This window comes from Heterodontus francisci, unplaced genomic scaffold (genome assembly GCF_036365525.1).
Source record: "Heterodontus francisci isolate sHetFra1 unplaced genomic scaffold, sHetFra1.hap1 HAP1_SCAFFOLD_43, whole genome shotgun sequence".
In the NCBI taxonomy this organism is placed as follows: domain Eukaryota; kingdom Metazoa; phylum Chordata; class Chondrichthyes; order Heterodontiformes; family Heterodontidae; genus Heterodontus; species Heterodontus francisci.
The window spans coordinates 8,801,300-8,873,388 of NW_027141852.1; the positions used below are offsets into that span (position 1 = coordinate 8,801,300).

Below are 72,089 nucleotides of genomic sequence, written 5' to 3' on the forward strand. Positions count from 1 at the left end.
CTCACCTCCTGACACCCCAAATCCTGTCCACCATCTACAAGGCACAAGTCAGGAGTGTGATGGAATACATCCCACTCAACAACACTCAAGAAGCTCAACACCATCCAGGACAAAGCAGCGCACTTGATCGGCACCTAACCCACCACCTTAAACATTCAATCCCCCCACAACCAGTAAACAGTGGCTGCAGTGTGTACCATTTCCATATGCACTGCAGCAACTCGCCAAATATCCTTCAACAGCACCTTCCAAACTCGTGACCACTACCACCTCGAAGGACAAGGGCAGCAGATGCATGGGAACACACTACCTGCAGGTTCCCCTCCAAGACACTCACCATCCTGACTTGGAACGATATCACCATTTCTTCACTGTTGTTGAGTCACAATCCTGGAACTCCCTCCCCAATAGCACTGTGGGTGTTCCTGCACCATATGGACTGCATCAGTTCAAGAAGGCAGCTCTCCACCACCTTCTCAACGGCAATAGGAATGGGTAATAAATGCTAGCCTTATCAGCGATACTCACACCCAAGAATGAATAAAAACCAAATCACTCTCCACAGATTCCCCCACAATCTGGGCTTGGACATTTACTTCAGGAGCACAGAGCTTTATATCACTGCAACATGAGTTCCAATCTTCATATTCTGTTCACTTTTCACATTATTTTCTACCAGTCCACTAGCTTTTATTAATTCAGTATTCGGGTCTCTGCTCCTCCGCCGTTTCTAACATCTCACCTCTTACAAAAAAACACTCTGATCTATCGTAGGTAGTAGATGACCCCTCATTTCAAACTCCATCTGCCAAAGCATCGCTCACTCACTTAATCTATCAAGAAGATTTGAAAATAAATTTCTTGCCAAAGGATAATTTTCTGCATCTTCTCCCTCGCCATTTGCTTTTCCCATTTGTCTTTCACTTGGTGCAAATCGAGAGAAAGTAAAGATGGAAGGAAGGAGGGGAGGAAAAATCCTGCTCTGTTTCGTGATCCCTATTTGATCTTCATTCCAGTGCAGTTTGGGTGAAGAATTCCAATTGTCTGTCTCAATTTTAATAAAGTATAACCAATTCTGCAATTACTGTCTGGACATTGACAAGAACAGGTTTCGAGGCTGACTTTAAACATCAACAATACACTAAACAGTTCGTAAACTAGCGACAAGGATGGGATTCGAACCCACGTGTGCAGAGCACAATAGATTAGCAGTCCATCGCCTTAACCTGTCGGCCACCTTGTCAGTTGCAGAAGCGCAGCTGTCACATTCAGCACAGTTTCTGGCTGTGCAGCCAGCTGTGCAATGATGGAAATATATCTTCTGCAAGGAAATGAAGTTGGGAATGGAGCGGTGTGAAACATTTCAAGACCATGTCCAACACATTTCTACTCGGTGTGAAAACCCACCACGGAAAGACTGGAACATACAATCATTTCAACACATCATGATTAACATCACTCAGACACCTGAACCATTAGGTCACTGACGAAGTCATGATGACCGAATTACTCATGAAATGACAACTGAACCAACTGACTGGAAGAATTGCTTAAACTCCACATGATCAGCGAGGCACAGCCTCAGGCCGACTTGTCGGGTGGTGTAAACAGATATCACTGCTTCTGATCTTCACCAGAACAGACAGTGAGATGTAACATTGATCATCAAACAGACTGTGAAAGCAGACAACAGAATAAAACACATGGAGAGACACTGTGGAATAAGAAATAGATTTGTTTGGAATGTTGAAATTTTGATTGGAATGGATAAAACACCAGAAACAGCAGATTAATGTGGGATTCTCATCATTATATTGATCTGGGACAGAAAAGAGAAACTGATGGAAAGAAGAGAAGAAGGAAGAAAAGAAAGGATGGAACTGTTCAATTTTTTCAGTTTTTTCACTCGCCCATCAAAGCTGATACAAAAAGTTGCAAATAACAGAGAATTTCACCAAAAAGGGAGATTAAATGTTGCTGAAACCTTGGATCGAAGGATGCTCCAACAGATCACCTGTTTAACTGTCTCCTCACTAGGGGATTTCAATCAGTCAGCAATATTATTCTCTACTTTTTTTGTTAATTGGTCCCAGAACTGTCACTTGGAATTAATATCTGTGCTCCGACTCCTGAATAATAAAATTGTGAGTTTCTCGATATTTTCTGGACACAGTTCCTGCTGAAAGAACTAAGAACTCTTTTCTAATTTGCACAATACTCGATACACACTCATCAAGCCTGCTAAGCTAGCATCCTTGGTGCTGCTCTCTCTTCTCCCAAACTTCATCTCATGTGACTGTTACATCATCACTCTGACACTGGGAGGGGTTGATCCCACTATCTTCAGCATTAACCCTTTACATCCTTGTACCACACTGTCTGTCCAAAGAAAATGGGTGGAGGGAACTTCCTTCATTTATCAAAACACCAACAGCAGCACAGTGGCACAATGGTTAGCACCGCAGCCTCACAGCTCCAGCGACCAGGATTCAGTTTTGGGTACTGCCTGTGTGGAGTTTGCAAGTTCTCCCTGTGTCTGTGTGGGTTTCCGCCGGGTGCTCTGGTTTCCTCCCACCTCCAAAAGACTTGCAGGTTGGTAGGTAAATTGGCCATTGTAAATTGTCCGTAGTGTAGGTACGTGGTTGGAGAATGGTGGGGATGTGGTAGAGAATATGGGATTAATGTAGGATTAGTATAAATGGGTGGTTGCTGGTTGGCACAGACTCGGTGGGCCGAAGGGCCTGTTTCAGTGCTGTATCTCTAAATAAGAAAAGTAAAATAAAAGCTACCAGTCGTAAATCAACTCAAACCCATCAGAAAGATAGAGGGAGACTGTCAGAGAACTTCCTGCATCCAGTCCGGACCCTGTCACACTCAGCAGCTTCTCACCCAGACCCCACTCTCATCAACACTGAACATTGTTACCAAGACCCTTCAAATACTGTTTATAAAAGGTAGAAAAATTCAAACTTCATCACAGCTCGATTGAATAGAACAAAGTTTAATATCTTCTCGTCATCACTCGGTAACCACATGAGACAGTCCTTAAATCAGTAGCATAAATTATCAGCTGTAAGAATGTTTGTCATTGGGTTGAATCATTTCTGTGTGAGGAATGTTCCAGCATCATAAACCAGGGGAACGTGTTGACTGAGCTGTGTCTTCATCTCTTCTGGACAGTTCACCCTTCTTTCTGCTCTGATTCACTTTCCCAAAGCGAATCTACAGATTCTCAAATCCAGAGACTGGGTTTTCTTATTTTGTTCCTTTTGATTTTTCTTGCTCCTGAATGATAACATATTCCAACCTCGGATCAACCTTGCCCTGTGTCCCAGTCTCGGTTAAAAGCGACAAATAACGGCACCAACATTCTGAAACATACAACACGGTCACATTCTGCTTCAGTGAGATTAATGCTGAGGCAGTTTCCGTGTCGAATGCGATTGTGAACAAATTTCTCTCAAGGAAATTGTGAGTGATCGAGTATTTGCACTGAATTTCTGTGCAAGAAGGGACAGTTTCAAACAGCCATTCCCAAATCACTTCCTTCACAAAGACAAAGACTGTGCTGTCTTAACGTGTGAATCAACTTCACAAACAATTTTGAACTCGAAGTTCAGGAGAAGACAGAGATGTGAATGATTGACAGTGTAATCTTTAAATTATAATTTTCCGTTTCTTCGTTGAAGTGAGGCTCAACCCTCAGCCACTGGAGATCGCGGAAAGCTACAAACTTGGATCCAAAAATCAGAAAAGTAGTGAAACAGTTGGTGAGTACATTGTGACACTGAAGAATTTATCACCACATTGCAACATTGGCACATTCTTAGACCGTACATTATGAGACAGATTTGTGCTTATATTGGTGGATGAGGAAAGATACTAAACACACAAAATCCCAATTTGAGCTAGTGTGTAAGATTGCTCTTTCCACAGAGATAGCATCAAAGAATGCTCGTGAATTGCGTCCTATGCCAGTGACAGTAACACACTTCAGAGGAACTTAATCGCACTGGTAAAATGGGCTTTCACATAACAGATAAAATTTTACACAGAAAATTGTGAAGTGATACAGTTTGGGAGGAAGAATGAGACAATGTACACCAATCTTTTTTGATCAAGGTTTGAAAAGGTTGCTAAGAGCAAACAGGACACTTGGCTTTATGAATAGAGGCATCGAGTAAAAGCAAATAAGTTATGCTAAACCTTTATAAAACACTGGGGCTGAATGACCTACTCCTGCACCTCCACGGAAAGCTTCCACTCCAGGCTCAGACACCCTCTTCAGGATCACTCTCCATACATCCTGCCATTCCACGCACGGATATCTCCCTCAGGATCAGATCACAGCTCCACAGTCCTGCCACATCCAGTCGTGAATGGTGGTGGATAATAAAATAACTAACAAGATGAGGAGGCTCCAAAAACATTCACATCCTCAATGATGGTGGTGCTGAGCACGTCAGTGCAAAAGATGAAGCTGAAACATTTGCAACCATCTTCAGTCAGAAATATTAAGTGGATTTGATCTGTGCTAATTTCAGCTCCTCATGCTCGCTGGTGCCTTGGTTCTCTGGTGCTAATTTCAGAGTAAATCATGCAGCTTGACAATTGGAGCCAAAGAAAAAGACACAGGAGAGGTTGAAAGTGCCAAAACCTGGGATTGAACCAAGAACTGTTTAACTGTTGGTGCAGCACGAACTCAACAAAGCTATTTCAACAACACACTAAAGCCACCATTCTGTCACTGCTTTGGAAGACAATATATACATTAAAGTGTTTGTAAAAAGTTACAGAACACAACATGTGAGGAATATTCCCCATTGTTTTCTCAGTACTGATGGATTGTGAAGTGGGACACAGCCAGAAGTCCCACTGTGCCACACTGACCCTGAGCTGTGAGTGAAATGAGATAAAGTTCAATCTTTAGCAGAGAGATTCTGGAGAGAGGTAAGAGTCCTGAATGAAGGAAAGACTTTCTGACACAATAAAAGCAAAATACTGCAGATGCTGGAAATCTGAAATAAAAACAAAAAGTGCTGGAAATACTCAATAGCTCTGGCTGCACCTGTGGAGAGAGAAACAAAGTTAACGTTTCTGGTCTGTGACCTTTCATCAGAACTGACACAGGTTAGAAAAGAATTAGGTTTTAAACAAGTGAAGGGGAGGGGCATGTGGGAGAGAACAAAAGGGAAGGTGTTTGATAGAGCAGAGGGCAGGAGAGATTAAATAACAAAGCTGTCCTGGGATAAAGGCAAAGAGTGTGTTAATGCTTGTGGTTGCCTGACACCAGTCATGCTCTGATGTTATTGAACACAATGTTCAATCCACAAGGCTGTCGAGTGCCGAATCAAAAGGTCGGGTGCTGCTCCTCGAGCTTGGGTTGATTTTCACTGGAACACTGGCGCAGGCCAAAGACAGAAATGTTGACATGAGAGCAGGGGGGAGTGTTGAAATGGCAAGCAACCAGAAGCTCAGGGTCATGATTTCGGCCTGAGCAGAGGTGTTCCGCCTAATCTGAATTTGGTCTCCCCAGTTTAGAGGAGACCACATTGTGAGCAGTGAATCCAGTATACATAATTGAAAGAAGTACAAGTAAATCGCTGCTTCACCTAAAAGGAGTGTTTGGGGCTTTGGATAATGAGCAGAGAGGAGGGAAAAGGGCAGGTATTATATCTCCTGCGATTGCATGGGAAGGTGCCTTGGCAAGGGGATGAGGTATCGGGGGTAATGGAGGAGTGGACCAGGGTGTCGCGGAGGGAACAATCCCTTCAGAATGTTGACAGGGGAGGGGAGGATGCGTTTGGTGGTGGCATCACGCTGGAGGTGGTGGAAATGGTGGCGGATGATCCTTTGGATGTGGAGGCAGGTGGGGTGGTAAGTGAGGACAAGGCGAACCCTGTCGCAGTTCTGGGAGGGAGGGGCAGGGGGAAGGCAGAGGTTGAGAGTCCTGTCAACCACACTGGGAGGGGGTGGGGGCGGAGTAGTCAATTATATCTGAGGGAAGAAATGAACAGAACTGGCAGCTCAAAACTGGACATCCATGAGGCACTGTGGGCCATCAGCAGCAGCAGAATTGTATTTAAACACAATATGTTACCTCATGGCCTGACATATCCCTGACTCTGCCATTACCATCAAGCCAAGGGAGCAATGGTGCTTCAATGAAGTGTGCAGGAGGGCATGTCAGGAGCAGCACCAAGCAGACCTAAAAATGAGTGAAGCTACAACACAGGATTACTTGCATGTCATATAGCGGAAGCAGCATGCAATAGACAGAGCTGAGTGATCTCACAACCAACAGATCAGATCAAAGCTCTGCAGTCCTGCCACATCCAGTCCTGAATGGTGGTGGATAATTAAACAATTAACAGGAGGACGAGGCTCCACAGATATCCCCATCCTTAATGACAGGGGAGACCAGTATATCAGTGCAAAATACAAGGTTGAATCATTTGCAAACATCTTCAGCCAGAAGTGCCAAGTAGATGATCCATCTCGGCCTCCTCCTGAGATCCCCAGCATCACAGGTGCCAACCTTCAGCTAAATCCACTTCACTCCACATGATATCAAGAAATGGCTGAAGGCTCTGGATACTGAAAACATCCTGGCTGCAGTGCTGAAGACTTGTGCTCCAGAACTAGCCACGCCGCCTGCCAAGCTACACCACTGGCATCTACCCGGCAATGTGGAAAATTGCCCAGGTATGTCCTGTACACAAAAAGCAGGACAAATCCAACCCGGTCAATTACTGCCCCGTCAGCCTCCTCTTGATCATCAGTAAAGTGATGGAAGGTGTCGTTGACAGTGCTATCAAGCAGCACTTACACAGCAAAAACCTGCTCACCGATGCTCATTTTGGTTTCCGCCAAGGCCACTCGGTTCCTGACCTCATTATGGCCTTGGTTCAAATATGGACAGAAGAGCTGAATTCAGGAGGTGAGGTGAGGTGACAGTGACTGCTCTTGCCAAGGGCATCAAGGAGCCCTTGCAAAATTGAAGTAAATGGCAATCAAGGAGAAAAACCTCCACTGGTTGGAGGCATACCTCTCGCAAAGGAATATGGTGCTGGTTGTTGGTGGCCAATCATCTCAGTACCAGACATCGCTCAGGAGTTCCTCAGGGTAGTGTCCTAGGCCCCAACCGTCTTCAGTTGCTTCATCAATAAACTTCCTTCCATCATAAGGTCAGAAGTGGAAATGTTCACTGATGATTGCAAAATGTTCAGTTGCATTAGTAACTCCTCAGATACTGAAGCAGTCCGTGTCCACATGTAGAGAGACCTGGGCAAGATTGGGCTTGGACTGATAAGTGGCAAGTAACATGCACGCCACAAAAATGCCAGGCAATGACCATTTCCAACAAGAGTGAATCTAACCATCTTCCCTTGACAGTCAATGACATTACCATTGCTGAATCCTTCACAATCAACATCCGGGGGGTTACCAATGAGCAGAAACTGAATTGGATCAGTCATATCAATACCGTAGCTACAAGAGCAGGTCAGAGGCTGGGAATTCTGCTGCAAGGAACTCACCTCCTGTCCACCATCTACAAGGCACAAGTCAGGAGTGTGATGCAATACTCCCCACTTGCCTGGATGAGTGGAGCTCCAACAACACCAAAGAAACTCAACACCATCCAGGACAAAGCAGATCGCTTGATCAGCACTCCATCCACTACTTTAAATATTCACTTCCTGCACCACCAGTGAACAGTGGCGGCAGTGTGTACCATCTACAAGATGCACTGCAGCAACTCACCAAGCCTCCTTCGACAGCACCTTCCAAACCCCCAACCTCGACCACCTAGAGGGATATTGGATGAATGGGAACACCACCATCTGCAAGCTCCCCTCCAAGTTACACACTGTCCTGACTGGGAACTATATCACCATTCCTTCACTGTCACTGGATCAAAATCTTGGAACTCCCTTCCTAACAGCACTGTGGGTTTACGTACAACACATGGACTGCAGCAGCTCCAAAAAGGCAGCTCACCACCACCTTCTCAAGGGCAATTAAGGATGGACAATAAAGGCTGCGTTTGCTGACAACGCAACCACTAGGTGGCACAACTCGCTTTCTCCCCCTGCTTTGCACCGGCCGCTTCCACCCTCCACAGTCGCTCGCTCCAGACCTCACTGCGCCCCCCCCCCCGCTACTTCCCTGGCCGATTGTCTCCCGATCATGTCACCCCATTCTCCAGTCGTTCGCTCACTCCCCACCCCCCTCCCCTCCAGCCGCTAGCTCTAGGCTGCGCTGCTTCCCTTCTCTCGGCCACTTGCTCCCACGTTTGTCCAGTCTCCACGCGCCGCCCGAAGAAGCAAGGTGGGCTGCAAAGTGTGACGGAGGAGTGAGTAGTGAGTGGCCTAGAGGAGGGAAGTGGCACGGCCTAGAGCTAGCGGCTGGAGCGGGGGTTGGGGGATAGAGAGCAAGCGGCCATAGAGCTGGATGACGCGAGTGGGGAACAATTGTCAAGGGGAGCATCGAGGTGTCGAGCGAGCAGCTGAGGGGATGAAGCGTCGAGGCCTGGAGCGAGTTGCCGAGGGGGGAGAGCTCCAGCCTCAAAGTCTCCTATTCAGCCGCTTCATCCAGCTGAGTGAGGGGCTGGATACCCGATGATGCTTTCGCGCCCGTGTGCGAAGATGGACCAGGCGCGGATATGCGATGATGTTGGCGCTGCGCAATGGCATCATCCTACGCATGTGCCACTTAATCCTGGCAAGATGGAGCTGTGCCGATGCACAGCTTGGCACAGTCCGATGATGTCAGCGGGCCGCTGCGTTGACAGGAATCACATTGTATCAGCAGTGCCCACATCCCATGAAAGAATAAAAAAGAGATTTGCCACAATGGTAGCAGGGTGAGGGATTTCAGTGATGCGGAGAGATTGCAGAAGCTGGGGTTGTTCTCCTTGCAGCAGAGAAAATTCAGAAGAGATTTGACACATTTGTTCAAAATCATGAAGTTCTTCAATCGTTAAATAAGGAGAAACTGTTTCCAGTGGTAAAGGGGTCAGTAAGCAGAGGACACGGATATCAGGTGATTGGCAGAAGAACCATTTTTTACACAGCAATGTGTTGTGATAAAGAAAGAAAAGACTTGCATTTATATAGCACCTTTCAAGACCACCGGACATATCAAAGCACTTTGTAGACAATGAAATACTTTTGAAGTGTAATCACTGTTGTAATGTCAGAAATGCAGCAGCTAATACCCACAAACAGCAATGTGATAATGACCAACTGATCTGAATGAGAGGCAAATATTGATCACAACACCAGGGAGAATTGCTCTTCACTTGTTTGAAATTGCAGCATGGGATCTTTTACATTCACCCAAACATGCAGACCAGGTCTTGGTTTAACATCACACCTGAAAGGCAGCACCTTCAACACCCTCAGTGCTGCACTGGAGTGTCAGCTGTGAAATCTGAACCCAGAAGCTTGTGATTTCGAGGTGAGTGTGACCAACTGAGCCACAGATTTTACCTGAGTCTCAATCCTTCTACCAACAGTTTCTATCGGGTCTGTCACGACCCCTCATGATTGTGAACACCTCTATCAAATCTCCTCTCCAAGGAGAACAACCCCAGCTTCTCCAATCTATCCACATAACTGAAATGCTAACCACACGTTGCAGAAAGGAATTTTTCCTCAAGTTCCTTCTGGTTTTGTGAGTCACCTTAAATCTATAACCTTCGGTTATTGACCTTTCAGCAGTTAGAAACAGTTCCTCAGTATTTACTCTCCCTCAAACCTTCAAGGAAGCTCTGCAAAGTAACTGAAAATCAAGTTGTCAGAAGTGGGATTTAAACACATGCCTCCAGTGAAAGCTGCAACCTGAACCCAGAAGCTGAAACCGCTCAGTCACCTCAACTGTTCAGACCTTTTTGACCTCGTCATCACTTCTGTACTTTGAAAGGTTCACTCAGTTCAGGAACTTGTTCAATGTAACTGGAATGCTCAGTGATTGGGATATTAACTCCCCCGGGTTTTCCTGAGCTTGTTCTCGGTGTATGGGGATGTTTGATGTTTGTCCTGGGCTGTGGAATCTTGCATCACTGTAATGGACATTAACCCACTGATTGAATCTGTATTCACTGGTTTCCACTGGTGCTGGGTAATTGCAGAGTGTGGGGCCGGAATGTTGCTGCTTGTCCCGGCCTCACTCACTCTGGGAAAGAGTGAATAATTGATGCGTCTGTTTCTGTATCTGAAATGTGACTTCGATCTGCTGTTATTAACCGAGGCAGCGCTGCAGAAGGATACGTTAATAATCTCTCACTAATCAACTGCAAACAGTCAGAATGTGTAACTTTGAGCAGCGCTTTCTGCACCGTCAGGGCTGTAAAGTTGAGGGAGGGAGAGACAGTGTCAGTATCTGAGTGTCTACAGCACTGTACACAGAAAGAGCCAATATACCGGGGCTGAGAAACAGTGCATCTTTTCACATTTAATCACAATAATATCCACAGTCAGGAGCTGAAAATGATGAAAAACCAAATAGCAAGAGCAAAAATAAGAAAAGTAAGTAATTATAAATTAGCTGATCAGCTTTCACTGTGTTACCTGGTAGTCTACAGTTTTATATTCAATGCTCTCTCCACTGTGGCCAGGGAATGATTTCTTCTCAAAGGCTGAATATTAACAAAACTGCTTGTAATTTAAAATCTTTTAAAAGTAATTCCATGGAGCGAATGGGGCAAAGTCAAATAACTGCACCAATTGTAGGAGAGCTGGTTGGTGATGACGTGGATGTGTCTGCAGTGTGCAGGACCAGACTGTTTCTGTAGATTCACAATGAATGTTCCACCCTTTATTTATGACAGTAAAACTGATCGTGGACAATGGCTATTCTGGTTGCAGCAACCTGAAGCTTTAACTCATTAACACTCTCCTTTAGGGTAATTTAGAAAGCACAACATGCAGCTCTGTCAGTTAGTGTGTTTGTTTGTTAACCCACAATTTGATGGTTCAAGCACATAAATGGATGAGGCTTTATTAACTTAAACTCTTCTACATCTGCGATATTACTCTTGCTGTTGATTTTTCAATGATAAGGTTAATCAAGTCTTTCTTTGTGAAATCCATGCTGACTGTGTTTTATTATTTTTCATTTCCATCTGTATTTTCTACTTTGGAGGATTACAGGAAATTATCATTTTTTTTATTCATTCATGGGAGGTGGGTGTCGCTGGCTGGGCCAGCATTTATTATCCATCCCTAATTGCCTTGAGAAGGTGGTGCTGTGCTGCCTTCTTGAACCACTGCAGTCCATGTGCTGCTGTAATGAAGAGAATTCCAGGATTTTGACCCAGCAACAGTGAAGGAACGGTGATACAGTTACAATTCAGGATGGTGTGTGGCTTGGAGGGGAACTTGCAGGTTGTGGTGTTCCCATGCATCTGCTGCCCTTGTCCTTCTCGGTGATAAAGGTCGCGGGTTTGGAAGGTGCTGTCTCAGGAGCCTTGGCACATTGCTGCAGTGCATCTTGTGGATGGTACACACTGCTGCCACTGTGTGCCAGTGATGGAGGGCATGAATGTTGTAAATGGGATGCCAATCAAGCGGGCTGCTTTGCCCTGTTGAGTTTCTTGAGTCTTGTTGGAGCTGCACCCAGCCAGACAAGTGGAGAGTATTCCATCACACTCCTAACTTGTGGACAGGCTTTGGGGAGTCAGGAGGTGAGTTACTTGCCGCAGGATTCCTAGTCTCTGACCTGCTCTTGTAGCCATAATATTTATATGGCTACTGCAGTTCAGTTTCAGCTCAGTGGTAACCCCCAGGTTGTTGAGAGTGGGGGATTCAGCGATGGTAATGCCATTGAATGTCAAAGGGAGATGGTTAGATTCTCTCTTGTTTGGGATGGTTATAGTCTGGCAGTTGTGTGGTGAGAATCTTATACATCTTTATTGTAGGGTACTCTATTGTACTGTTGAGTGACTACACTTGAAAAGCCCTTCCTTCATTGGCTGGAAAAGGCTTTGCAATGTCCTGTGGTCGTGAAATGCAAGTCTTGCTTTTTCCATTGCTTGCAGTGTCATTGTGATCAAAAGATAGGATTCATGAGCACAAAGTTTAAATCAATTTTGATTAAAATAATGTAAAAGCATCTATATTTTAGCACTGCACTTAATAATCTCCATCTTCCTATCCTTACCAAGTACAATGTCTTTGACCCTGAAATTGATTCCACAATCGCAGTCCCTCAGACAATTTCAGCTCAGTTCTGATGAAAGCTCACAGATCTGAAACGTTAACTTTGTTTCTCTCTCCACAGATGCTGCCAGACCTGCTGAGTATTTCCAGCATTTTCTGTTTTTATTTCAGATTTCCAGTATCAGCATTATTTTGCTTCTGTGTTACTTTGAAAGTTAAAACTGACCCACCTGTCTACAATTCACACTGGGGTCTCCCATGAAATGATTCTGTATCATGTTGATGTAATGAATACAGACTCCGAGCACAGAGCTTCCTGTGGGGAATTGGGGATATGAAAACCAGCAGACTCTGCAGGAATTTCCACTGGGAGCACAAATTCACAAAATCTACCTTTTATATATCGATTCATTTTGATTGTCCTTCTGGAAAATCATTTTGAAACAATTTAAACATCAACCTACAGCTCCATGACTGGGTCAATTATGAGGTCATCCTCTGACAGGTCATGTGACAGCTGGAGCCACAAGACGTCAGAACCAGATTTGTGACTGGATTAAAACCCGGAATCCTGTCCCAATGGCTTTTCAAATAAAGCTGTTGCTGTTTGAAAACACAGCAGTTAAACTTTCTGCCTGACCATGAGGGGAGCTGGGGAGAAATTTACAAAACTAAATCCTTTTACAAAATAGTTCAAAAACCATTCACTGAGAAATCATGTGAGGACTCATATGCAGTAGAGAAACAAGCAGAATACAGAAAGTGCAGAGGAGAGCTGAAAAAGGAAAAGAGATCAGCAAGCTGTATGAGAAAAGATTAGCAGGTCACATAACTGGGAACACTGAAGTCTTTTACCAAACATATGGACAGTCAATGAAAGGGTGGGTCAATTAGGAGATCCTGTGGAGGCAGAGGGTGTGGCTGAGGCACTAATTAAGTACATTTCATCTGTCACAAAACAAACGGGTGCTGCAAATGTCACAGTAAAGGAGGAGGAAGTGGAGAATTTGGAGGGGATGAAAATAGATAAAGAGGAGACAATTACAAGGTTAGCAATGCTCACAGTAGAAAGGTCACCCGGTCTGGATGGGCTGCATCCTGGGTTGCTGAGGGAAGTCAGGGTGGAAATAGCAGAGACTCGAACCACAATCTTTCAATCCTCCTTGAATATGGGAATTATGCCAGAGGACTGGAGGATGGAGGTAAGCTTGGGTAGTTCTATCTCAGTTTAACTTGACCATTTTTATCATGTATCCATTGTCATAACTAACAACGTTAAGAAAGCCATTTTATAATGAACACATGACCAAAGGAACCATTTTGTGTTCAGTACTAACGTTTATATCCTGTATAATTAATGAGTAGCTACCCATCCTGAAACAGATGATTGTAAAAGTAATGAACCTTGATTGAGTTATACTTAATGAATCAATAAACATTTTGGAGAGAATGGGTTTTCATTTCAAGGTAGTTCAATCTAATTACTGTGAGTTTCTGTGTCTGTGTGGGAAAGGACAGTTTCAGCTAAATGTATTCAAACAATGGATCTTTCTCGGACCCCTGATAAAACCCATGGTATGGTACATCGTGACCTTCAAGAGTCTTGATTTAATGAACAGGAAACTTGTTTCAGATCAGATTGGGAGACAGTGTGAAACCACTCCATTGTACTCATGTCTGAGATTCTGAGGACAGGTGACTGTTAGTGGAAGACATTATTAAGAACTAATTAAATGTACCTAGCAACAGCTAGGACCAATTATTATTTTACATGGTGGTGTGATGGCCATCCATGGGTTAAAAGTAGGGAGCTTGTAAGGTTTCAGTGTGCAGGAACACTAGAAGATCTCAGGGGTAAAGGCTCAGATCATCAACCAAGTTCTCCACCTGATGAGGTATCCCGACTGGACAAAGAGGACTGTGACACTCTGAGACCAAGCTCGACCAGTCCCCAGAGCTGAAAAGTTATATTCCCCAAGTTTGTTAAGTATAATTTTACTTTCAATTATTAAGTACTATTTTACTCTCAATAAAAGTTCTGGACTTATTAATCAAGTATCCTGTTGCTTTAATTGGTTAAAGTCATTCCCAAAGTGATTGTCCACAACAGACTTTCCAGAATTAAAAGATAAGTCTGCAAGGATTGTGAATATTACAGCCCTGTTTAAAAAGAGAGATAAACCCAGGAACTACAGACCAATTAGTCTAATGTCGGTGGTGGGGAAACTTTTAGACACAATTATCCAGGAGGAAATTAACTGTCACTTGGTAGAACATGGGCTAATAAATGACAGCCAGTACAGATTGGTTAACAGAAGGTTAACAGAATAATTAATGAATTCATTTCTTTGATGAAGTTTCAGAGAGAGTTGACCAGGGTGGTGAGGTTAATGGTGCGTGTCTGGACATCAAAATTGTGTTTGAAAAGGTACCATAAACTAGACTTGGGGCAGCACAATGGCACAGTGGTTGGCACTGCAACCTCACAGCTCTCGCAACCCAGGTTCAGTTCTGGGTACTGCCTGTGCAGAGTTTGCAAGTTCTCCCTGTGACTGTGTGTGTTTCTGCTGGGTGCTCCGGTTTCCTCCCACAAGCAAAGACTGCAGGTTAATAGGTAAATTGGCTGTTGTAAATTGTCCCTAGTGTAGGTAAGAGAATGGTGGGGATGAGGTAGGGAATATGGGATTATGGTGTAGGATTACTATAAATGGGTGATGGTTGGTCAGCACAGACTCAGTGGGCCAGATGGCCTGTTTCAGTTTTGCATCTCTCTATGACTTGTTAACAAAATTCAAGCAGATGGGATTAAAGGGGCAGTGGCAGTGTGGATCCAAAATTTGCTGCAGGGTAAAAAGTATGGTGAATGCTTGTTTTTCAGAATGGAGGGAGTAATACAGTAATGTCCTTGTTGTTGCAATATGTTCAATGTCAGACCCCGAGCTGTCCGAGGGATGGGGCAATTTGTGATGTTCCTGTGGTTGCAATATTTGCAGTGTCTGACCTTGATCTGTCACAGGGACGTGGCATTTATGAGGTCCCTGTGGGGTGCTGTTTGTTTGGTGTGTCACACTGACCTGTCCCAGAGAGCGGGAAGGTTGTGATGTCCTTGTGGGTTGCAATCTGTTCAGTGTCTGACTCTGATCTGTACCAGGGATGGGGCAGTGTGTGATATCCTTGTGCATGTCATACAGGCCCACTGGTGTGTGGTTCCATCCTGATGCCAAGAAACAGAGCCCCATCTCTGGGCAAAAAGTCTCACTTCTCGATGGGTGTCTCGCGAAAACACAGTGGCGCAGTGGTTAGCACCGCAGCCTCACACCTCCAGTGATCCGCGTTCGATTCTGGGTACTGCCTGTGCAGAGTTTACAAGTTCTCCCTGTGACCACTTGGGTTTCTGCCGGGTGCTCCGGTTTCCACCCACAGCCAAAGACTTGCAGGTTGATAGGTAAATTGGCCATTGTAAATTGCCCCTAGTGTAGGTAGGTGGTAGGGGAATTGAGGGGATGTGGTAGGAATACGGGATTAATGTAGGATTAGTATAAATGGGTGGTTGATGATCGGCACAGACTCGGTGGGCTGGAAGGGCCTGTTTCAGTACTGTATCTCGAAATAAATGAATAAGAAGGCAAGGCTGAGGGAGTAGACCTGGAGAGTAAATCCGGAGTGGAGTCCTGGAGGCAGTTACCTGTTACTTATCAGGCAGTTTTCCAGCAACTCCAACAGCAGAGCTGTTAACAAACAGTACTGGCTTTTCCTTTCCTTTGGACAATACCAGCAATGCTGAGAGGGGGTCCTGATGCTCAGGGTCTCCATACTATTTGCCCAGGCCTGTGCCCTGGAGAGGACACTCCAGCTTCTTGGTTAAACATTAGCACAACCCGGGAATAAACAGTTACTGATTATAAGCTCTCATTGAATTGGTGTAGAGTATGAGCGCCAGGGGTGACTTCGGACAGTGGGAGAGGTCTTAGTGTCTCATTGGATAGCTACCATTCACTCCAAGCTGGGCAGCCCCCTGTCAGTTAGGTGCTGTCCTGCCACGACCTGCTTGCTTCAATGAGTGCTTGGAGCTTGGAGAGTCATCTCTCAACAGGCGGTTCGATAATCTATGCACCAAGAAAAACAAACTCAACAAAGAAGCCACCAGTCCTTCGCATCACAAGATGGAATGTGAGGACCATGTGTCCTGGCCTTACCGACAACCTTCTGCAGGTTGATGACACACACAAGACAGCTGTGATCGACAAGAAACTCACAAGGCTCAATGTGGACATTGCTGAGCTGCAAGAAACTAGACTCGTTCAAAGTGGATCCCTCAAAGAGAAACACTACACCTTCTTCTGGCAGGGGAAAGCCCAAGAGGCAACTCGTGAGCATGGAGTGGGTTTCACAGTAAAAAACACGCTACTTGAGATGAGTGAACCACCCACAGTAGGCTCAGAGAGACTTCTTACTCTTCACTTGTCAACAAGCGTGGGCCCAGTTAATCTCATGTGCATCTATGTCCCGACACTCACCTCCACCCCAGATGTCAAGGATCAATTCTATGTGACACTTGACACTGCCATCAGTAGAATTCCCAGCACTGAGGGACTGTACCTTCTAGGAGACTTCAACACAAGCTTGGATACTGACTACACAGCTTTGCCAATGTGCATAGAGCACCAGGGGATTTGCAAGATGAACGAAAATGTACAGAGGTTGCTGGAGCTATGCTGTCACCATGGATTCTGTGTGATGAACAGCTACTTCCAGGTCAAGCTGTGCCACAAGGTGTCCTGGAGACATCCGAGATCACGCCACTGGCACCAGCTAGACCTTATCATCACCAGACATACCACCCTCAGCAGTGTCCTCATCACTCACAGCTATCACAGCGCTGACTGTGACACTGACCACTCCCTGGTGTGTAACAAGGTCAGGCTTCAGCCAAGGAAGCTTCATCCATCCATGAAGAAAGGTCGTCCTCTGATCAACACTTGCCGAACCACTGACCCAGGAGTTCCTCAACATCCTCGATCAGGCTCTTTCAGACAACAATGCTCAAGGCCTCAGTGCAGTGTCAAAGTGGAATCATCTGCACGCCACCATCAATAACTCTGCACTCACTGTGTATAGGAAAAGCGATGGGAGGAATGCTGACTGGTTTGAGGCTTATTGGACTGAAATTGAGTCAGTTACTGCAACTAAGAGGAGAGCCCTCATGAACTACAAACAAGTCCCCAGCAAACAACATCTAGATGCTCTCAGAGCTGCCAGAAACAAGTCTCTGCAGACTGCTCAGCACTGCACCAATCAATACTGGTTAAAACTCTGCTGCTGAATCCGGGGATGCTCGAGGGATGTATGAAGGAATTAAGAAAGCAATGGGCCCAGTAGTAACTAAATCAGCACCTTTTGAAGACAAAGACATGGGTGATCATCACTGAACCTAACAAGCAGATGGAAAGGTGAGTGGAGCATTACCTTGAACTCTACATAACGGAGAACATTGTCATTGAAGTAGCTCTCAGTGCCATTCCAGACTTCCCTGTCATGGAGGAACTGGACAGTGAGCCCACCATAGTCGAGCTCAACAAGGGCTCAAAACATGCGTGATACAAACATTGTCACCTTGTACAAAATTAAGGGGGATCGAAGTGACTGCAGCAATTATCGGAGCCAGCTACTCAGTTCCACTCACCTGCTCGATCCCTTTCCTCCTGCAAGTTCCTTTGCTTCAAGTATCCATCCAATTTCCATTTCAAATCATTGATTGTCTCTACTTCCACCACACTTGTGGGTCAGGTCATTACCACTCACGGCATAAAAAAATTCCACCTCACCCAAGGATGGGAAATATTTATATCTTCTATATTTAGCTTATTCTCCATCTCTACGAGAATAGAATGGCAGTCAACATGAAAGGGAACCCAAAAATCTTTGAGCAGTCTTTAAATAATAAGCAGGTAGTAAGCGGTGAAGTGGGCCCCATTAGGGACCAAGAGGGTAATAAAAACTTAGAGCTGCAGGGCAATGTTAATCTAGTTAATGAGTACCTTGTATCAATGATCACTAAGGAAGTGGAATTTCACAAAATATCAGTTGAAGTGGAGAGTGTAGAGGCAATGGAGAGGGTACAAATTGAGAGAGGGAGGTACTGAAAAGGCTGGTTATGCTTCAGGAAGATAAATTACCTGGTCCGTATGGCTTTCATCCCAGATTGCGAAAGGAAATGTGGATGCAGATAACAGAAAGGCTTTCTATAATCTTCCAATCTTCCCTGGATACGGGGAAGGTGTCAGAGGATTAAACAGTGGCAAATGTGACACCCTTATTCAAGAAAGGGTGTAATCACAGTCCGGCTAACAACAGGCCAGTTAGATTAACAGCAGTGGTGGGTAAGGTTTTAGAAAGAACAATCAGGGAATAAATCAACAGTCACTTGGAGAGGTTCGAGTTAATTAAGGAGAGTGAGCATGGATTTATAAATGGGAGTTCATGCTTGACTAATCTAACTGCATTTTTTGATGAACTAACAGAGAAGGTTTATGAAGGGCATGCAGTGGATGTTGTTTATGTGGATTTTAAGAAGCGACACATAAAAGGGTGATTAACAACATTGAGGTTCATGGAATAGGAGGGTCAGTGTCCAATTGGATAGAAAATTGGCTTAAGGACAGAAAACAGCAAGTCGTAATAAATGGTTCATTCTCAGACTGGAAGGTTGTCGACAGTGCTGTTCCCCAAGGGTCAATGCTGGAACCACTGCTTTTTACTTGCGACAGATAAATGACTTGGATCTTGGAATATAGAGTAGAATCTCAAAATATGCCGATAACACCAAACTTGGAGAAGTGGCAAACAGTGAGGATGAAATGAACCACCTGCAACAAGACAGTGATAGGCTCGCAGAATGGGCAGACAGGTCCAGATGGATTTTAATAGTGTCTAGTGTGAGGTGATGCATTTTAGCAGAAGGAATAGGGAGAGGCAATATATACTTAATGGCACAGTTCGAAAGAGTGTGCAGGAATAGAGGGACCTGTTCACTGTCACGTGAACAATTACTTCTTGTGTGCTCTCAGATTTGTAACCTTCACTGTTCTGGAGTGAGGTGACATCTACTAGCAGGAAGCAAGAACTGCAATCAAGCAGCAGAAATTCCACCGTCTGTCAGGGTGAAAGAAACATTGCAATGTGAGGAAATAGTGAATGGGTTTGATTGGGTTGATGGAGACATGATTCCACTTGTGGTGGAGTCCAAAGCAAAGGCCAGAAATATAAAATTGTCATTATTAAAAGATATGAGGAATTCATGATAAATGTATTTAGGTAGTGATTGGGTGGAATCTAGACAGAATAGAAAGTGAGATTGGGTGGACAGAAGCAGTGTGAAAGGATGGCTCAAACAAAAGGTAAACGCCCTGCAAGGTTAACTCTGTTTCTCTCTCCACAGATGCTGCCAGAGTTTCTGAACATTTCCAACACTTTCTGTTTTTATTTCAGAATTTGCAAGATGTTGCTTTACTCTGAAAAAAAAAATGGATGATCGGCTTTGGCTGCCAGTGAAATTCCACAGGAGCTAAAAGGAAGTTCTGATATCAGTGGCATGTTGATTCTTGCTTAGGGTGAGTGATTAATTAATGTGTGAGAGATCCTGGGTTCAAATCCTGGACAAGCCCTTCTTCTTTGGCATTTTTAGTTTAAGGTCATTGATTGGTTTCAGCCTTGCAGAAGGCGGAATTGATTTCCATATGGAGCCTGCTTGAGGACCAGAGAGCTGGAGTCAAAGAGCTTGATTAACTAAATGTACAGATAGCCAAGTGGGAATATAAAGTTGTTGCAGTAATTGTGACCTGACTCCAAAAACAACAGGACTGGGTTCTGGACTGGAATGGAATGGAATTCTTCAGTGTTTCTGTTGTTTGGCTTGCATTGACTCATCGATTTTCTTGTTTTTCACTTTGTCGATGCCTTTGAATAATTGTGGATCCTTCTTCAGAGTGTCTTCTTTCACCAGGTAGTTCTGACCTCTGATGATGATGATCGTGATGAGCTTCAATTCGCTGATAGTTTTGGAACTGAACAGATTTCCTTTGCTTGAGTCTACAACATGGAACTCAGTCTGACATGTGGACCCATGGGAGGATTTGAATGCCACCCCTGCATTGAAGAATACAGTTGCATCCATCCAATAAGAGAGCGAGTAGAAGTGACAGTTCAGTCAGTCAAACATGAAACTTTTAATTTCAGGGTGGTGAGTTTGAGTGCCATTTTGTTTTTCCCTTTTTTAAGGCTTCATTAGCAGAGAGTACAAGGAGTGTTTGAAATGAAATTCAGCAAAAGTATGAGAAAGTCTCACTTTGATTCAGGACTCATCTCTCTGCAGCATCTCGCTGTGAAAGATTGAACTTCATCTCATTTCATTTCCAGCTCGGGGTCAGTGCGGCTCAGTGGGACTTCTGGCTGTCTCCTGCTTCACAATCCATCAGTGCTGAGAAAGCAATGGGGAATATTATTCACGGCTCTGTAACCAGAGGACACCAATTTAAGGTGAATGGCAAAAGAACCAAAGGCAACATGAGGAAAAACTTCTTTTGCACAGCGAGTTGTTAAGATCTGATATGCACTGTTTGAGAGTGTGATGGAGGCTGATTCAACCATGGTTTTCAAAATGGTATAAAATAATTATCTGAAGTGAAAAAAATTGCATGTTTTCATGGAATACATGAGTCTGTGGCATGAGCTGAGTTGCTCGTGCAGAGAAGCAGCACAAGTACAATGAGCTGAATGGCTTCCTTTTGTTCTGTAACTATTCTATGATCTATGATTCTTTTCAGAGTGAATTCAACACTCACATACACGAAACTGACAGGTACAATGTAAACCCCACACTAACATACCAGCGAATGCTAGGGACAGAGTAAAACCAATCAGTCCTGGACTAGAAACTGACAGGTACACTGTAAACTTCGCATTACCAGACAAGAAATTGACAGATACAGTGTGAAACCCACAGTTACGTTGCAGCAGTTGGCAGGTAACGTGTAAAATTCTTTCTTTCATATCCCAACTGCAAGGTACAAAGGAAATTAGGTACAAACCCAGGCTCACACTTCAAAGACTGAGAGATACAAAGCAAACCACATACTCACCTACAAGTACAGAGACGAAGACACACTCAGAGGAGGTGCAGATTCAAGACACATGCATGTAACAGAAACTGATAGGCATAGAATCAAACCCTTTCTCACTTCTCAGAAACTGATAGATCTCGACAAAAGCTGATGCTCACATACAAGTTGTTGAAAGATATGTGGTGAAACTCACAGAGCAATAGCAGAAACAAACAGGTACTGAATAATACCCACAGTCACAGACCAAAAACTGAAATATACTGAGTTATACATCACTTTCTCACACCAGAAACTCATGGCTACAAAGTGAAGCTGACTCTATCCTTCCAGGCATTGACAGGTGCAAAAGAAAACACTCACGACGATTCCAGGTCATGAAATGTACGTAATAAAACCTTTCAGCTGAAAGAATAGCATTAATGACAGGTGTGGTACCCAGAATGCTCAGCGGCCTAGAATCCGCCCGATCTGTGACAGGAGCGGGGCGCGCAGGCGCAGTAGAGACAGCTCTGTCAGCAGCTGGAGCTGCGGGTTCGGAGTTGGAGCGGAATATTCACAAAGTGCGAGAAGACTTTGTTGGCTCACACAGCTGGAGCAGGGCCTCAGGGCCACAATAACATGGAACAATCCCATCTGTATCCCTGCGGATGGCAGTGGTGAAGCTTTTCCCGGTGAGGCTTCCCGAAACGGCGTCGAGAAATGGATAAGAATTGGGGACTGGGCAGGGAGCGTCTCTAAATGAATAAAATTTGGGTACTGGTCAGGGAGCATCTGTAAATGGATAAGAATTGGGGACTGGGCAGGGAGCGTCTCTAAATGAATAAAATTTGGGTACTGGTCAGGGAGCGTCTCTAAATGAATAAGATTTGGGTACTGGTCAGGGAGCGTCTGTAGATGGGTAAGAATTAGGGACTGGGCAGGGAGTGTCTCTAAATGAATAAAATTTGGGTACTGGTCAGGGAGCGTCTGTAAATGGATAAGAATTGGGGACTGGTCAGGAAGCGTCTGTAAATGGATAAGAACTGGGGACTGTGCAGGGAGTTTGTAAAATTGAATACGAGTTGGAGACTGGGCAGGGAGCGTTTCTAAATGAATAAGATTTGGGGACTGGGCAGGGAGCGTCGATAAATGCTTAAGAATTGGGGACTGGTTAGGGAGTGTTTTATTATTCGTTCGTGGGATGTGGGCGTCGCTGGCTCGATCTCAGCTCGAGTAATGTGTCCAGTTCTGGACACCAGGCTTTAGAAAGGACATCAAAGCTTCTGAGACAGTTCAGAGGAGATTTACTAGAATGATACCAGAGATGAGGGGTGTCAGTTCTCTGGACAGGCTGGTGAAGCTGGGATTGTTCTCCTCAGAGTAGAGAAAGTTAAGGGAAGATTTAATAGAGGTGTTCAGAATCATGAAGGATTTTCATAGGGTCGAGAGGGAGAAACTGTTTCCACTGTCCTGGGGGTCAGTAACCAGAGGACACAGATTTAAAATAATCGGCCAAAAATGTCAAGGGGAGGTGAGGAGAGATCTTTTTACCCAGTAACTGATTCGGATTTGGAATGAATTGTCTGACAGGGTGGTGGAAACAGATTCAATTATAACTTTCATGAAGGAATTGGACAAATATTTCAAAGTGAAATTCTCCAGGATTATGGGGAAATAGGCAGGGGGTTGGACTAATTGCATCTTTTTGTTAGAGAGTCAGCAGAGGCACAATGGGGCCGAATGGCCTCCTGTGCTGTATGATTCGATGAACATAAGAACGAGGAGCCGGAGTCGGCAAGTCAGCCACTCGAGCCTGCTCTGCCATTCAATACAATCATGGCTGATCTCATCACGGCAGTTCTTGTTTCTTGCCAGTAGATGTCACTTCACTCCAATGCAGTGAAGTTTACAAATCTGAGAGAGACACAACAGGAAATAATTGTTCCCATGATAGTGAATGTGTGGGATTTAGAAATACCAGGAGTGGAGACGAGTTATTACTTGTCTGCTCGATCCCCATAGCCCTGTAAAATTATTTCCTTCAAGTGCCCATTCAAATTCCTTTTGTAATCCTCGATTGTCTCCATTTCCAACGCCCTCGTGGGCAGCGAGTTACAGATCATCACCAATCAGTGTAAAAAAGTTATTGCGCACATTCCCCCTGTACCTCCTGTCCAAAACCTTTAATCTGTGTCCCCTAGTCCTTGTAGCCACTCCAGGCGCTGCTTCACAAACCACTGACCACCTCCAGGCGCGTATCCATTGTCTCTCAAGATAAGGAGGCCCAAAAGAAAAAAAAAAAGAAAGAAAGAAGAGTCCTTGTACCAATAGTTAACGGGAACAATGTTTCCTTGCCAACTTAATTAAAACTGTCACAGCCGAAAACACATCCATCAATTCTCCCCTCACTCTCCTTTGACACAGGCAGAACAGCCCTAGCTTTTCCAACCTAACCTTGTAACTAAAATCCTCCATCCCTGGATCCATTCTGGTGAATTTCCTCTGCATCCTCTCAAGGACGCTCACATTCTTTCTTAAGTGTGGTAAGCAAAACTGGAAGCAACACTCCAACTGGGGCCTAACCAGAGCTTTATAATGGTTCAGCATAACTTCCCTGCTTTGTACTCAATGCCTCTATTTATAAAGCCCAAGATCCCATATGCTTTGCTAACCACTCTCGCCATATGTCTTGCCACCTTCAAAGATTGATGCACATGAACCCCAAGTCCCTCTATTCCAGCACACTCTTTAGAACTGTGCCATTAAGTAAGTATTGCCTCTCCCTATTCCTTATGCCAAAATACATCACCTCACACTTGTCACTATTAAATTCCATCTGCCACCTGTCTGCCCATTCTGCTAGCCTATCATTGTCCTGTTGCAGGCAGTTCATATCATCCTCACTGTTTGCCACTCCTCCAAGTTTGTTGTCATCGGGATATTTTGAGATTCTACTCAATATTCCAAGATCCAAGTCATTTATCTTTAGCAAAAAAAGCAGTGGTTCTAGCACTAACTCTTGGGGAACACCACTGTCGACTATCCTCCAGTCTGACAAAGAATCATTTCATAAGACTCGCTGTTTTCTGTCCTTCAACCAATTTTCTATCCAATTGGACACTGACCCTCCTGTACCACGAACCTCAATTTTGTAAACCCCCTTTTTATGTGGTACCTTGTCAAACGCTTCCTTAAAATCCATATAAACAACATCCACTGCATTCCCTTCATCAACCTGCTCTGTTAGTTCATCAAAAAAAGCAGTTAGATTAGTCAAGCATGAACTCCCATTTATAAATCCATGCTCACTCCACTCAATTAACTCGAACCTATCCAAGTGACTGTTGATTTTTTACCCTGATTATTCTTTCTAAAACCTTACCCACCGCTGCTGTTAATCTAACTAGCCTGTAGTTAGCCGGACTGTCCTTACACCCTTTCTTGAATAAGGGCGTCGCATTTGCCACTGTTTAATCCTCTGGCACCTCCCCCGTATCCAGGGAAGATTGGAGGATTATGGCAAACTCTTCCATTATCTGCATCCGCATTTCCTTTCGCAACCTGGGATGCCAGCCGTCCAGATCAGGTGATTTATCTACCCTAAGCACAGCCAGCCTTTTTAGTACCTCCCTCTCTCAATTTGTACCCTCTCCATTGACTCTGCTCTCTTCACTTCGACTGATATTTTGTCAAATTCCACTTCCTTAGTGATCACTGATACAAAGTACTCATTAAGTAGATTAACATTGCCCTGCACCTCTAAGCTTATATTATCCTTTTTGTCCCGAATAGGCCCGACTGAACCTCTTACTACCCACTTATCATTTACATGCTGCTCGAAGATTTTTGGGTTTCCTTTCATGTTGACTGTCAGTCTATTCTCATAGAAATAGAGAATAAGCAAATATAGAACATGTAAGTATTTCCCATCCTTGATGAGGTGGAATTTTTTATGTTGTGGGTGATAATGTCTTGGCCCACGAGTGTGGTGGAAGCAGAGACAATCAATGATTTGAAAAGGAAATTAGATGGATACTTGAAGGAAAGAAACTTGCAGGAGGAAAGGGATCGAGGTGGTGAGTGGAACTGACTAGATTGCTCCGGGGAGAGCCAGCATGGACGTGAAAGGCCAAATGACCACCTTCTGTGCTGTAAATGACTCTGTGTTGTTTCTCAAATTCAATCCACTGGTGCTTGGTAAATAATTTCAAAGTAAATTGTGCAACCGGAAAATCAGAACCAAGGCAATGGACGCATAAGGAAGCGAAATTGCTGAAACCCGGGATTGAACCAGGGACCTTTAGATCTTCAGTCTAACGCTCTCCCAGCTGAGCTATTTCAGCCCTACATTAACAGTGGCTTGGTGTCCTTGTTTTGGAAGAAAATACATACATTCAAGTTTTCCAAAAAATTAAAGAACACAACATGTGAGTAATATTCCCCATTGCTTTCTCAGTACTGATGGATTGTGAAGCGGGAGACAGCCAGAAGTGCCACTGAGCCCTACAGACCCCGAGCTGAGAATGAAATGAGATCAAATACAATCTTTCATAGTGAGATGCTGCTGAGAGGGAAGAGTCCTGAATCAAAGTTAGATTTGCTCATTTCAAACACTCCTGTACTCTCTGCTCATGAAGCCTTACAAAAGAGAAAAACAGAATGGCACTCAAACTCACAACCCTGCCATTAAAAGTCTCATATTCGACTGACAGAACTGTCACTTCTACTCGGTCTCTTATTGGATGGATGCAACTCCAACGCAGGGGTGGCATTCAAATCCTCCCATGGGTCCACATGTCGGACTGAGTTCCATGTTGTCGACTCAAGCAAAGGAAATCTGCTCACTTCCAAAACTATCAGCGAATTGAAGCTGATTACAATCAACATCATCAGAGGTCAGAACTACCTGGTGAAAGAAGACACCCTGAAGAAGGATCCACAATTATTCAAAGGCATCGACAAAGTGAAAAACAAGAAAATCGATGAGTCAATGCAAGCCAAACAACAGAAACACTGAAGAATTCCATTCCATTCCAGTCCAGAACCCAGTCCTGTTGTTTTTGGAATCAGGTCACAATTGCAGCAACAACTTTACATTCCCACTTGGCTATCTGGACATTTAGTTAATTACAATTTTGTCGACAAGCTCTTTGAATCCAGTTGTCTGGTCCTCAAGCCAGCTCCGCATGGAAGTCAATTTCACCTTCTGCAAGGCTGAAACCAACAGATAACCTTAATCTGAAAATGCCAACAGACCATGGCTCGTCCGGGACTTGAACCCAGGATCTCTCGCATGTTAATTAACCATACTACCAAAGCGAGAATCATACCCCGAGACCAACGAGCCACTGACAGTTCAGGCTTTATTAGCTGCTGTGGAATTTCACTGGAACCCCCCAGCCAATCATCCATTTTTTTTCCGATCAAAGCAACATCCTGCAAATGCTGAAATAAAAACAGAAAGTGCTGGAAATGTTCAGCAGCTCTGGCAGCATCTGTGCTGTGAGAAACACAGTTAACGTTTCAGGGCACTCACCTTTTGTTTCAGCCATCCTTTCAGACTGCTTCTGTCCATCCAATCTCACTTTCTATTCTATCCACATTCTAACCATTCACTACGTTGCTACATTTTTCATGAATTCCTCATTTCTTTTATTAATGACAATTTTGTATTTCTGGCCTTTGCTTCAGACACCACCACAAGTGGAATCATGTCTCCATCTACCCAATCAAACCACTTCGCTGTTTCCTCACATTGCAATGTTTCTTTCACCCTGACAGACTGTGGAGTTTCTGCTGCTTGATTGCAGTTCTTGCTTCCCGCCAGTAGATGTCACCTCACTCCAATACAGTGAAGTTTCCAAATCTGAGAGAGACACAACAGGAAATAATTGTTCACATTATAGTGAATGTGTGGGATTTAGAAATACTAGGGGTGGAGACGAGTTATTATTGCACTCTGCTATTACATCTTTTATAATGGACTCCAGCATTTTCCCCACGACTGATGTCAGGCTAACCGGTATATAATTCGCTGTTTTCTTTCTGCCTCTCTTTTTTAAATAGTGGAGTTACATTAACTACCGTCCAATCCATTGGAACTGTTCCAGAGTCGATAGAATTTTGAAAAAAGACCAGAAATGCATCTGCTATTTCAAGGGCCACTTCCTTAAGTACTCTGGGATGTAGATTATCAGGCCCTGGGGATTTATCGGCCTTCAATCCCATCAATTTCCCAAACATTCCCTACTAATACTGATTTCATACAGTTCCTCCTTCTCACTAGACCCTATGTTCCCCAACATTTCTGGGAGATAATTTGTATCCTCCTTTGTGAAGACAGATCCAAAGTATGTATTTAATTGGTCTGCCATTTCTTTGTTCCCCATTATAAATTCCCCCGTTTCTGACTGTAAGGGGCCCACATTTGTCTTCACGAATCGTTTTCTCTACACATACCTATAGAAGCTTTTACAGTCAGTTTTTATGTTCTCTGCTAGCTTACTCTCGTACTCTATTTCCCCCTTCTTAATCAATCCTTTTGTCCTCCTCTGCTAAATTCCAAACTGCTCACAATCTTCAGGTTTGCTGCTTGTTCTGGCCATTTTATATTTCTCCTCCTTGGATCTAATACTTTCCTTAATTTCTTTTGTAAGCCACAGTTGAGCCACCCTTCCTGTTTTACTTTTGCACAGACAGGAATGAACAATTGTTGTAATTCATCCATGCGCTCTTTAAATGCTAGCCATTGCCTATCCACTGTCAACCCTTTAAGTAACGTTCCCCAATCTATCATAGCCAACTCCCGCCTCATACCTTCATAGTTTTCTTTGTTTAGATTCAGGACCCGAGTCTCGGAATCAACTCTCTCACTCTCCATCTTAATGAAGAATTTTATCATATTATGGGCGCACTTCCCCAAGGGACCCCACACAACAAGATTGTTAACTAATCCTTTCTCATTACACAATACCCAGTCTCGGATGGCCTGTTCTCTAGAGGTGTTATACAGCTCTATCAATTCTCCACTCAATCTCCTTTGAGAAAGGCAGAATAATCCTAGCTTTTCCAACCTAACCTTGTAACTAAAATCTCCCATCCCTGGATCCATTCTGGTAAATCGCCTCTGCATCTTCTCAAGGACCCTCACATTCTTTCTAATGTCTGCTGAGCACAACTAGAAGCAACACTCCAATTGGGGCCTAACCAGAGTTTTATAATGATTCAGCATAACAACCCTGCTTTTGTACTCAATGCCTCTATTTATAAAGCCCAAGATCCCATATGCTTTGCTAACCACTCTCGCAATATGTCTTGCCACCTTCAAAGATCGGTGCACATGAACCCCAAGTCCCTCTATTCCAGCAGACTCTTTATAACTGTGCCATTAAGTATATATTGCCTCTCCCTATTCCTTATGCCAAAATACATCACCTCACACTTGTCACTATTAAATTCCATCTGCCACCTGTCTGCCCATTCTGCTAGCCTATCACTGTCCTGTTGCAGGCAGTTCATATCATCCTCACTCTTTGCCACTCCTCCAAGTTTGGTGTCATCGGCATATTTTGAGATTCCGCTCTGTATTCCAAGATCCAAGTCACTTACCTTCAGCAAAAAAAGCAGTGGTTCTGGCACTGACCCTTGGGGAACACCACTGTCGACTATCCTCCGGTCTGACCAAGAACCATTTAATATGACTCGCTGTTTTCAGTCTTTAAAACAATTTACTATCCAAATGGACACTGACCCTCCTAATCCATGAACCCCAATTTTGTTAACCACCCTTTTATGTGGTACTTTATAAAATGCTTTCGTAATATCCATATAAACAACATCCACTGCATTCCCTTCATCAGTATTCTCAGATAGTTTATCAACAAATGCAGTTCGATTCGTCATGCATGAACTCCCATTGATAAATCCATGCCCACTCTCCTGAATTAACTCAAACCTCTCCAAAGGACTTGATTTTTTTCCCTGACCTGTTGATCTCATGCTGATAGCAAGCTCACCATAGAGCATGTTTTTGGCAATGTGACCGTCATCCATTTGGCCCAGTCAACAGAGTCAGCGCTGACTCAAGAGGGCAAACATGCTGCGGATCCCTGCACGCTGGTGTACTTCCGCATTCGGCACTCTGTCCTGCCAGGAGATGCCCAGTCTCCATCTGAGGCAGTGGAGGTGGAAGCTGTTCAGCCGCTTTTTTTGGCTTGTATAAGTTGTTGATGCTTCTCTACAATAAAGGAGGGTGCTGAGAACACAAGCCTGGTACACGTGGAGCTTTGTATTTTCGGTCAGTTTGCTGTCGGTTCACACTTGTCTTCTCAACTTTGACATGACAGCTGCAGCATTGGCAATCCTGGTGCTGATTTCAGCATCAAGGGCCAGATTGCTGGTGATTGTTGATTGAAGGCATGTGAAGCTGTTGACAACCTACAAAGTGAGGTTGCAGATGTTGATGGAAAGTGGAGTCTCTACGTCCTGGCCCGTAACTTTCATCTTCCTGATGCTGATTGTCAGTCCAAACTCTTTGCAGGCCAGGGAGAACCGATCTACAAGCTGCTGTGACTGAACTTCATTATGGGATGTCAGCACAGCATCATCAGCAAATAGCAACTCACAGACTAGGAATTTACCCACTTTGGTCCTGGCGCACAGTCTTGCCAAGTTGAACAGCTTGTCGTCAGCTCTGATGTGCAGGTGAACACCTATATCTGAGTAATTGAAAGTGTACAATAGCAGCATGGAGAAGAATATGCCAATTATAAAGGATGTGATAACTAGACAGTTCGAAAATGATGACATGATTGGGCAGAGTCAACATAGATTTATGAAAAGGAAAACAGGTTTGAAAAACCTGTTGAGATTTTTGAGGATGTTACCTATAGAACAGATAAAGGAGAACCAGTGGATGTGTGGTATTTGTATTTTCCTTTGGTAAGGTCCCACACAGGAGGTGAGTAAACAAAATTAGAGCACATAGGCTTGGGGATAATATACTGATATGGATTGAGAATTGGTTAACAGACCGAAAACAGAGAGCAGGAATAACGGGTCCTTCTCGGGATGGCAGGCTGTTACTATTGGGGTACTGCAAGGATCAGTGTTGGAGCCACAGCTGTTAACAACCTATATAAATGATTTGGATGTGGGGATTAAATGTAATATTTCCAAGTTTGCAGATGACACAAAGCTCGGTGAAGTGTGAGTTGTGAGGAGGATGCAGAGAGGCTTCCAGGGGACCTGGAGAGGCTAAGTGAATGGGCAAGAACATGGAATATAATGTGAATAAGTGTGAAGTTATTCACTTTGGTAGAATAAACAGAAAGACAGAGTATTTCTTAAATGGTGAGAGGTTGTGAAGTGTCGATGTCCAAAGGGACCTGGGTGTCCTTGTTCCTGAGACACTAAAAGCTCTTGTGCAGGTGCAGCAATCAATTAGGAAGGCAAATGGTATGTTGTACCCACACGAGGGGTCATGAGTACAGGAGTAAAGATGTCTTGCTGCAATTGTCTAGAGCCTTGGTGAATCCGCACTGGAATATTGTGTACAGTTTAGCCTCCTCATCTTATGAAGGATACACTTGCCATAGAGGGGGTGAAACAGAGGGTCAACAGACTAATCTTTTTTTTGCATTTATTTCATTTCATCTCAGTTTGTTCAGTTTGCTTACCTACTGTTTTTTTCAGGTTTGTACTTCCTGCTGTTCAATATTCAGTCCATTAACACCTAATCTGTACTAATGCTTTGTCTTTCAGCACACCATTAACATATTGTTTGCCTTTGCTGCATGGCCTTTTGGTCAGCTATGTGGCCTTGTCCAATCTACACCTTCTCCTTTGTTATCTCTTGCCCCACCCCCACCCCACTTGCTTATAACCTGTGACTTTTCTAATATATGTCAGTTCCGAAGATGGGTCACTGACCTGAAACGTTAACTCTGCTTCTCTTTTCACAGATGCTGCCAGACCTGCTGAGTGGTTCCAGCATTTCCTGTTTTTATGTCACCAGACTAATCCCTGGGATGGTGGGATTGTCTTATGAGGAAACTGGGCCTGTATTCCTTAAAGTTTCGAAGAATGAGAGGGGATCTGATTGAAACTGACAAAATTCTTACAGGGCGTGACAGTGTGGATGTAGACAGGATGTTTGCCCTGGTTGGTGAGTCTAAAACCAAAGGACATCGTCTCAGAATAAGGAGTAGGCCATTTAAAACTGAGATGGGTGGAATTTCTTCACTCAGACGGTGGTGAATCATTGGAATACTGTGCCCCAGAGGGCTGTGGCAGCTCAATCATTGAGCATGTTCAAGACAGAAATTGATAGAAATCTTGATACTCATGACATCAAGGGATATGGGGATAGCATGGGAAAGGGGCTTTGAGGTAGGTGATCAGCCATGATCGAATTGAATGACAGAGCAGGCTCGACGGGCTGAATAGCTTACTCCTATGTTCCTCTGTTCCTAAGAGAGTTGGCGCCAGCGCGCAGCCCTGCTTTACCCCACTGCTGATCTTGAAAGCGTCTGATGTTGCTCCATTGTAACTGATGGAACTGTGCATGTTCTCGTGGAAAGAAGAGATGATGCCCAAGAGGTCAGGAGGGCAGCCTGTGTTCCATTGCAGTTTGAAGAGGCCGTCTCTGCTGACAAGATCAAAGGCCTTAGTGATGTTAACAAAAATGTGTGAGGCTCTGTGGCGCAATGGATAGCGTGTTGGGCTTCTAAGTAATGATTGAGACGATATTCAAAGGTTGTGAGTTCAAGTCCCACCAGAGTCAGATTTTGGACCACAAACAGAGGAGCACAACGGAACAACAAATGAAGAAATGCGCCAAAAGCACAGACTCGGAGACAGAGCGAGAGAGACAGGAGCAGAGCAGGGGAAAAAAAATCGAGGAGTGACGTCACAATGGAGAGTGAGAGCAGGGAAACAGAGAGCCGCTGGGGTGAGGATACAGGATTTGGTTCTTTCTTCGGTGCAGTGGAAGGAGCTGTTTGGTGAGGATCTGGTAAGCTGTGACATCACAGGCAAGCAGGCAGTTGATTGGTTTGGAAGAACCGACCTGCTTGATGCGCATCTGGTAAGTGATTAAGATCCATTTTAGTCCTAACGTTTAAAATAGTAAACACACTAGTGGTAAGTTTAATAAAATATGCAATAAAATTAATAATTGAATAAAATATTTAAGTAGTTAATTGAAACACGTTAAGGATGACAGGACAGGTGATGTGTCACAGCTGCAGCATGTGGGAGTTCCTGGATGCCAGTGTGATCCAGGGCAAACACGTCTGCAGTAAGTGTTTGCGGCTCAAAGAGGGAGAAAAAAGGAATGTAGTGGTAGTAGGGGACAGTATAGTAAGGTGGATTGACTCTGTTCTCTGCAGCAAAAGCAAGAGTCCAGACGGCTGTGTTGCCTGCCGGTGCCAGGATTCAGGACATCTGCTCAGGGCTGGAGCGAAACATACAATGGGAGGGGGAGTATCCAGTCGTCGTGGTCCATGTCGGTACCAAAGACATAGGCAGGACAAGGATAGAGGTTCTGCAAAGTCAGTATGAGGAACTAGGCACCAAATTAAGAAGCAGAACCTCAAAGTTAATCATCTCTGGATTATTACCTGAGCCATGTGCAAATTGGCATAGGACAAATAAGATTAGAGAAAGTAATGTGCGGCTGAAAGACTGGTGTGGTAGTAGTGGGTTCTGGTTCGTGGGGCATTGGCACCAGTACTGGGGAAAGAGGTGGCTGTACCGTTGGGACGGTCTACACCTGAACCGTGCTGGTGCCGGTGTTCTCGCGAGCCACATAACGAGGGACGTAGAGACGGTTTTAAACTGAATAGTGGGGGCAAGGGATCAAATTTGGGAAGATATGGTGAATCAAGGAGGAGAGGCAAGGCAAGAGAGAAAGGTATAAATATGGGAAATGATAAACAGACTGTGACAGGAAGGGACAGAATGTACAAATCTAAGAGTAAATCGACAGATAAGGCTAGAGGTGACAAAAATAATAAAAGGACAAAACTAAATGCTCTGCATCTGAATGCATGGAGCATTTGAAACAAAACAGATGAACTGGGAGCACAAATAGAATAAATAAGTACGATCTGATAGTCATTACAGAGACATGGCTGCAGGGCGACATAGATTGGGATGTGAATATTGGAGGTGACATGGCATTTTGGAAGGACAGGAAGCTAGGAAAAGGTGGCGGGGTAGCTCTGTTAATTAATGATGGTATTAGCGTAACAGAGAGGAATGACCTGAGTTCTGGAGATCAGGATGCAGAAGCAGTTTGAGTACAAATGAGAAATCATAAAGGCAAGAAGTCACTTGTGGGAGTGGTGTACAGGCCACCTAACATTAACCACACTGTCGGATGGGATATAAAGGAATAAATAATGGCAGCTTGTCAGAAAGGTACTGTGATAATTATGGGGGATTTTAATCTACATATAGATTGGAAAATTCAGATGGGCAGAGGTAGCCTAGATGAGGAATACATAGAATGTTTTGGGGATAATTTCTTGGAACAATACATTCTGGAGCCAACCAGAGAGCAGGCTATACTAGACCTGGCATTGTGCAACTAGATAGGATTAATTAATGACCTCATAGTTAAGGTGCCCCTAGGTAGTAGCAATTATAATATGATTGAATTTTACATTCAGTTTGAGGGAGAGGAGAGTGGGTCCCAGACTAGTATTTTAAATTTAAATAAGGGCAATTATAAGGTCATGAAAGCAGAGCTAGCTAAAGTGAACTGGCAAATTAGGTTAAGGGATAAGTCAATAGAGATGCAGTGGCAGACATTTAAGGGGAAATTTCAGAATACACAGAATGGATACATTTCAACGAGAAAGAAAAGTTCCAAAGGTGGGACTCACCATCCATGGTTCACGAAAACAGTTAAAGATACTATCAAACTTAAAGAAAAAGCCTATAATTGTGCAAAGGTGGGAGGCAGGTCAGAAGATTGGAAAGAATATTAAAAAAAACAGCAAAGAATGACTAAAAGATTGATAAGGAAGGTAAAATTAGAGTATGAGAGAAAGCTCGCAAGAAATTTCAAGACAACTAGTAAGAGTTTCGATAGATATTTTAAAAAGAAAAGAGTTAACAAAGCGACTGTTGGTCCAATAGAAAGTGTGTCTGGGGAATTAATAATGGATAATTAAGAGATGGCAGATGAATTGAACAGATACTTTGCATCGGTCTTCACTATTGAGTGTACAAATAACATCCCAGTATTAGCTGTATATCAGGAAATTGAAGGGATGGAGGAACTCAAGAAAATTACAATCACCAGGGAAGTGGTACTAAACAAATTGTTGGAGCTGCGGGTTGACAAGTCGCCAGGTCCTGAATTGGCTAGTGAGATAGTTGATGCGCTGGTTTTAATATTCCAAAATTCCCTAGATTCGAGAAGGTTCCGTTAGATTGGAAAAGAGTGAATGTAACTCATTTATTCAAAAAGGGAGGGAGACAGAAAGCAGGAAACGACAGGCCAGTTAGCTTAACATTTGTCTGAGGGAAAATGTTTGGAGCTATTACAGAGGATGTTATAGCAGGGCATTTAGAAAAAATTAAGGTAATCAGGCAGAGTCAACATGGTTTTTTGAAAGGGAAATCATGTTTAACCAATTTATTGGAGTTCTTTGAGGGAGTTACATGTGCTGTGGATAAAGGGGAACCGGTGGATGTATTGTATTTCGATTTCCAGAAGGATAAGGTGCCATATCAAAGGTTATTGCAGAAAATAAAAGCTCATGGTGTCGGGGATAACATATTGGCATGGATAGAAGATTGGCTAGCTGACAGGAAACAGAGAGTCAGCACAAATGGGTCATTTTCTGGTTGGCAAGAAGTAACGAGTGGTGTGCCACAGGGATCTGTGCTGGGGCCTCAACTTTTTACAATTTATATAAATGACGTAGATGAAGGGACCGAAGGTATTGTTGCTAAATTTGCTGATCACAAAGATAGGTAGGAAAGTAGGTTGTGAAGAGGACATAAGGAGGCTACAAAGGGATATAGATAGGTTAAGTGATTGGGCAAAGACCTGGCAAATGGAGTATAATGTGGGAAAGTCGGAAATTGTCCACTATGGCAGGAAGAATAAAAAAGCATATTATCTAAATGGTGAGAGATTGCAGAGCTCTGAGATGCAGAGGGATCTGGGTGTCCGAGGGCATGAATTGCAAAAGGTTAGTATGTAGGTCCAGCACGTAATTAGGAAAGCTAATAGAATGTTATCATTTATCACCATGGGAATTGAATACAATAGTAGGGAGGTTATGCTTCAGCTATACAGGACATTGGTGAGACCTCTTCTGCAGTACTGAGTACTGTACTGGTCTCCTTATTTGCGGAAGGATGTAAATGCATTGGAGGTAGTACAGAGAAAGTTTACGAGACTAATACATGGAATGGGCGGGCTGTCTTACGAGGAAAGATTGGACAAGCGAGGCTTGTCTCCGCCAGAGTTTAGAAGAGAAAGAGGCGACATGATTTGTTATTTAATTTATTAATTAACAAATTAGCTATCCTCCAGTCTTCCGGTACCTCACCCGTGGCTAACGATGATACAAAAATCTCTGCCAGCGCCCCAGCAATCTCCTCCCTTGCTTCCCATAGCATCCTAGGATACATCTGATCAGGCCCTGGGGATTTATCCACCTTAATGCGCTTCAAAACCTCCAACACCTCCTCCTTTGTAATGTTGATATGCTGCAGGATATCGCTGTTCCCTCCCTTGAACTCACTAGCTTCCATGACCTTCTCCACGGTAAATACAGACGAGAAATATTCATATAAGACCTCGCCCATTTCGCGTGGCTTCACACATAGATTGCCACACTGATCCTTAAGGGGACCTACTCTCTCCCTAGCTACCCTTTTACTCTTAATACACTTATAGAATCTTTTAGGATTCTCCTTTATCTTATCTGCCAGGGAAATCTCATGGCCCCTTTTCGCCCTCCTAATTTCCTTCTTAAGTATACTCCTATATCCCCTATACTTCTCGAGGGACTCGCTCGATCCCAGCTGCCTATACCTGACGTATGCCTCCTTCTTTGTCCTGACCAGACCCTCAATATCCCTCGTCAACCAAGGTTCCCTAAACTTGCCAGCCTTGCCCTTCCATCTAACAGGAACATGCTGGCCCTGAACTCTTCCTATCTCACTTTTAAAAGCCTCCCACTTGCCAGAAGTCCCTTTACCTGTAAACAGCCTCTCCCATTCAACTTTTGAGAGTTCCTGTCTGATGCCATGGAAATTAGCCTTCCCCCAATTTAGGACTTCAACCTGAGGACCAGTCCTATTCTTTTTCATAACTATCTTGAAGCTAATAGAGTTATGGTCACTGGTCCCAAAGTGCTCCCCCACTGCCATATCAACCACCTGCCCATCCTCATTTCCTAAGAGGAGATCGAGTGTAGCCCCTTCTCTAGTCGGGCCATCCACGTACTGCTTCAGAAAACTATCCTGGACTCACTTAACACATTCTTCCCCATCTGATCCCTTAGCACTAAGGCAGTCCCAGTCAATATTAGGGAAATTAAAATCACCTACTATTACAACCCTATAATTCCTATACCTATCTGTGATTTCCCTACATATATGCTCCTCCACTTCCCTCTGACTATTGGGAGGCCTATAGTATAATCCCATCAAAGGGATCACCCTTTTATTATTTCTAAGTTCTACCAGTATGGCCTCACTGGACATTCACCCCGGAATATCCTCTCTAAGTACTGCCGTGATGTCCTCCCTAATCAATAGTGCAACTCCCCCTCCTCTCTTACCTCCACCTCTGTCACGCCGGAAGGATCGGTACCGCGGAACATTGAGCTGCCAGTCCTGCCCATCCCTCAACCACGTTTCCGTCATAGCTACAATACCACATTCCCATGTACCGATCCATGCTCTGAGTTCATCTGCCTTTCTTTCTTTCTTTTTTTTCTTTTGGGCCTCCTTATCTCGAGAGACAATGGATACGCACCTGGAGGTGGTCAGTGGTTTGTGAAGCAGCGCCTGGATTGGCTATAAAGGCCAATTCTGGAGTGACAGGCTCTTCCACAGGTGCTGCAGAGAAATTTGTTTGTTGGGGCTGTTGCACAGTTGGCTCTCCCCTTGCGCCTCTGTCTTTTTTCCTGCCAACTACTAAGTCTCTTCGACTCGCCACAATTTAGCCCTGTCTTTATGGCTGCCCGCCAGCTCTGGCGAATGCTGGCAACTGACTCCCACGACTTGTGATCAATGTCACACGATTTCATGTCGCGTTTGCAGACGTCTTTATAACGGAGACATGGACGGCCGGTGGGTCTGATACCAGTGGCGAGCTCGCTGTACAATGTGTCTTTGGGGATCCTGCCATCTTCCATGCGGCTCACATGGCCAAGCCATCTCAAGCGCCGCTGACTCAGTAGTGTGCATAAGCTGGGGGTGTTGGCCGCTTCAAGGACTTCTGTGTTGGAGATATAGTCCTGCCACCTGATGCCAAGTATTCTCCGAAGGCAGCGAAGATGGAATGAATTGAGACGTCGCTCTTGGCTGGCATACGTTGTCCAGGCCTCGCTGCCGTAGAGCAAGGTACTGAGGACACAGGCCTGATACACTCGGACTTTTGTGTTCCGTGTCAGTGCGCCATTTTCCCACACTCTCTTGGCCAGTGTGGACATAGCAGTGGAAGCCTTATTCATGCGCTTGTTGATTTCTGCATCTAGAGACAGGTTACTGGTGATAGTTGAGCCTAGGTAGGTGAACTCTTGAACCACTTCCAGAGCGTGGTCGCCAATATTGATGGATGGAGCATTTCTGACATCCTGCCCCATGATGTTCGTTTTCTTGAGGCTGATGGTTAGGCCAAATTCATTGCAGGCAGATGCAAACCTGTCGATGAGACTCTGCAGGCATTCTTCAGTGTGAGATGTTAAAGCAGCATCGTCAGCAAAGAGGAGTTCTCTGATGAGGACTTTCCGTACTTTGGACTTCGCTCTTAGACGGGCAAGGTTGAACAACCTGCCCCCTGATCTTGTGTGGAGGAAAATTCCTTCTTCAGAGGATTTGAACGCATGTGAAAGCAGCAGGGAGAAGAAAATCCCAAAAAGTGTGGGTGCGAGAACACAGCCCTGTTTCACACCACTCAGGATAGGAAAGGGCTCTGATGAGGAGCCACCATGTTGAATTGTGCCTTTCATATTGTCATGGAATGAGGTGATGATACTTAGTAGCTTTGGTGGACATCCGATCTTTTCTAGTAGTCTGAAGAGACCACGTCTGCTGACGAGGTCAAAGGCTTTGGTGAGATCAATGAAAGCAATGTAGAGGGGCATCTGTTGTTCACGGCATTTCTCCTGTATCTGACGAAGGGAGAACAGCATGTCAATAGTCGATCTCTCTGCACGAAAGCCACACTGTGCCTCAGGGTAGACGCGCTCGGCCAGCTTCTGGAGCCTGTTCAGAGCGACTCGAGCAAAGACTTTCCCCACTATGCTGAGCAGGGAGATTCCACGGTAGTTGTTGCAGTCACCGCGGTCACCTTTGTTTTTATAGAGGGTGATGATGTTGGCATCGCGCATGTCCTGGGCTACTGCTCCCTCGTCCCAGCACAGGCATAGCAGTTCATGTAGTGCTGAGAGTATAGCAGGCTTGGCACTCTTGATTATTTCAGGGGTAATGCTGTCCTTCCCAGGGGCTTTTCCGCTGGCTAGGGAATCAATGGCATCACTGAGTTCCGATTTGGTTGGCTGTATGTCCAGCTCATCCATGACTGGTAGAGGCTGGGCTGCATTGAGGGCAGTCTCAGTGACAGCATTCTCCCTGGAGTACAGTTCTAGGTAGTGCTCAACCCAGCGGTCCATCTGTTTGCGTTGGTCAGTGATTATGTCCCCCGATTTAGATTTGAGGGGGGTGGTCTTCTTGATGGTTGGCCCAAGAGCTCTCTTCATGCCATCATACATTCCTCTGATGTTTCCGGTGTCTGAGGCCAGCTGAATATGACAGCATGGGTGTTGCCAGCAGTCGTTTGCGCAACGCCCAGCTGTTCTTTGTGCAGTACTTCTGGCTGCTTTAAGTGCTGCGGATGTTAAATCGCTGGGGGCTTTCTTGTAGTTCAACAGTGCAATGCGCTTAGCGGCTATGACAGGTTCCAGCTCTTCATTATGAGATTGAAACCAGTCTGCATTTCTCTTCGCACTTTTGCCGTAGGTGGTCAAAGCTGACTCATAGATGGCGTCTCTGATGTGGGCCCACTTGGTCTCAGCATCCCCTGTGGGAGTGTTTTGAAGGGCTGTTACAAGTGAATTTAGAAATTTTTGTAACAGCTGTGGGTGAGAAATTCTGCTCGTGTTGATGCGCGGGTGGCCCTTCTGCTTGGAATGATGCAACTTCTTTGGACTGAGTCTAACCTTGCTGCACACCAGGGAGTGGTCGGTGTCGCAGTCCGCACTGTGGAAGCTGCGTGTGATTTGAACACTGTTTAAGGCGGCTCGCCTTGTGACAATGAAGTCCAGCTGGTGCCAACGACGTGATCTTGGGTGCCTCCATGAAACCTGGTGACAGGGTTTAGTGTAAAAGAACGAGTTGGTGATGCAGAGGTTATGATAGGTACACAACTCAAGCAGTCTCTGCCCGTTCTCATTCATCCTTCCAACGCCATAGCGCCCAAGGCAGGAGGGCCATGAGTCATGGTCGGCCCCAACCCTGGCATTAAAGTCCCCCAGCAGGAATAGGTGTTCGGTGTTGGGGATGCTGCTAATGATGTTATGGAGTTGTTCATAGAACTGGTCTTTAGCTTCAGGTGCGGAGCAGAGTGTTGGAGCATAGATGCTGAGTAGGTGTACTGGACCAGAGGTGGTGAGCAGTCGGATGGACAGTATGCGTTCCGAGCCATTTGAGGGAGGCTCTATCATGCTGAGCAAGGAGTTTCTGATGGCGAAGCCCACTCCATGCTGTCTTGGTTTTTCAGGATCCCAGCCCTGCCAGAAGAAGGTGTAGTCTTGCTCTGCTAGAGAGCCACTCGCGGGGAGGCGAGTCTCCTGAAGTGCTGCAATGTCCACATTGAATCTACTGAGCTCGTTGTTAATGATGGCGGTCTTCCGAGAATCGTTGATTTGTGTAAGGTCTTCCGACAGGCCAGGACACATAGTTCTGACGTTCCAGCTTGCAAAGCGAAGGGCTGGTACCTTCTTTCCTTTTTTCATGTTGTTTGGTGCGGTGTATCAGTCCACCTTTCGGGCAATGACCCTGAGCTCCAAGCACCCATTGAAGCAGGCAGACTGTGGCGGGACAGAACCTTATTGACCGGGGGCTGCCCGGTTTGATGCGGGCGGTAGCTGTCCAGTGAGGTGCAATGACCTCTCCCACCGACAAAGGCAACCCGTGGCGCCCAGTTTCTACGCCAATTTATCTGGACTTATAACCCGTAACTGCTGCCTTCTGTGTTGTTTTAGTCGCTGTGAGGCAACTATGGAGTGACCTCTCCATGGCGCATGCCTGGGCAAATTTATGGAGGTTGAGAGTTGCCCAGTCGTCAAAACCCCCCTCTCGGCCTTTCTGGTGGGGTCCAAAGGAGTGCAGGACACGACGTTTGGCACCAGTATGGCTGCAGGAACTGCCGGAAACATGCCAAAGGTGACACATGACCGCCTACGGGGTTCCGCTCCGGATTTTCTGTTAGGGTTTACTCCCTTAGCCTTGGTCTCTCCCGAGACGCCCACAAGGCAGTGGGGTTGTTGGGGCCCCTACACAGGTGTAGGATGGTGCCGGTGGGAGGAGGGGATGCAAGGGGGAGGGGTAGAGGGAGGGGGTGGGGGGGGTGCAGGGGAAGGGGGTGCGGGGTGAAGATGGTGCGAGGGGGGGGCGGGCTGGGACGGGGTTGTGAGGGGGTGAGCTGAGAGGGTGGAGCAGGGAAGGGGACGGGGGTGGGGGGGTGGAAGGGGGGTAAAGGGGGGGGGAGGGGGGGTGGAATCTGGTGCAGGTAATAAGCCATTTCCTCAGTGCCCACCATCGACGTCCGGAAAGCTCATCCACGTCCTTCGGGAGGTGAAGCATCATTTGGCAGACTTAGAGGTGATTACATTTGCTCAGGGTTTTTTTTTTTTTTGCAGTGGTTTAAATAAAGGCATGCAGCATTGCCGACAGTGCGCTGCAGATGCTCTCCGAGCCATCTCCCGCGGGCGCTTTGAAGTTGCGGCCGGGGGCGCCGTTCGTGGATGTTTTGGGTGTTCGGGGCACCTTTTCTCAGGACTTCTCTCGGGTCCCGCAGCTCCTTCTTCACCTCAATGGACTTACCGCATGCCGTGGCTGCAGACACTCTGGACTGTGAAGACAGCAGGATCGGAGATTGAAGTATCGGCAGCTGTGCTCGTCAGTTTCATCCGGATCAATTTCATTGAGAAAACAAAGAGCAGGTGTGGCTGGGGGAGGGCAGTGGGTAACATACACTAAACTAACTGTTAGCCTTTAGATAGGACTAAAATGAACTGATTTAAAGAGCCAGGGGAATTTAAACAGTTTAAGAGGGCAGATTGGGGGAGAAAACGTTAGGGATGGGAGCAGATGGCCATGGATAGAGTTGAACAGCAAGGGAGCTTCCTAGGGAGCTTCCAGCCCAGGAGCCATCTTGGACAACATCTGCCTTACCTGTAAGGATACTTGCATTAAAGTAAATGCGGTTTAGCCCACCAGACCTTCCACGCTCCCTGTCCTGCCCCTGCCTGGCCTGCCTACTGGACTTGCTTGCTTTAACCTCTCCATTTGCCTCAACTATCTCATCGGAGAGACTACTACTTTGGGTCCCACCCCCGCTGCAAGACTAGTTTAAACCCTCCAGAGTATTACTATAAAATCTCCCTGCAAGGATATTGGTCCCCTTCCAGTTCAGATGCAACCCGTCCCTCTTGTACAGGTCACCTCTGCACCAGAAGAGATCCCAATGATCCAAGTACCTGAAGCCCTCCCGCCTACGCCAGTCTTCAGCAATGCATTCATTTGCCTAATCCTCCTATTCCTACCCGCACTAGCACGTGTCACAGGGAGTAATCCTGAGATTACAACCCTAGAGGTCCTGCTCTTTAACCTTCTGCCTAACTCCCTATATTCACTTTGCAGAACCTCATCTCTCTTCCTGCCTATGTCGTTCGTACCAATATGGACCATGATCTCTGGCTGCACACCCTCCCCTTTCAGAATTTCCGGCAGCTGCTCCGAAACATCCTTGACCCGAGTATTAGGGAGGCAACATACCATCCTGGAGTCTAGTTTGTGGCCACAGAAACGCCTATCTGCACCACTTATGATAGAATCCCCTATCACAATAGCTCTTCCTCCCCTTTTCCTCCCCTGCTGTGCAGCAGAGCCCTCCGTGGTGCCACGGACCGCGCTGTTGCTCTTTTCCCCTGGGAGGTCTTCCCCCCAACAGGAAACAAAGCGGTGTATCTGTTTGAGAGGGGGATGGCCACAGGGGACTCCTGCACTACCTGCCTGCTCCTACTATTCCATCTGGTGGTCACCCATCCCTTTTCTGCCTGTGCATCCATTACCTGCAGTGCGACCACCTCACTAAACATGCTATCCATGACGCCCTCAGCTTCGTGGATGCTCCACAGTGAAACCACCTGCAGTTCAAGCTCCATAATGCGAGTAGCCAGTAGCTGCAGCTGGATACACTTCCTGCACACATGGTCGTCATGGAGACTGGGAGGGTTCCTGAATCCCCACATAGCACAGGAGGAGCATATCACGGGGCTGAGCTCTCCTGCCATGACTTACCCTTAGATTAATTAGTTACTCCCTTAATTAAAAAATACTAATGACACTAGGGGCCTTGTTCTACCCACTACAATCTAAAGTCCTTCAGAAGCTACACTGAATAAAAAAAACACTTTAGTAGTACTCATCTTATCAGCAGAGGTTTTTTTTTCAAGTAAAAAACTTTGCCCTTTTCTTTAAGATATTTAAATACACGAACAGCAGTGACTCACCAACCAATCACCTTGCAGCCCTCCTCTGACATCACAGTTGGCTTCTTTTCTTTCAAAACTCCAGCACACTGGAAGAGCTCCACTCCACTCCTGGAAGGTAAGAGACTGGGCCTCGATCCTCGGATTGGATTTATAGGCTCCGCTCTCGGCGTTCTCCTCATATCGGTCCATATAGGTCTGCTCCGCTCCGCTCCTCTCCGCTCCCGGAAGGTAATTCACCAGCTTTTGCAGAAAAGTAGGTCTTAAGCTGTTGCAGTACCTGTTAGAAAGATAGTCTAAGTTATTCTGAAGCCATCTTCCAATGTCATCTACATGGAAGCAGGATTTTAAAGGATAAGATGTAGTTTTTAAAAGTAACTTCAATCTTGCTCAAGAGTCTTTACAAAGAAGCCAAGTAAATCTTGATAAAAAGTCATATACATTTAGAGATCTTTTAAAAGCACTTCAATCTTGTTAATAAAAAGTCAGATGTAAATTTAAGAACTCTGATCAGGCGATGCTAAAAAGTTACATGCAATTAAGAAATAAAATACAACATTTAAAATGTCTGAACTCCCTCTGAAAGTTGACAACTGCTGCTGCCGGTGTCTTCCTGGAATAGTGGAGCTGTTGTGTCAACAGAAAAGTCCTTCCCGAGCACCCCTGAGCCTGTTGGTACCGGCTTTAATCCAACCCAGGTAAAAATCAGGGTACATTGTGGGCAATGAGCCCAAATTGCTGAACTACAGGTCCCTGTCACTTTAAAGAGTGGGCTGGTGCGATTATGATCAGAGGCTCCTTCTAAGCACATTTCTCACCACCACAACTTCCAGATGCTGGTGTTAGTGTGTGCATGTACCAGCAGTTGCAGTGCTGTTCAGACCCTCAATAGCAGTGAAAGTCTCAGAGTTCACCACTATTGGGGCTGTAAAATCCAGGCCAATATCTCACAGTCCTGTTAGATTTGCTCTCCCTCTGTACAAAATCAAACTCCACACATTGTCTTTCACTCACTCCTGTTTCCAGCCCTGATGGTGCAGAAATCCCCTCTCAAAGGTACACAATCCAGTTGATTTCTGATCAAATACCTCCTTCCTCATTCAATAGAGGAAACAGAGACATGAACAGGAGTCAGGTGCAAGAAAGTTTCACCAACAGAGCAAAGAAAGGCACCAACAAAAGTCACCCCTACTTTCCAAATCATTTCACTGGAATATTCTTTCACTTGTTTTGTCGGATGACTGCAATAAATCTGAAAATGAGCACCATGAGCTTTGTGTTCACTAGTCACTTGTTCTCCTGTGTTTGTCTGTCAGGTTTGTAATTCAGTTTGTATTGGATAGTGAAGAGAATCTCTTTTCAAGATGATTGCACATCGCACTGTGTTTAAAGCAACCAACTTGGAAAATGGCAGAAAATGAATGTTTCAATACCTGTGTGACCAGATTCTTCCAATGCTTTTCAACAGCTAGATTGATGATGCTTGCAATCTGTATCCTGTGGAGAATGGGAGAGGAGAATAAAAACATGGTGCATGAACAGGACAGACTGTGTAAAATGGGAGCACAGAAATACTGCCACCTCATTGAAAGTTAATGAGATTTATTCCAAGTCAGACACCTGTCCACAATGAACAAGTGAATACATTAATTGTCCACTTTCAATCTAAATGGGACTGAGGTTCCAACAGAGAGGTTTTCTGGAAAATATCTGCTGCAGTTTTAAAATTGATGAACTGGAACATCTTATACTAACTTTCAAATAACTGGAGTGATTGTATAGTTCTCATAGTGGAGAGAAGGAGTTGTTTATAAATATAAGCAGAGAAACACATTTGTGGATTGGTGAATGAGCTTTAACTTTCTGAAATGTATTTGTCCATTGGTTGCAGATCACTGGAAATTCGTTTTTACATTTCAATTGCAGCAGCAGCAGTTAACAGCAAAATGTCTGATTAATCAGAGTAGTGGGTCTGGGAAACACTTAAACAGCCGAGACCCTGTAAAACAGAACTCCAAGTAATAGTTTAAATAAGGCACTGAACTGACAGAGCGGTAAAGGCCTGCTCAGGTCAGGAACCTGACAGAACCACATTAGACCCGAGCCCGACCCGGCCCGAGTATCTCCATTTATTCCCACGCCCAAACTAACCCGAGCCTTACCCGACCACTGGAATGTTCACTTCATCTACCTCCCGATTCCGAATCTACAGGTCGCTGCAGCATGAGCGCAATGACGTCATAGAGATGCTCACTTGCTCACTGAGCAGATTCAGAGTTTCCCTCCTTGATGACCCGGACTCCCAGCTTAGGTTGGCTTTTCAACTTTTGACACTTATTAAACTCAACTTCCCAGCAGAGTTAAATGTAATACTTACTGTGTGTGTCCGACACGGACTCAGCCCGACCTGGACCCAGCCCGACCCGAACCTGGCCCGACCTGACCCGAGCCCGAAAGCCAGACCCGGAAGAGCGACCCAACACGACCCGGACCCGACACAGGTCGTCGGGTCCCGTCGGGTTCAGGTCGGGTGGCAGGCCTTTCCAGAGCGGAGGTCAGATGAGGATTGAATTAATTTCAATCACTGAATCTGAACAAGAAGTAAATCTGTCAGGAATGGAAGACTTTGCTTTATGTGTGAGCTTGTGGCGCAACGGTAGCGTATCTAACTCCAGATCAGAAGGTTGTGTGTTCAAATCACGTCAGGCTTAGTTATGTTTTCCAGCAGCTCATGTTCCTGGATTTTATATCAGAAGAGAGTTCCTTCTCTTGGAATGTTCGTGCATGGCAGAATTTCAAGATCAACTTTAATGGATTAAAATCCTGATTTCTGGTTCCGTTCCATTTCCATGCGCAGTTCTTATTTCACACTGTTTTATATCAGAACAATGTTTCAGGGATGTGATGTGTCCATTGTTTGCACAATCGCTCTGTCACCCAGTGTGAGAAATAAAACACAAACCGCACAGCGTGCGGCTCAAACCCATACCTGGCTCTGTCTATCGGCCGCTTAGTTCAGTTGGTTAGGACGCAGTGTTGATAACAACAAGGCTGTGGATTTGATCCCCATGTGCGCTGTCACATGGTCAGTCATTAATTTGACACATTTTTGGAACACTTAAAATCCAACTTTTAGATGCAAACAAGTTTACATAAAATGTCAAAGGGAATTTATTTTGAATAATATCCATTGCATCTTTGTCACTGGTCTGGAGTAACACAGAATTCTTTCCAATTATCTTCCGTTTGCTGATAAACATTGAACTCGTGGCCTTTCTCGTTAATGGTCACGAGCAGCAAAAACAGACAGAGCAAGTCTGACCGCCCAGAGATGTGGAAAAGGCTTCAGTTTGGGACAAATGCAGCAAATCAAATGTTCTCCCGGCCCCGAAAGATTCAAAAACTGGGGAAAAGGACACAAGGAGATAGAGAATAAGCTAAAGCTGACAATGTAAATATTTCCCATCATTGATATCTCTCTATTCCAATCCAACCTTCAGAGTTGGGTAAATAATTTCAGTGTAAATTGTGCAGCTCAAGAGTCAAAACCAAAGGGCGATGCAGAATAAAGGAGAACTGCCAAAACCCCAGATTGAACCAGGGATCTTCAGTCCAACACACTCCCAACTGAGCTATTTCAGTCTCACAGGCTTGGGATGATAAGTGGCAAGTAACATTCGCACCACACAAGTGCCAGGCAATGACCATCTCCAACAAGAGAGAATCTAACTATCTCCCCTTGACAGTCAATAGCACTACAATCACTGAATCCCCCACCATCAACATCATGGAGGTTACCATGGGTAGCCATACAAATAATGTGACTACAAGAGCAGGTCAGAGGCTTGGAATCCTGAGGTGAGTAATTACAGTGCAGCTGTTGGCTCCACCCCAGGGGCTGAATTTGTTCTGTAAACCATGAAGCAGCTTCCTCTCAAATCCCAGATTTATCAATAAATCCTCTTACAAAAGCCCCAAAGTGTGATATATTCCTCTCACTCATCCATGACTCCTGACTCCCCAAAGCCTGTCCACCATCTGCAATTCACAAGTCAAGAGTGTGATGGAATACTCTCCACTTGCCTGGATGGGTGCAATTCCAACTCAAGAATCTCAACGCCGTCCAGGACAAAGCAGCCCACTTGATTAGCACCCCATCTACAAACATTCACTCCCTCCATCATCGGCACACAGTGGCAGCAGTGTGTACCGTCTACAAGATGCACTGCAGCAATGCACCAAGACTCCTTAGACAGCACCTTCCAAACCCAGCGACCTTTACCACCGAGAAGGGCAAGGGCAGCAAATGCAGGGGATACCACCACCTGCAAGTTCCCCTCCAAGCCACACACCATCCTGACTTGGAACTATATCGCCGTTCCTTCACTGTCGCTGGGTCAAAATCCTGGAACTACCTTTCTCACAGCACTGTGGGTGTACCTACCCCACATGGACTGCAGCGGTTCAAGAAGGCAGTTCACCACCACCTTCTCATGGGAAATTAGGGATGGGCAATAAATGCTGGCCTAGCCAGCGATGCCCACATCGCATGAATGAATGAATAAAAATGTGAAGTATCCCTTGTGTCATTCTTTTGGTATAAAATATAACCCTGGTGGAATTGCCCCTCCCACTCACACCTCACTTCATAGAACATAGGAAATGGAGAAAATTTATGGCACAGAATGAGACCATTTAGCAATCGTGTCTGTGCCAGCTGAAAAAGAGCAATCCAGCCCAATCCCACTTTCCAGGTCTTGGGAATGGGATCTGAACAGATGTCAGAGCTCACATTATGTGAATGTTCTGTTGAAGTGTTGGTGAGCTGATATACCAGTGGAGATTCACACTGTTGGACACAGTGTGAAATACATTCAAGTATTTATAAAACATTACAACATGTGAGTAATATTCCCCATTGATTTCTCAGCACTGATGGATTGTGAAGTGGGAGACAGCCAGAAGTCCCAGTGATCCACACTGACCCTGAGCTGAGAATGAAATGAGAAAAAGTTCAATCTTCAGCAGCGAGATGCTGCAGAGAGGTAAGAGTCCTGAATCAAGGAGAGACTTTCTCATACTGCTGTTGAATCTCATTTCAAACACTCCTTGAACTCTCTGCCGAGGAATTCAGAGCTGGATAACGCCTGTAAAATCAGCCTAAAAAGGAAATAGAAAACACCCACCGTGGGCTCAAACTCAAAAACTTGAGATTCAGAGTTTCATGCTTTCATCGACTGAGCTCACCAGGCCTGAGACAGTGTCCCCGGCCTGTCTGTTATTGGACGGTGCAGCTGTTGGCTCCACCCCAGGGGCTGAATTTGTTCTGTAAACCATGAAGCAGCTTCCTCTCAAATCCCAGGTTTATCAGTAAATCCTCTTACAAAATCCCCAAAGTGTGATATATTCCTCTCATTCATCCAGAATAAAAGTTACATCTTTTGCTCTTTTTACCTTCCAAACATTGACTTCTATTTTGCTCAGCATTTATTTCTCTCTCCTTTTTATGTTGTGCATTTCCTAATAAACATTTCATTTCAATTATTTATGAGGGATGAAATGAACAGAAAAGATTTTCTGCAATGGTACCGGGGTGTGGGACAGAGTGAGTGATTCGGATCTGGAATACAATGCCTGAGAGTGTGCTGGAGGCAGATTCAATCGTGGCTTTCAAAAGGGAATTGGATAAACACCTGAATCGAGAAAATTTGCAGGGCTACAATGAAAGGGCAGAGGAGTGGAATTAGCTGATTTGCTCTTGCAAAGAGCTGTCATGGACATGATGGACTGTATGGTCTCCTTCTGTACTGTAACCATTTGATTCCTTGATTCTAACTCTGTCAAAGTTGTTCTGAACTTGCTCTGCTCCAAGGAGAACAACCCCAGCTTTTCCAGTGTCTGCACATAACTGAAGTTATGAGGAACCATGGGGAACCCACTGTAAACCTTCCTCCAGACAGAAATACAACTGTTCACCACCACACTGTGACCCAGCTGTTCACATGATTTGGATGCGGGGACCAAATGTAGTATTTCCAAGTTTTCAGATGACACAAAACTAGGTGGGAATGTGTGTTGTGAGGAAGTTGCAAAGCGGCTTCAAGGGAATTTGGACAGACTTAGTGAGTGGACAAGAAAGTGGCACATGAAATGTAATGTGTAAAAATGTGAGGTTATCCACTTTGGTAGGAGAAACAGATGTGCAGATTATTTGTTAAATGGTAAGAGTGTGAATGTACAAAGGGGCCTGGGTGTCCTTGTCAATAAGTGACTGAAAGCTAACATGCAGGTGCAGCAAGCAATTAGGAAGGCTAATGATATGTTAGAGGATATGCAAGAGGATTTGAGTACAGGAGTAGTGAAGCCTTGCTTCAATTGTATATAACCTTGGTTGGTCTGCACTTTGGAATACTGTGTGAAGTTTTGTTCCCCTTACCTTCGGAAGGATATCATTGCCATAGAGGGAGTGCAACGAAGGTTCACCAGACTTGTTCCCGGGATGGCGGGACTGTCAAATGAAGAGAGATTGGGGAAACTGGGCCTGTTCTCTCTAGAGTTTTGAAGAATGAGAGGTGATCTCATTGAAACTTACAAAATATTTAAAGGGATAGACAGGTAGATGAAGCTCAGATGTTTCCCCCGGTTGAGGAGTCTAAAACCAGGGGACACAATTTCAACGTAAGGGGAAAGCCACTTCGGACAGAGATGAGGAGAAATTTCTTTACTCAGTGGGTTGTGAATCTTTGGAATTCTCTACCTCAGAGGGCTGTGGAAGCTCAGTCATTGAGTATGTTTAAAGCAGAGATTGACAGATTTCTAAATACAAATGACATAGGGTAGATGGAGATAGTGTGGGAAAAAGGCATTGAAGTGGACAATCAGTCATCATCATATTGAATGGCAGGGTGGGCTCGACGGGCTGAATGGCCTACTCCTGCTCCTATGTTCGTATCAGTCTGCAAACTTCATATGCATGCTGTCATTGTCCCTTTTATTCCATGGGCTTCAGTTTTACTGGCAGTCTAGTATGTGACATCATCAAGAAGGTTTTTAATAAGTTAAATAAGGAGAAATTGTTTCCAGTGGCAAAAAGGTCAGTAACCAGAGGATGTATTTATCAGGTGATTGAGAAAAGAACCAGAGGCGAAATGAGGAATGATTTTTTATCCAGTGATGTGTTGTGATCTGGAATGCACTGTCTGATCAGGACTTGAAAGCAGCTTCAGTCGTAACTTTGAAAAGCAATTGGGATAAATACTGGAAGGAAAAATGTACAGATTACAGGAGACAGCACTGACACAATGGACCAAATGGTCTCCTTCTTTGGGTATCATTCTCTGGTTTTATGAACATAATGTTGATACAATTCGCTGAGTTGGAAGGGAAGTGAACCCAGATTCCGGGTATTCTAAACACCAGACCCAAATCAAATGAACAAGCCCGTTGTTTAATCTCTGTTTTTCACACCAGCTTCTCCTCGCTCTTTCTGTGTTTCCAGCCTGGTCTGTTCCTCTGACCTTCATTCCTGACACTCTATTGAGAATGGCCAACTCACTGCACCTCTCACTTACACCGTCATTCCACCCCTTCACCCACTTCCAAACCTCTCTGTTCAACAGTACCTCACATCTGCTCCTCTGCTCCATTAATGTAACAGGAAAACATTTTCAAACAGACATTTCCAGACAGTGAACGTTCCAGTAAGACAAGGTAAAGATCAGATTCATTCACTTTAAACACAGAGAGAGCAGCTCTCCCTGTTCAGTCTAAGGAGCAGATGTGGTTTCACTCCCATTCGTCTTAGAGACATGGGCCAGAATTTTAAGGGACCGTTGGAGATGGGAATGGAGGCCGGGGAGGGGGAGCGGGGTGGGGGGAGTATAAAATAGGGATGGAAGACGTTGGACCGGATTTTTCTGTCGGCGGCTGACATGGAGGGCAGACTTCGCACATCCACACGGCAAGAAGGCATTTAAAGTATTTATGAATCCAATTGTCAGCAATTTTATTCACTGGATCCAATTGAACTAATAGCACACGGGAACCACGGGGCTTCAGAGCCTCGCCTGGTTAAAGGAGGCAACTGGGAGGTGGGAGCTGAGTGTTGGCTTCACTGGGAAGCTATCGGGTGAGGCAGCGTCACTTGGCAGCAAGGGTTGAGGGGGAAAGGGCATCGGGAAACACTGTCAGGAGTGGGGGCCAATGTGCCAGCTCTGCAGAGGGAACAACACCAGGGTGCCATTGGGGCAGTGCCACTTCATTGAGGATGACAAATGAGGTAAATGTGGCTGGGTGTTGTTTACTGTGAAGGCCTTGCACTCAGGGAGGGGCAACCTGTCATGGGCCTCATTCGTGGCTCCCATTGAGGAGGAGGAGGAGGAGTAGAGAGGAAGGGAGGGAGGCGCAGGCACCAGCAGGGGCACCACAGCAGCTTGGGGGCCCACAGGAAGGCCAGCCTCGAACAGGAGGCTGGAAAAGGAGGCAGAGGAACACGTCAGCCGAGGTTCAACAACCTGCAGATGTCCGAGTGACAGTGTCTCCGCAGACTGCACCTCTGCACGGAGGTCGTCACTGATCTCTCTGCCATGATGCAGCTGTGCCCCATGCGAGTTGGTGGGCACCTGATGCCAGTGTCGCTGAAGGTCACCGTGCCACTGAACTTCTGCACCACCAGATCATTGTGGGGATCCACTGGAGATATGTGTGGAATCTCACAGTCTGTAGTGAATCAGTGCATCAAGGAGGTCACCAATGTCCTGTTCAGGAGGGCCGGTGACTATGTGCACATTGATCCAAACAGTCAAGCTGAGAGAGCTATAGGATTTGGGGCCATCGCTGGATTCCACCAGGTGTAGGGTGTCATTGACTGCACCCATGTGACCATCAAGGCTCCTGCAGACCAGCCAGCAGCCTTCAACAGGAAGGGCTTCCACTTACTCAGTGTGCAATTGGTCTGCGGCCACTGCAAATGGATCCCATAGGTGTGTGCACAAATCCCGGGAAGCAGCCACAACGCCTGCATACCAAGGCACTCCCAGGTGCCAGAACCTTTCCGCGGCCCCATCCGCTCACAGAGATGGATCCTTGGAGACAAGGGCTACCCACTGAGGACATGACTACTGACGTCTGTGAGGAACCCACGCACGGATGCAGAGGAGAGGTACAACACCTGCTGCGGGTCAACCCGAGCGACCATCAAGGAGGCCATTGGTCTCCTGAAGATGAGATTCAGGTGCCTAGATCGATCCAGTGGAGCCCTTCAGTTTGTCCCGGCGAGGGTCTCGCATATCGTGGTGGTTTGCTGTGCACAGCACAATCTGGCATTACAGAGGGGTGAGGTGTTGACTAGTGAGGATATCGTGGAGTGTGATGTCTCCTCTGATGATGAGGATGTGGAGGAGGATGCTGCCCAAGCAGTGCCAGATGAAGAACCTCAGGCACAGCAGGAAAGGGGCCCACAAGGGAGACATGAGACACCCTTATACATTCAAGTTTCCTTTGAGCCTTACCACCTTCTGGAACCACAGCAATAAAGTCTTAGCTTTAAACAGCCCTGTTGTCGCCTCCTTCCTTCTGTACTGCAGCGTCCAGGTACACATCGCACAGTGACAAGGCCGAAGCTTTGTGAACTCAGGGCTTGGTCCCTCACTTCCAGCCCCTTGGGAGGAACGGTTTAAATGAAGTCCCAAAGGGCATCAACAATAGGAAGGAGACATAGTGAGAGAACATCATTTCTTTCTTCCGTGTGACAACAAACGCAACCCTATCCATCTGGAATGTACATTCACCGTGAACCCCTCAGTGAATCTAGGTGCTCTTCTGAAATCTTTTCCGCGTGCTCCTACGTGGTGCTCCCCCTGTTCTGTCAGCTGAGGTGGAGACAGGCTGCTGACCTTGCTGCCCCATGGCTTGGGATGACATTGGTGGCCGTCCTCTTGCTGCCTGAGGCCTGGAGGGCCCCAGCACACTGAGGGCCTCCTGCACAGGTACAGTGACCCCCCTCTGTCATCGAGGGTGATGGAGGCAGGCACTGGCATCACTTGTGTCACTGGCAGAGGGGCTTTGGAGCTACTTTCCACACCAGGAGCACCCTGAGAGGAGACCCCAGATGTAGCAGCCAGCTGCTCCTCCCCCTTATAAGACACACTTGGCACTCGCTGCTGACCTGAGAGGGACGTGGACCTGGTGAAGAGTTCAGGTGGCTCGTTCCCCTCTCTCGCCTTGTCACCGCTGGATGGAGCTCATGGACAAAGCGATGGAGTGCAGGTCTGCACACATCTCCGGCAGCCACTGATTGGTCGGCTGGATCTGGCTCTCCATCAGAGTCACCAATCTCTCAAGGAAGGAAGCCAGACACACCCCCATCAGAGACAGTACAGCATGCAAGGCCTGGATGGACTCCTCCATCATCCGAACTTGGGTACACATAACCTCCGGCAACTCTGCCAGATGTTGCCTGACCTCTTGCTGCAGCTTCAGCATTTCCCGTGTTGCTGGTGACACCAGAGGCACGTCATCAGCCTGGGACTCAGCATGGGCCTGGCCTCCCACAGACTTCCAACTGCCAGTGGCCTCGGCTGTCACTGCCTCCGTCATCTGCACGGGCCTGTCTGTGACGTGCTCACCAGCTTGTGTGCCCAAATCTAACAGCGAGTGGATACCCACCGAGTGAGAGTTTCTGTGCTGGTGGAGGGTGCAGGGGAATGATGTGACGGTGCACCCTCTGAGGCTCCCTCCTCCTCCTCAGAGGTGTCTGGCTGTCCCCCAGTCTCTCCAGCTCTTCGCTCTTGTCTTTCATCCTAGCCTGCATGTGAAAACAGGGACATTGAAGGGTTAGGGTCTGCCCATCGTGACATTCCAACCACCCCTACTGTGCAGCTCCATTGATGCAGTGGTGAACAGATGAGCAGTGTGGCTCCTTTGCAGCAGATGCACCCTTGTGCCCCAGGAGATGTTCATTCACTCTCTTAGGTAGGTGTCCCTGTCTCTCCATCAGCTATGGAGCAGCTGCTTTGCTGCCCGGCCTGTTCCATGGCCTCCTCCTCCATCGGGATGAGGACATGGAGATAAGGCATCCACTGCCAGTCTTGACATGCGATTTCCGATTGTGGGCTGTCTTCTCCTGCAGCCACTATGATCAACAAAGTTAGTCTCCCAGCGGGGACAAACCCAATATCTCTGATGGTGATAGTCCAGCAGTCCATGATGTGGACACACATATTCCTCCTGCATGTGGCCCCTCTCGAGGGACTGTGTGAGTTTATACAATGACTGACGTGCACCTCCCACCGAGATGCAGCCAAGCCTCAGGCAGCATGTCCTGCTGCCATTCCCCAATACACATGACTGGGTGGTCACTCCCTTTCCACCAAACACTCCCTCTCACTCTGCCATGCGCAATGTCCAAAGGGTCCAAAGTGTTTTGAGTTTGCGCCTGAGCAGCCCGGATCCGGTCATTGACCCACTTCTTGCACTGGATCCATGTCTTGGGGGTGACCCCACGGCTGCTGACTTCACCTACTATCTCAAAGCAGCTTTGCTTGGTCAGGTGGACAGGTCTCCACCTCCCATCCCTGGGGAAGAGGATCTTCCACCTATCTGTTGTCACCTGGAGGCGAACCTGCAGGAAGGCATCGCTAAACTATTGGACCATGGTCACTGCAGGCTCGCATTCAGCTCCTTACCTATCAGGCAGCAGAGACAGCAGAACGGGTCCTGGGGCATCAGTGACAGCAGAACGGGTCCTGGGGCATCAGTGACAGCAGAACGGGTCCTGGGACAGCAGAATGGGTCCTGGGCAGCAGAGGCAGCAGAACAGGTCCTGGGGCAGCAGATGCAGCAGAACAGGTCCTGGGGCAGCAGAGGCAGCAGAACAGGTCCTGGGGCAGCAGATGCAGCAGAACAGGTCCTGGGGTAGCGGAGGCAGCAGAACAGGTCCTGGGGCAGCAGATGCAGCAGAACGGGTCCTGGAGCAGCAGAGGCAGCAGAACGGGTCCTGGGGCAGCGGAGGCAGCAGAACAGGTCCTGGGGCAGCAGATGCAGCAGAACAGGTCCTGGGGTAGCGGAGGCAGCAGAACAGGTCCTGGGGCAGCAGATGCAGCAGAACGGGTCCTGGAGCAGCAGAGGCAGCAGAACGGGTCCTGGGGCAGCAGAACGGGCCCTGGGGCAGCAGAGGCAACAGAACGGGTTCTGGGGCAGCAGAGGCAGCAGAACGGGTCCTGGGGCAGCAGAGGCAGCAGACCGGGTCCTGGGGCAGCAGAACGGGTCCTGGAGCAGCAGAGGCAGCAGAACGGGTCCTGGGGCAGCAGAACGGGTCCTGGGGCATCAGAGGCAGCAGAACGGGTCTTGGGGCAGCAGAACGTGTCCTGGGGCAGCAGATGCAGCAGAACGGGTCCTGGAGCAGCAGAGGCAGCAGAATGGGTCTTGGGGCAGCAGAACGGGTCCTGGGACAGCAGAACGGGACCTGAGGCAGCAGAGGCAGCAGAACGGGTTCTGGGACAGCAGATGCAGCAGAACGGGTCCTGGGGCATCAGAGGCAGCAGAATGGGTCTTGGGGCAGCAGAACGGGTCCTGGGACAGCAGAACGGGACCTGGGGCAGCAGAGGCAGCAGAACGGGTTCTGGGACAGCAGAGGCTGCAGAACGGGACCTGGGGCAGCAGAAGCAGCAGAACGGGTTCTGGGACAGCAGCGGCAGCAGAACGGGTTCTGGGACAGCAGAGGGCTCTCAGGAAGACACTCCTTTAAACCAGGCAGCAGTGAATACAGGTCTGGCAGTCCTTTCAATATGGTGCCAGCACCTGCCGTTGTGTCAGATGTCGGTGCCATCGGTGCCTCGTTCCCTACCTCTGGTCCTTGTTTACATGGGCCCCACGCCTCCCCTTCATTAATTGGTCAGCTGCTCCGTGATCGGGGTCGGCCGGCCACATTTCACTCGTGTGGTGACGGCACCCACTCACGGTGTCTCTGCCGAGAGCCGCACCGTTAGTTTAAAATTCAGCCCATGGGGTCAAGAGTGGAAAATCTCCCCTCTGATTCTCTCTACTTAAACTGATGGAGACACCAAATTAAAACTGTTGAAACCAGGGATTGTATCCTGGTTCTTCAATCTAGTGTTCTCCCAACTGAGCTATTCCAGCCTCACTGTGAACTCATCTTCATTGGAGACAAATATAACTCCAGGTGGAATCTCCCCACCCGTTCATTCCTCACTTCAGGGGAATGGGACCCGACCAGATCGCGGAACTCAGATTATGTTAATGTTCTGCTCTTGATATCTTAATATTATCTTGCGTTTGAGCCACTTTTAATCAGGTTCACGGACAAATTCTTCCATCATCCCTTCTCCCACATTCTCTCTCTCTCATTCATTCTTTATTCCTCACAGTCCAGAAAGCGTTAGGAATCAGAGCTCACCTCCAAACCCTCTGCACACAGACCTCTGTCTGTTACCCTGTTTGATCCAAGAGACCAGTCAATAAATTACACTCTTTATAAACACAGAAAGCTGCCTCAGAATGTTGGACAGAGATAAATACACTGAAGTCTTTTGAAAAAAGTTCATCTTACGGGTTGTTACTGAGCCCACAGAGCAGGGCGGGCCCAGGCTCCAGCCCCAGCCCCAGCCTGTGCTGTGTTAGCTGATGCCACATGGTGTGATACTGAGCCACACGGAGCAGGAAAGGGCCTGGTTGTATTCATGGCCTGTGTTGAGTTAACTGATCCCACTCAGTGTGGTAGGAGCCACACAGAACAGAATGGGCCCAGGCTCCTTCCTCAGCCTGAGGGATGATAGTTCTTCTCACACATTGTTGAACAGAGCCCCACACAGAACAGGGAAATCTCAGGCTCCATCCCCGGCCTGTGGTATTTTACTTCATCACACCTGGTATGGTACGGAGCCCCCAGAGCAGGAAAGATCCAGCTTCCATCTCCGGCCTGTGCTGAATTAGCTAATCTGACCTGGTTGGCACTGAACCGCAATCAGGGAAGGATGGGCCGAGGCTCCATGGCCTGTGGTGTGTTAGTTATTCTCATTTGGTGTGGTACTGAGCACTATATAGAGCAGGATGGGCCTGTGTTCAGTGAGCTGATCTCACCGTGTGTGGTTCTGAGACCCACACACAAAGCAGGACAGGCCTAGGCCTCATCCCCAGCCTGTGTTCAATTAGCTGATCTCATCCAAAAGATTTTGATAAGGTTCCACACAAGAGGCTTCTCAAAAAGATTAAAGTCCCTGGTATCAGTGGTAATATATTGATCTGGATTGGGAACTGACTGGCAGGACGTAGGCAGAAACTAGTTACAGATGGATCTGGATCTGTTTGGAGACCAGTTACCAGTGGTGTCCCACAGGGATCGGTGTTGGGTCTGTTGCTCTTTATTATTTATATTAATGATCTGGATGTAGATGAAGGGGGCACCATCTGTAAATTGACAGATGATTTGAAGATTTGTGCGAGTGTTCAGACTGTAGACGTTACTCGACTGTTTCAGGCTGATCTTAATGTGTTGGGAGATTGGGTTCAGGACTGGTAAATGATGTTTAATTTGGGTAAGTGCAGTGTTATTCATGTGGACAGGGCGAATGCTCAACATTCATACACCCTTCAGGGAAAAACATTAAAGTAGGTGGAAAAAAGAAAATAATTTTGAGCAGAGATCTGGATGTTCTCGTGCACAGATCTCTAAAGGTACAGCAGCAATGCTGTGAAGTGATAGTTGGAGCAAATAGAGGGTTGGGCTGCATTCAGAGGACAATTGCATATAAGATGGGGCATATTCTTTCATGGGATGTGAGCGACACTGACAAGTCCAGAATTTGTTACCCATCCCTAATTGTCCTTGACAAGGTGGCAGTGAGCTCCCTTCTCGAATTGCTGCACTCCATGTGGTGTAGGTACACCCACAGTGCTGTTAGGAAGGGAGATCCAGGATTTTGACCCAGCATCAGTGAATGAACAGCGATATATTTGCAGATCAGATGGTGTGTGACTTGGAGGGGAGCTTGCACATGGTGGTGTTTCCATGCATCTGCAGCCCTTGTCCTTCAAGGTGGTGGAGGTCTTCGGTTTGGAAGGTGCTGTCTGCGGAGCCTTGGTGAGTTGCAGCAGTGCATCTGGTAGATGGTACACACTACTGCCACTGTGCGTCAGTGGTGAAGGGAGTGAATGTTTAAGGTGGTGAATGGGGTGACAATCAAGGCGGCTGCTTTGTCCTGAACAGTGTCGAGTTTCTAGAGTATTGTTGGTGCTGCACTCATCCTGGTTTGTGCCTTGTAGATGGTTGACAAGTTTTGGAGAGTCAAAAATCACAAAATTATTACAGTGGAGAAGGAGGCCATTGGGCTCATTGTGTCTGCATAGAATCATAGAACATAGAAAGTTTACAGCACAGGCAGGCCAAAAAACGAGCCACCCAGCTGAATCCCATTGTCCAGCATTTGGACCGTAGCCCTGCAGGTTCAGGTACTTGAGGTGCACATCCAGACTCCTTTTAAATGAGTTGAGGGTTTCTGCCTCAGCTACCCTTACAGGCAGTGAGTTCCAGACTCCCACAGCCCTCTGGGTGAAAAAACCTTTTCTCATCTCCCCTCTAATTGTTCAACACATCACTTTAAATCTATGCCGCCTAGTCACTGACCTCCCTACCAAGGTAAATAGACCCTTCCCATCCATTCTATCCAGACCCCTCACAATTTTGTACATTTCAATCAAATCTCCCCTCAGCCTCTTCTATTCCAAGGAGAACAACCCCAGTCTATCCAATCTTTCCTCATAGCTGCATTTTTCCAGTCCTGGCAACATCCTCGTAAATCTCCTCTGTAACCTCTCGAGTGCAATTACATCCTTTCTGGAATGAGGTGACCAGAACTGCACACAGAACTCAAGTTGTGGCCTAACTAATGATTTATACAGTTCCAGCATAACCTCCCTGCTCTTATATTCTATACATTGGCTAATAAAGGAAAGGATTCCATAAGCCTTCTCAACCAACTTATCAACCTATCCTGCTACTTTCAGGGATTTGTGGACATTCACTTCAAGGTCCCTCACTTCCTCTACACCTCTCAGCATTCACCCATTAATTGTGTCTTCCTTTGCTGTGTTTGACCTCACCAAAGGCATCACCTCACACTTCTCCAAGTTGAATTCCATTTGCCACTTTTCTGCCCACCTGACCAGTCCATTTCTCCAGCTCTCCTAATGAGCATTTCACCATGTGCCTTGAGCTGAGTTACTCATCACAGAATTCCCACTATCTGATTTACTCTTGTCGCCAGAGTATGTATATGAATGGTCCAGTTAAGCTTTTGTCAATGGTAACCCCCAGGATGTTGATGGTGGGGGGATTCAGCGATGGTAATGCTGCTGAACGTCAAAGGGAGATGGTTACATTCTCTCTTGTTGGAGATGGTCATTGCCTGGTACTGATGTGGTGTGAATGTTACTTGCCACTTAGCAGCCCAAGTCTGAATGTTGTCCAGGTCTTGCTGCTTCTGGACATGGACTCCTTCAGTATCTGAGATGTCCCGAATTTGTCCTTTTATGAAACCTTGGTCAGGACTCACTTGGAATATTGTATCCAGTCTTGGTCTCCTCACATGATGGGTCATATTGAGGCTTTGGAAAGGGTACAGAGGAGAGACATTCGACGAATTCCCAGTATAAGACATCTTGGTTATCAAGTTAGACTAAAAGAGTTGGGACCCTACACCTTAGAGAAACCTAGACTGAGGGGTGATCCGATTGAGGTTCATAAATAATGAAGGGTCCAATTCAGCATGGGAGAGGAGTCAGAACTTTATATTGTGAAAGGCCAGATGGCACCCGGATCACATTAAATTTCATTTTCAGTGGTTGGCTCATGTACCAGGATGGCCGAGTGGTTAAGGCGTTGGACTTAAGATCCAATAGACATGTGTCTGCGTGGGTGCAAACCCCACTCCTGGTATCTGTGCTTACAAAATGTTACTTTTTCTTTCCCTGACTTTTGCCTTGCACCATCATCTCTTCTGTCATTTCATCACTCTTGCCTTCCAACTGATCACAGCTTCCTATTATTTGATCTGCCCCAGCACCGTTCCTTGGCTCTGCGCTTGCTTATAAACTGGTAAATCTTTAACTTAATCTCCTCTGTCCCCTGACAATGACCTTCTCATCCTTCCTGGATTGTGGTTCCTCACAGGATCCGCTGCCTGTCCGACTCTCCTCCAGGTAACTGAAGGCCCTGAGCCTTGGTCTCTCTTTATATGCTAGCTGGTAGTTGATTCCTTGCAGGTCTGCCACCGCTCAGGAGAAGCTCAAAACCCAGATCAAGCAAAGTATCAAGAGGAATGTGAACAAAGGCTCCCTGGTGCAGAGCAAGGGACAGGGAGCCTCCGCCTCCTTCAAAATCAGCAAGAAGGAAAACCTAGGGAAAAGTGGGAAAGAAGGTGAAGAAACCAGCACACAAGAAATCTTCAGTGAAGAAACCAGCAGACAAGAAATCTTTAGTGAAGAAACCAGCAGACGTGAAAGTGACAACAAAGAAAGTAACAGCCAAGAAAACGAGCAGCAAGGCGGTGGCAACGCCAAATAAGGTGGTGAAGAAAGCAGCGCTTCAGAAAAAGTCTCCTGCGAAGAAAGTCAAAAAAGGCAAGAGTGCGGCGGGCGGAAAGGCGCTGAAGAAAGTGCAGACATGGAAGAGCAAGGTCAAGCCGAAAGCAGCGAAGGCTCAGAAAGCAGGGTCTGGAAAGAAGTGAAAGAGCGCGGGAAACTTGGAAACATCTGAACACAAAGGCTCTTCTCAGAGCCACCCACATCTCTCAGGAAAGAGCTGATCCCCTGATCAAATGATCCCTGTCCCGGCCCCGCCTGCAGATTCCACATGGAAATGATTTGGAGTAAATCTAGGACCCCTGGTGACTCCCCTCCACCCAGCCCTTTCCCCACTCTCTGTAATAAAACAGAGGGATATCCGGCCCTCACTCTAACTGGAGATGTGTTCGGTACAGTCTCAGTTCACAAATTCAGGGGGAGAGTCTGTAAGACAGGAACACTGGCGGAGAAACCCCACCTCACAACTCAAACCCCAACACATGAGTTTCTCCAATTCAGCTGGAGTCGGGTGACAACAGGAGCTGGGATAGGCTGTGATCGGGAATGTGAGGAATGGATTTGTTCAGGGAGGAATGAACCTGGAATCTCCGAAAATAACAGTTGCTTATTTCCCCAGATGACACATTCTGCAGTGAGAGTGAAAAGTCTCTTCACTGCTTCACATTTACTAATTGTTTGGTTCTAGATGAATAATGAGTCAGAGAGTAATGACAGGATCTGAAGCTTCTCTCACACCAGCCCTTGAATGACTCAGTGTGAAGTGTCCAATGTGTGAAGCTACTGCCAGGGTTTGTCAATCTGGACAGTTTCAGCTCAGTTACTGGGGGCCTGGAATCCCCGCAGTTTGACTCTGTCTCTGATTGGTCACCCGCTTCTCAATCCAATTCTTAACCAATAGGAGAATCACATATAAGTAAATAGAAGTTCTCATTGGCTTAAATTTTCCAATTGGAAAAAGCCTGGCAATTCCAGAGCAGGAAGGAATTGAAGTGATGGAAAATTTCAATTTTCAGGCAACAATTTTAAAACCTCTCATTTTATGTTCTGTTTTACTGTGTTTACCGTCACAAAATCCTGACGCGATTTTAGGAATCGTTTTCATTTGTCAATCTGTTAACTGTAAGCGGCGGGAGGAAGGTCCGGTTCCGCAATTTAAAACGGGACAAATATCAGCTTCCTCTCTGTAAAAGGAACAAATTAGCGACTAACCGCTTCTCACAGGCTTCTCGGGGACTGACAGAAACGAGCGGTTTCTGATCCTTTCTCCTGAAAGAGGCGGATAATGCTGCAGGGAGCAATGAACCGCCCTTCACTTTCTGGCTGCTAATACACCCCTGACTTTAAACAGTTCAAACAGCGACTGATGCTTCTGTCGGAAAATGAGCAGATTCACCAGAATGATCCCGGTCCATCATGGCCAAAGACATCCAGCTGGCCCGCCGCATCCGCGGGGAACGCACCTTAAACCCAGCTTCAGTAACAAGTGTAACAAGGGCTCTTTTCAGAGCCACCAAATCAGCAAAGGAAAGAGCTGCCATCTCTGTTCATCATCAAACCCATTAGATTGGAGGGGCGGCCACATGGTTTCTGTTTTGTCACATCACTTTCCCGAAAGGCCTGTCGGACTGAGAGCTGGTCTGGAATTTAGAAAGCAGCATTACCGGAGACTCATTGCTGCTCAGCACAATCTCAACCCGCTCCTGGGATCCGTTAGCTGGCATTTGGGGAAAAGAAATGGATCCCAGTTTTATTTGGAAGGCATTAATGGAGCCGGGTCCGTTCACATGAGGGTTATTTACAAACATTACCCAATGAGTTCACAAATATTTGAATCCATTGGAGATCAGTACACAGGATATGTAAGTTAGCTCGGTCACTCTGACTGAAACCGCCAGTTCCCCGGGGCTGCAGACCCTGACACTGCGGGGAGAGAATCCCCGACCCTATCCCACCGCCGGGGGGAACAGACAGCTCTGTGTCCGGAGAATAGGGAGGGCCGGGGGGAAGGCACATATTAAAGCGCTGCAATGGACTCAGCTCCTGTGTGTGCACAACTCTCACTGATTCCGTCCTCTGGGAACAGTGCGGTCTAAACAGATCAGGTTAGGAGATAGACACACAGCCCGAGAATGGCCTCTTCCTTCCTGCATTTACTCTGTTCCGGGAGCAGATTCTCATTGAGAAGCGGCGCTCAGATCACCGGAGAGAAATAAAAACACAATTCAAACTGTCCAAATGAAAAACAGAGAATTAACCCGGACACTTCCATTATTAAATTAATTCATCAGCTCCGAACCAGTTCCCGTTAATGTACCGGGATAATCTCGGGATTTATCAAATCGAAGGCAGCGGGATTTATTAAATTGTTGATTCTGACACCCTGTAGTTCACTTCTTCACTTAACTAGAGGGGGAGATGTGTGAGCAGAGAAACAGAGCGAAATCCAGAGAGGGAACTGAAAACACACCTGGACAGATGTGAAACAGGTCAATCCACTGTTCCAATAACTCCATCTCTGATTCCCTCCTGACAGTAACCAGCCCTTTCACAGAGACTGTGGGTGGCTCTGAAAAGAGCCTTTGGTTTATTAGATGACATTTTGGCCGCTTTACTTTTTCTGGGAGCTCTGAGCGCTGGTTTTCTTGGGCAGCAGCACGGCCTGGATATTAGGCAGCACCCCGCACTGAGCGATGGTCTCCCCTCCCAGCAGCTTGTTGAGCTCCTCGTCGTTGCGGACGGCCAGCTGCAGGTGTCTGGAGATGATGCGGTTCTTCTTGATTTCCCGGGCCGCGTTGCCGGCCAGCTCGAGGATTTCAGCGGTCAGATACTCGAGCACAGCAGCCAGAAAGACCGGGGCTCCGGCACCCACACGCTCAGCATAGTTACCCTTTCTCAGGAGCCTGTGAACACGGCCCACCGGGAACTGCAGTCCAGCCCGGGAGGAGCGAGACTTGGCCTTGGCCCGAGCTTTCCCGCCGGTCTTTCCTCTTCCAGACATTTCCACAATCTCACAAATACTTTCACAAAGAATGAATAATTTCCTTAGCATTGATTGTATATCGCCGGCAGTCAGGATGGCCGAGCGGTCTAAGGCGCTGCGTTTAGGTCGCAGTCTCCATTGGAGGCGTGGGTTCGAGTCCCACTTCTGACAAGTTGCGTTTTGACTGCACTGGAGGCGTTTGGGAGCAGCGGTGAAGAGCAAAGAAAAAGCAGGAAAGAACATGGACGACCAAAGTAACAATGGACCCAAAGATGTTGCATTAAAACATGAGAGTCAGAGGCAACTGAGCAAACAGCAGGGCACAGAAAAGATCAAAAATGTAACCTTTGTATCGGGGTGGAAGATGTTGCCAATATCCTGAATGAATACTTTACTGTTTTCCCGAATGAGAGGGTGATGCAGATATTGTTATTAAGGAGGAGGAGTGTGAAGTATTGGACGTGATAACTTAAGGAGAGAGGAAGTCTTAATGGGATGAGCATCGTTGAATGTGGATAAATCATCAGGACCAGTTGAAATGTACCCCAGGCTGTTGAAAGAAGCCAGGGAAGAAATAGTGGGAGGTCTGACCATCATTTTCCAATCCCTCACTGGATGCAGGTGTGTGCCAGAGGATTGGAGGTCTTGTAACGTTGCAGTAAAAGCAAAATACGAGGCAGATCAAGCATGGCTGATCCTTTCGAGTAGAGAAACAGGGCTGAATTCCCTGAACCAGTGCTACAGCTTTCAGAATAGAAGGAGCCTATACACACCTGATGGGTTCCACTTAAACAAAAGAGCTGGAGGTGTTGACGGTCGGAACAGATAAAATGTGGAGGAGTGTTTGAAGCAGATGCTGTGTGGTTACTGTAGTTGTACTATGGAGTTATTTCAAGGAGGTGATTCTGAATGTAATGGATCAACGTGGACCCATCCAAGGCAAAGGTTCTAAGCTTCCCTGTGGTCCAGCCTGGTTGAATGGAACTGAAGCAAACAAATCATCCAGAAGTTGAAAAGAAATATGAGGCCATGAAAGCACAGAATTCAGATGGATGCAATACCAGATGGTATGGCAAGAGTGTAAAACAGCAACAGACTGGTGAATAAAACTTTCCCATTGAATGAGACAAGAGAAAAGAAGGGTAATAATAGTGTCAGGTGAGTTGTGACACGATTCACATTCCACCTTGATCTGAATAGGACTGTTGAAGGGAGTGATTGAGAAGAATAGAGGAGAAATGAAAAGAAAGGAGAAATAAACAAAAGGTCTTTTGATTTTAGAATGCTTGTTTTTGGAAATGACAGACTGTAAAGTGTGTGTGTCAGAAGATATAGAGCGAAGTTGGGTATGACAAGATCACAGGAAAGTTGTGCCCTGAGACAAGGTGTGTGTTGACAGGAAAGCTGCTTTCTTTTGCACAATATGTATTTTATTCATATAATTTGTGCAATTACATTGCAAAGCAGTTCAAATTTAATATTACATAAGGTACAATACAGATCAGTTTCCTTCAATAATGTACATGATGTATCTCACTATCCCTGCCTGCACAGGTTATATTTACAGTATTTACATTACAAATCAAACATTCTCTGGTGCAAACAGCCCGAGGGGTTTTTCACGGGTTCCAGCCCCTCACTGTACTATGGCCTACTAGGGCCTCAGACTGCAGCCTTTCCCCATTGAGTCTCCATGGTGGCTTCCCCAAGCTTTAATGCCGTCCCACAGCACATAGTCTTGGACGTTGCAATGTGCCAGTCTGCAACACTCGGTCATGGACAGCTCTTTGCACTGGAATACCTGTCCCACGGCCGGGCTCGTTCTCAATAGAGATCATTTCAAATGAACATTTCCTAAATCCGTGCTTTCTCTCTCGCAATAAAGAGAACAGGATGTCTGGCAGATTCAGTGTGAGACAATAACACTGCCGGGTAAAGGCCGCTTTCCAACTCCAATCCTAACACAGGAGATTCCCGAAACAGCTGCAGTAAGGTGCGGTGAACTGCTGGAAGCGGATGTGTGAGGAAATGGTAATGTTACTGAGGAGGTTTCTTAGTATAGAATGGACTGTGTTTAGGTGGGAATATTACTGAGTGTTAATTGCATCGGGACCATATTTAAAAGCTCCGGCTTTCTGGAAAGCCTTGACTATGAAGGCCGAGTCTGGAAGGGTTTGTGTGGAGAGCTGGGTTTTGGTTCTACTGTTAATAAAGGGTTTGAAATTGGCAGCACGGCGGAAACTGGAGGTGGAGCTGAAAGATGAGGGGCCGTTCTCTCTCTGTCTGTCACTCTGGGTGTCTCCTCCATCTAGCTCTCTGTTTAATCTTCACTCTTGTCTCCTCCCCTCCCTGCTCTCACTCTGCCTTTCTCAGCCAGGTCCAGGTGGCCTGTATAAAAAGGAGCCTGACAGAATCAGTCTCTTTTATTGTGCACTGATTTGAGGAAAGAATCAACATGTCTGCCAGGAAACAAGAGTATGCTCCAGGCTGGCAGCATGTTAGAATCCATGAGGAAAGGCATCATCACCCTCATCGACAAGCAGAAGGGGGAGAGGACAAAAATCAGAAATTGGTGGCCCAATTTCTGCTTCATGCTGACTACAAGATTCTGTCAAAAGACATAGCCAGTCGATTCAAGTCTGCTCTGGAGTTGGTGATTCACCCTGATCAGACCTATACTATACCAGGCAGGACAATCTCTGATAGCTTTGCGCTACTCAGGGATATGATCACCTATGTACGGGACAGGAGGGTGGACACCTGCCTCATCAACCTGTACCAGGAGAAGGCTTTTGACAGGATATCGCACACTTACATGATGGATGTGCATTCCAAAATGGGGTTTGGGGAGGGAATCTGCAATTGGATCAAACTACTCTACACAAACATCAGTAGTGCAGTCTCAATCAATGGGTGGGAATCAGAAAGTTTCCCGATCCAATCTGGAGTCAGACAGGGCTGTCCTCTCTCCCCTGTCTTGTTTGTTTGCAGTATTGAACCCTTTGCTGAGTCTATTAGGAAGAATGCGAGCATCAGAGGGGTGACAATCCCAGGCAGCGGAGGCACTCAGGTTAAAACCTCCCTGTACATGGATGACGTCGCCGTTTTATGCTCGGATCCACTGTCTGTGAGCAGAGTGATGAGCATCTGCGACCAGCTCGAACTGGCCTTGGGAGCCAATGTTAAACACGGCAAGAGCGAGGCCATGTTCTTTGGGAACTCGGCTGACCGATCCTTTGTCCCCTTCACCGTTAGGTCAGATTACCTGAAGGTGCTGGGGATATGGTTTGGAAGGGCTGAGACGTGCACCAAAACCTGGAAGTAGCGAGTAGCCAGGGTACAACATAAGCTGAGCATGTGGGAGCAGCGATCTCTCTCCATTATGGGTAAGAACCTGGTCATCAAGGGCGAGGTGCTCACATTGCTGTACGTGGTGCAGGCCTGGCCCATACCGCATTCCTGCGCTGTGGCGATCACCTGAGCCATTTTCCGCTTCATCTGGGGATCCAAAATGATCCGAGTCCGGAGGGACACGATGTTCAAACCTCTGGATAAGGGCGGGAAAAATGTACCCAACGTCGCCTTCATCCTTATGGCTACCTTTGTGTGCGGCTGCATCAAGCTGTGTGTAGATCCCCAGTTTGCAAACTTCAAGTGTCACTACGTGCTGTGGTTCCATCTGTCCCCAGTGTTGCAAAGGATGGGCCTGGTTATATTGCCGCGGAATGCTCCATCCAGTTGGACTGTGCCGTACTGCCTATCCTTCCTGGAAAAGTTTCTGTGGAAAAACACCTTTGACCACCAATCCATCAGGCAGTGGTCTGCACGGAATATCCTCAAGGCCCTACGGGAAAAGGAGATGGTGGATCCTGTCGGATGGTGCCCTGAGCAGAAGTCCAAAGTCATTTCACAGAATGCCTCATCACCAGAACTTTCAAACAAGCACTAAGATGTAGCCTGGCTGATGGTGAGAAGAGCCCTCCCTGTCAGATCCTTCCTGCACACCCGAAGTCTCACCCCATCCACACGCGGCCCTCGAGGTGGCTGTGGTGGAAAAGAGACGTTGCCCACCTCTTTCTGGAATGTGTCTTTGCAAAGCAGGTGTGGAAGAGATGCAGTGGTTTTTGTCGAGGTTCATCCCAAGCAGCTCTGTAGCACAGGAGTCTGTGCTCTATGGGCTGTTCCCAGGGACGCACACCGAGATAAACATCAACTGTTGCTGGAGGACTATCAATTCGTTGAAAGACGCTCTTTGGTATGCCCGAAACTTGCTGGTCTTCCAGCGCAAAGAGTTGTCCACGACCGAATGTTGCAGACTGACACATTCCAAGGTCGAGGACTACATGCTGAGGGACGCACTAAAACTTGGGGCAGCTGCAGCAAAGGCTCAATGTGGAAATACCACTGTGTAAGGTCCCCTCACCAAGCTGAACTGAGGAGCTGGATCCATGGGAAACCACTCGAACTGCAGCCAGAAAATATTGGTTTGCTGTAAAATGTACATGGCATGACAATGAAATGGAAGGGTTGTGAGGCAACTCACTCCTGCATTGAAGGAAACTGATCTCCTTTGCACGCTTTGTACTGTTTGACTTGGTGCTTTTTGGAACTGTTTTGTAATGTATTTTTTTTTACAGATTTTTATGAATAAAGTATATTTTGGAAATTAGTAAAAGAAAGTCTGGCAGAGGTAAAGGAGGGAAAGGACTGGGCAAAGGCGGAGCAAAGCGGCACCGCAAAGTGCTTCGTGATAATATCCAGGGCATCACCAAACCAGCAATCCGCCGCCTGGCTCGCCGTGGCGGGGTCAAGCGAATCTCGGGTTTGATCTATGAGGAGACTCGCGGGGTGTTGAAGGTTTTCCTAGAGAATGTGATCAGGGATGCGGTCACCTACACTGAACACGCCAAGCGCAAGACGGTCACTGCCACGGATGTGGTGTACGCTCTGAAACCGCAGGGCCGCACTCTCTACGGATTCAGCGGCTGAACACTCGACCCTTTCCAGCAAACACAACAAAGGTTCTTCTAAGAGCCACCCACCGCCTCACAGAGAGAGCAGTGACCTGGAAACGGGAGCTGGGATAGGCTGTTTAGAACTGTCTGGAATAAATCTGTGCTGTGTTCGAGATACAAAACTAGAATCCCCAAATTTGACATTTCATTTGTAGCAAGGATGTGCAGTGGATTTGATTTTCTAAACGGGCTGTGTAAACAGTGCCCGAGGCTCTACACTTAGTTATTTCCCCCGTCCACACATGCCCTCAATGAAAAGCCACATCACTCCTCCAGAATCACTCATTGTTTTCATAGAATTTCAAAATGATTTCGATGCAATGAGGGAATCCGGGAGTTTTGCAGCAGCCGTTGAATCGGTCACGGGAACCAGACCCACTTGTGATGTTATTTCCCCCGAGACGGTGTTTCCTGCACTGAAACTGACAGGGTTTGTGAAACTGATCAGTTTCAGCTCAATCATTCAGGGACCTGGAATTCCCGCAGTTTGAGCCCGCGCTATCCAGAGCCCACTAAAATAAAAGCAAAATACTGCGGATGCTGGAAATCTGAAACAAAAACAAGAAATGCCGGATTCACTCAGCAGGTCTGGCAGCATCTGTGGAAAGAGAAGCAGAGTTAACGTTTCGGGTCAGTTCCGAAGAAGGGTCACTGACCCGAAACGTTAACTCTGCTTGTCTATCCAGAGCCCACTTCTGATTGGTCACCCTCTTCCCATTCGCATGTCTTAACCAATTGCCGAGCCTCGAATTAGAAAATACAGCAAATCATTGGCTTAAATTGTCGTCCTGGCAGAAAGGTTGAATTCAAAAAAGCCGCCAATTTCAGTGTTGGGCAGAATCGAATTACTCAACGAATCTCAATAACGAAATTGGCGGCACATTTTATACTTTCCCCGATTTTCCTTTCCATCGATTGGGGTGCTAATTCACTCAGGTGCGTTTCCTAATACTAACTGTAATCCTCAGATCCATTTAACATTTCAGTAATCCAATTAAATACAAAAGGAATTTTATGATTGAATTTCCATTGGAAGAAAGTGAATTAGCACCCCGATCGATGGAAAGGAAAATCGGGCAGAGGATAAAATGTGCTGCCAATTCGTTATTGTGATTTGTTTATATAACTGACCAGGATTGACTTCACCCGAACGCAGCTACTAACTCCCACCTCACTGACCGCTCTCCCCCCTCTGCAACTCGCTTTCTCCCCCTCCTCCCTACTGGCGAAATTCCGCACTCTGGCTGTTCGCTCTCCGCACCCCCACCCCCCACCCTGTCCCAGCCCAGCCCACAGCTGCTAGCTCTGGCCGTGACACTCGCTCCCACATTTCTTCACCAGGCGCCACCTGTAGAAGCAGGAGGGCCTCAAGGGGTGACGGGGCGACGTAGGAGTGAGTGGCTGAGAGGAGGGAAGCGGCGCGGCCTGGAGCGAGTGGCCAGAGAGTGGGGTGGTGCGAAGCGAGGAACAACTAGCCAGGGGAGTGGGGGGGTGGGGGAGCAGCGAGGTCTGGAGCGAGCGGCTGAGGGGGGGAATCGTCGAGGCCTGGAGTGAGTTGCCGAGGGGGGAGAGCTGCAGCTTCAAAATCTCCCATTCAGCCACTTCCTCCAGCCAAGTGGTGGGGGGATCGGGTGGCTAGATACCCAATGACGCTTTATCACGCATGCACGAAGATGGATTTGTTGCGGAAATGTGATGACGTTGGCGCTGCAAAATGACATCATCCCGTGCACGCGCCACTCAATCCTGGCAAGATGTCAAAAATCACTGTGATTTTTTGGTCTTTTCAGTGCACTCCTCTTTCTTTAGTTGCCTCTTACTCTAATGTATTGAAGAAACATCTTTGGGTCCATTTTCATTTTACTTGTCAATATTCTTCCATGTTCTCCCTTCACCGCTGCTCCCAAATCCCTCCAGTTCAGTCAAAACACAACTTGGCAGAAGTGGGATTTGAACACACGCCTCCAGAAAACACTACGACCTGAACACCGCCCCTTAGACCACGCGGCCATCCTAACTGATTCATGCTTATGACAAAAGCTGAGAAATTATCCATTCTTTGTGAAAGTATTTGTGAGATTGTGGAAATATCTGGAAGAGGAAAGCTCGGTCCAAGGCCAAGTCTCGCTTCTCACGGGCTGGACTGCAGTTCCTGGTGGGCCATGATCACAGGGTCCTGAGAAAGGGTAACTATGCTGAGCGTGTGGTTGCCGGAGCCCCGGTCTATCTGGCTGCTGTGCTCGAGTATCTGACCGCTGAAATCCTCGAGCTGGCCGGTAACGTGGCCAGGGACAACAAGAAGTTTTTAGTTTTCGAGATACAGCACTGAAACAGGCCCTTCGGGCCACCGAGTCTGTGCCGAACATCAACCACCCATTTATACTAATCCTACACTAATCCCATATTCCTACCAAACATCCCCACCTGTCCCTACATTCCCTACCACCTACCTATACGAGTGACAATTTATAATGGCCAATTTACCTACCAACCTGCAAGTCTTTTGGCTTGTGGGAGGAAACCAGAGCACCCGGAAAAAACCTCATGCAGACACAGGGAGAACTTGCAAACTCCACACAGGCAGTTCCAGGATTGAACGCGGGTCGCTGGAGCTGTGAGGCTGCAGTGCTAAGCACTGCGCCACTGTGCCGCCACTGGAACGTTGCAGAAGACCCGCATCATCCCCAGACACCTGCAGCTGGCCGTCCACAACAACGAGGAGCTCATCAAGCTGCTGGGAGACGTGACCATCGCTCAGGGCGGGGTGCTGCCTGATATCCAGGCCTTGCTGCTGCCCAAGAAAACCAGCGCTCAGAGCTCCCAGAAAAAGGAAAGCGGCCGAAATGACATCTAATAAACCAAAGGCTCTTTTCAGAGCCACCCACAGTCTCTGTGAAAGGGCTGGTTACTGTCAGGAGGGAGTCAGTGATGGAGTTATTGTAACAGTAGATTGACCTGTTGCACATCTGTCCAGCTGTGTTTTTTAATTTGCTCTGTTTTTCTGCTCACACATCTCCCCCTCTAGTTAAGTGAAGAACTGAACTACAGGATGTAGAATCAACAATTCCCAGGAGCGGGGGGTGAGATTGTGCTGAGCAGCAATGAGCCTCCAGTAATGCTGCTTTCTAAATTCCAGATGAGCTCTCAGTCCGACAGGCCTTTCGTATTTTAAATATCACAACAGAGCTGAGCGGGGGTGAGCGCAGCCTCAGCTGCACCGAGTCTCAGGGGCTCTCAGGACCCCAATCAGAGCCACTGGGCCT

The 72,089-nt window shown here is 46.5% G+C and overlaps 5 non-coding genes across 5 annotated transcripts; 3 read left to right on the plus strand and 2 right to left on the minus strand.

The window, feature by feature from the left end:
- Window positions 1-1,161: 1,161 nt before the first annotated feature.
- Window positions 1,162-1,243, minus strand: trnas-gcu (transfer RNA serine (anticodon GCU)). Its single transcript has one exon. It is a non-coding gene; the product is annotated as a tRNA-Ser (tRNA).
- Window positions 1,244-25,532: 24,289 nt separating this feature from the next.
- Window positions 25,533-25,605, minus strand: trnaf-gaa (transfer RNA phenylalanine (anticodon GAA)). Its single transcript has one exon. It is a non-coding gene; the product is annotated as a tRNA-Phe (tRNA).
- A 6,349-nt stretch (window positions 25,606-31,954) lies between these two features.
- trnar-ucu (transfer RNA arginine (anticodon UCU)) lies at window positions 31,955-32,045 on the plus strand. The gene is given in 2 exon segments: window positions 31,955-31,991; window positions 32,010-32,045. It is a non-coding gene; the product is annotated as a tRNA-Arg (tRNA).
- A 28,056-nt stretch (window positions 32,046-60,101) lies between these two features.
- On the plus strand, window positions 60,102-60,184 carry trnal-uaa (transfer RNA leucine (anticodon UAA)). The gene has a single exon. It is a non-coding gene; the product is annotated as a tRNA-Leu (tRNA).
- A 3,715-nt stretch (window positions 60,185-63,899) lies between these two features.
- Window positions 63,900-63,982, plus strand: trnal-uag (transfer RNA leucine (anticodon UAG)). Its single transcript has one exon. It is a non-coding gene; the product is annotated as a tRNA-Leu (tRNA).
- Window positions 63,983-72,089: the final 8,107 nt, after the last annotated feature.